Below are 72,089 nucleotides of genomic sequence, written 5' to 3'. Positions count from 1 at the left end.
TATAGTATCCGAGATATGGACTTGACCACCAAAACTTAACCTTGTTCACTGATCCATGAAATGAGGTCGAGGTCAAGTGAAAACTGTCTGACGGACATGAGGACCTTGCAAGGTACGCACATACCAAATATATTCAAGTAGTCACTGAACCATGAAAATGAGGTCAAGGACATTGGACATGTGACTGACGGAAAGTTCGTAACATGAGGCATCTATATACAAAGTATGAAGCATCCAGGTCTTCTACCTTCAAAAATATAAAGCTTTTAAGAAGTTAGTTAATGCCGCCGCCGCCGGATCACTATCCCTATGTCGAACTTTCTGCAACAAAAGTTATACTTTATCTGACTTGTGCTGGAAAATGCAACAAACCTTTAATTGCATACTAGAGCGCACTGGTTCCCGGAGAAGATTGGTAGTACAAAAAATTTTGACCTGAACAGAAGGGTAAATATGTGCCTTCCTATCATAATGTATTTCGACAAGGGTTCTACAGTGATTAAATCTTTGAGCTTTTTTTTGTATTAAAATTACAAAAATGTATTACTTAATATTGACAAACATACAGCTATGCATAGAACTATTTTGTTTAAAATATGTTCTTATGGCCGTTCCAATTTTTTTATTCTACATTGTATACTAGCATATGAAATGTGTACACGGATGTACTCATTATATAAAAAAGAAAGAGAGGAGATGTAATAGGAGAATGAAGGACAGAAAGTCACAGGACAAAAAGTCACGGAAAAAAAGTCACAATTCATTTTTTCTGACTATTTTCTTTGAATAAAAAACACTTATTTCTACAAAAATACTTTTGTATCAAGTTCTCTTGAAATATTGTATAAAATCTAACTTTGTAAACAAAATTTATAAAAAAAATATCAAAGTAAATAAAATAATTGTTAAAAAAAACAAATGTCAAAGTGGCTTAAATGGCTTTATGGTGCCAAGTCAGAAATCTTTCTTTTACATGATTAAAATTAAATAAATCTTCATTTTTCAAGTATAATGACACATTTCCTAAACTTTAATATGAATATATGTATTAAAAAGTGAATAATTCAAGATATCATCTCTTATATATTCAAACAATTGTCAATTTATTACTTGTGACTTTTTGTCCTGTGACTTTTTGTCCTACCAAATTTGTGACTTTATGTCCTGTGACTTTTTGTCCTGTGACTTTCTGTCCGTTTACCTAATAGGAGACGAGACAGCTTTTGAATGAAGTGGGTTTAAGTAATCTAATGTCATCGTACGGCCTTGAACAATGAGCAAAAGTCGGCTATAAAACGTATGATATTTCAAACGAATATTCAAACGGTCTGACAAGAAAAAGGAAAAGAATAATACACAAAACAACAACGGAAGACAACTATGCACTGAGTTGCAGGTTCCTGTTACGTACTTTCGAGGTTTGTAATTTAATCTCGAGGTTTGTTACTTACTTTATTTCGAGGTTTGTTACGTACTTTCGAGGTTTGTTACGTACTTTATTTCGAGGTTTGTTACGTACTTTCGAGGTTTGTTACGTACTTTATTTCGAGGTTTGTTACGTACTTTATTTCGAGGTTTGTTACGTACTTTATTTCGAGGTTTGTTACGTACTTTATTTCGAGGTTTGTTACGTACTTTATTTCGAGGTTTTTTATGTACTTTATTTCGAGGTTTTTTATGTACTTTCTTTCGAGGTTTTTTATGTACTTTATTTCGAGGTTTGTTACGTACTTTATTTCGAGGTTTGTTACGTACTTTATTTCGAGGTTTTTTATGTACTTTATTTCGAGGTTTTTTATGTACTTTATTTCGAGGTTTTTTATGTACTTTATTTCGAGGTTTGTTACGTACTTTCGAGGTTATAGACTGAAATGTGCACAGTACAGTAGTTGTCGTTTGTTTATGTAATATATACATGTTTCTCGTTTTGTTTATATAGATTAGACCGTTGGTTTTCCCGTTTGAATGGTTTTACACTAGTAATTTTGGGGCCCTTTATAGCTTGTTGTTCGGTGTGAGCCAAGGCTCCGTGTTGAAGGCCGTACTTTAACCTATAATGGTTTACTTTTTAAATTGTTATTTGGATGGAGAGTTTTCTCATTGGCACTCACACCACATCTTCCTATATCTATTGACTATTTTTTGTTTTTTTTCTTCTTTTGCTTCAGGAAATCTGTGTGCATTTCTTTATTTTCTTTTATCAATTTTTATGCTAATATTCCTATTTTGTAGAAATCTATGGAACGCCATGACTGCCTTATGGTTAATGATCAGCATTATATGCAGTGCTCACAACATTATATGCAGTGCTCACAACATTATACGCAGTGGTTCAAACATTATATGCAGTGGTCACAACATTATATGAAGTGGTTTAAACATTATATGAAGTGCTCACATCATTATATGAAGTGCTCACAACATTATACGTTTTTTGTTGTATGATGAGATTGATGTATGATGAGATATCATTCGGTAAACTTCGTTTTTTAGCGGAAATTTCCGAATCCATAATTGATAAATAACGGTAATGCCCAGCAAACAAATTTAAAAACTGATTCAAGTCATGTTATCATAAGGCAGTATACAATATTTAAAACTGATTAAAATAAGTAAGGAAAAGATGAAACTAAGAGGTCAACGATTGAAGTAGTTCTGTTCGTCGTAACAAATACGAATGGCAAAATGTAAGTTAAATAATAAAAAATTATTTCATGAATTATCAAAGAAAAAATTGTATGATATATTCTCGAGTTCATTTCCTACTGAAGAACTTTAGCAAGGTGCCACTTTAAAGTCCGTACTCAGTTTTAAAAAGCTTAATAACCTTTTAAATAAAACAGTCAGCTTTCTATAACACATAAGTGCCATATTACGCTAGCTTATATATGTCATGATAGAGTCATTTTTGGCATCCATTTTCAAAATTTGGCATTTTTACATGAATAAGTATCTAACAGATATGAAAAATGCAGATTAAAGCATTTTATTGTAGGTGTTTACCATACCTTAACATCAATTATAATTCCATTTTTCACAAGCTTTTTAGCACGCCAAGTAGATTGTCTTCTAAATATGATCAGCAGTCTTAAATATGTAGAAATATAAACTTTCATAGAAAAAATTACCCTTTCAAGACCCAGTTTAACATTTTCATTTAAAGTTATCATCTCTTATGAAAACTGAGTTTGTGGGTATGAATAAAACGTTTACTACGTTTGTTCGTCAGTTTGCACGGTTAATATATATAAAAAAAAGTGTTATGCTTGCCAATGAAACAACTTTCCACAGGAGACAAAATGACATCACAGAAATTAACAACTAAACGGCCTAAGTACGACCTTCAAGCAAAGCCCATACCGCATAGTCAGCTTTAGAAGGCCCCGAAATGATAAACGTAAAACATTTCCAATTTTATGTACAAACAAACGATCGAAAAACTAACATGTATATAACACATTAACAAACGACAACCACTGAAATAAATGCTCCTCCTGACTTGGGACAGCCACATATATACAGAACGTGGCGGGTTTTAAAATGTTAGCGGGATACCAACCCTCCCTCTAACCTGGGACAGTGTCGTAACAGAACAACATAAGAACGAACTATGAAAATCAGTTGAAACGGCTTAACTCATCTAACAAGAAAATAGAGTGAATGTGGGCGGGTACTTGTATATCCAAACAACAAAAAGACACTTTAAGTACTGATCTGAGAGTACTCGCAGATATACTGACAACTTGTTCAAAGCCACTAACAACTAATAAAAAAAACATGCATCTAAGTTTTGCATTTAGGTAAAGATTGAAACAAACTGTGAGTAAAAAGAATGATTTACTATTATTGGATAGTAACGATTGTCCATGAAAAAAGTCATTTTCAATGCTCTTCAATTTTGTGCTTGTTTGGATTTTCACTGAGCGTCACTGATGAGTCTTATGTAGACGAAACGAGCATCTGGCGTACTAGATTATAATCATGGTACCTTTGATAATTACTTGACCTAAATTAATTCTGGTTAAAGTACATTAAAATACAAAATATTATCAACTAAAAAAAGATTCAAATTTGTGTTTAGGTCCAGATGATGGCAACAACACATAAAAGAGTAATGCTATTTGTTGCTGAGCACTTCTTTGATTTTATTTGAAGTCCACGCAATTTTATTTTTATTTTTTTTGTAACAGAAGATCAAAAAACGATACTCGTTTGTCTATAGTCTGGGGATTTCTGTTTTTTTTGCTACCAATTGTTTTTCCATATCCCATGTTAGGATCAATGTAAAAGGTTGGAAATTTCATATCTGAATATTTTTTACGTTATCTGGAAAGTTACTTTTGATGACGGAAATCTTGATTGTTTTGTGGGGCTTCTTTCTGATGGATATGGATCACACACGGGAAAATAAATGGAAAATTGTCGGAACTAAATTGACCTTTATGTATAGCATAGTCCGAATTATATTTTTAAAAGAATTTAAATTCACAAACTAGTTATTTTGCACCAAACATTGCTGTGGCATTCCTTTTTAAAATATGATTGAAAATCGTAAATGTTTAAGTAAAAGTCTATTTGCAATTGCTGACCAACATTGATAAAAAATAATGCAATGAAAAGTATACTTCTGACAGATGTTTGGTTCTCCTTGAAAAATATTGGGTCATAACATATCTTTATTACAATCCCGAGTAATCTAAATAATTATATTTATTATTCAGAAATGCACAATATATGTGTATAAATCTACATGTTAAAATACGACTGCAAAAAAAAATATGATTTGGTCGGAGGAGTAGGTGGGGATGTGTAATGGCCCAAACCGTTTTGGAATTAGAGGCAAAAAAGAGGGAAAAACAAGGGTTTCTTGGTTAACGGTTAATTAAGACAATTTGAAACCAGTGTAAGGAAGGTAATCCAAATATATTGAGGTAATCCAGACATGTTTGATTACCTCCCTTACACTGTTTTAAATTATCTGTAAAGATTTTTTTTACCATATCAGATTTCAGAAATTAAAAAGAAAAAAAGTGGGGGATACATTTTTCTTTTCTTGAGGTTGGGGTCAGTATGCAACAGCATAGAATATTGCACAAAACAACAAAAAGGAGGGATTCTTTTTTTAATTTTTGGAGGGGTGGGGCAATTCGCAACAGCGTAGTGCAAAAGCAAAAAAATAAGTATAAATTCAAATTATTTAACCAATTTTTAGTTCTTTGACTACAGTTATTCTGTGTCAGAAACTTATTATGTGTCAAATATTTAATTAAATTCCAAATTCAGACCTGAATCAAGCGTGAATAGTGAGTCCATTTTTGTCAGAACGGTTCAGGGCTGGACCTCTGCGGTCGTATCCAACTTCGTTCGGCGAAACAATTTAATAAACACTTTTATAATACTAAAATAACGAGGTCCAATTTGTCAGCCGTCATCACGTAAAACAATGAATCCAAGAATTCAACTTTCGATATATAACTAATATAGTACAATGCTGTTGTCACTGCAGGGCCGTAGCGTAATGGAGGCAAATGAGGCAAATGCCTCACTTTTGAAACGACGACCAAACTTTTAAAGTGTAATTCTTTTTTAATTATATATTTTACATTATCAATATATAATATGCGAGTTTCGCGTTTCAAATTATCTACCAGCACACTACTACATACAATATGTCCAATCTGCAGCAGCGATTGCAGCTTTTACCATAGCGATGACGGTAAAAAAATAAGTGTTCCGAATACAAATCAAAATAGAAAAATTGAAACACATCTTAATTTCGTTATAAAACTGGTAGAAGATGGGTTCTTCAAAGAGAAAAAATATGAAAAAGGTAACTCATGAGTATAAACACCCCCTATAAGTATGCTGGCTTATTACTTTCCTTGGTTTATTTTTAAATCGATAAAGCTATAGTTATTAATCTTTACACAAAATAATTCATTGGCCAAAAACATAATAATTATTCATAATTAATTTAAACAAAATCATGAAGCGCCTTTTCTATGGAAGTCTTTAATGTATAAGGCAATTCTTGATTTTTATTTATCTTTAATAAAAGTATGAAATATATTTTTGGTATTGTTTGAAAATATTTTTTTTTTGGGGTTTCTTTTTCTGTTAATGATCAAGATTCAAGATTCTTTATTTCTTATAAAACTAAGTTTAACTTAATGGTACAAAGAAAGATATTTTTACATATAATAACGTACAGATTTAGCGCGTGACAAGTTTGCACAAAAACGAGCAACAAGAATGAGAGATTGGTGATCAACCTGGAGAACATACTTCTATATTGATAATTCTAATCAATTTACACAAATTTTTCAATACACGAATATTTTTTGAAATAAATAAAGTGCCGAATTTCAAAACATTTACTCGGCTTACATAGTAAGGTTTACGAAAAGCTCTTCTTCTTTCTGTAAGAGCTGTACAGTTTAAAATATAGTGAAATTCATCACCTATCTCATGAGAGTTACAAAGTATACAGTACCTTTCCTGTCTAATAATTCTACGCCATCTACCGGTTTCTATAGGTAACCGATGTTTCCAGTTCTAAACCTACATAACGTTATGTAATTCTCCATTTCTGATTTCCAAGTCTGCTGAAATTGGTCAAAAATTCTTTGCTTAATGCTACACTTTAACCATTTTGGATTAAAACTATAGTTACCCTGATTGAACCAAATATTTGAAAATCCATATTTATTTAAGATATTTTTTATACAAATCAACCATTCGAAAGTAAATTCACCATCTACGTTAAGTTTATATATATATCTATATAGAATATTTGTCATTTTACTATCGGAACTGTTTACAATATTAGACCAAAAAGATACCATACGGTGTTCCATATATACTGACATAGGATAAGCGCCTAGCTCTCCATATACCATAAAGCTTGGGGTTGATTTTTTCAAGTTTAACAAAAGTTTACAAAACTTCAAATGCACTCTTTCTATTTCATCAGTATTACTAAATCCCCAAATTTCACAACCATATAGCAATATAGGCCTTACAATTTTATCAAACAGATCGCACTGACATTTAACTGTCAGTTTATGTAAGCGGCCTTTTTTTTTTTATAGAACTTCATACATAGCTTTGATGGCTTTTCTAATGAGTTGAGTTTTAGCACCTTTAAAACTACCCGTTTTGGAAAAAATAATGCCAAAATATGAAATATACTTGACAATTTCTAAATCATTACCAGCAAGTGTAAAATTTAACTTGTTTGTCAAACTACCATTACCAAAAATAACAATTTTTGTTTTGGTTGGATTAACTTTCAGTTTCCATATATCACAGTATTCATAAAATGTATTTAGCTGCTGTTGAAGATCTTGTGCAGTTTCAGAAAATAAAACAGTATCATCTGCATAAAGTAATACATAAAGTTTCAAGTTAATATTAATTTGTTCTTCTATTTCATTTGTCACTGTGTTTAGACCTTTTACATCATTTCTATGACAAAAATCTTCCAAGTCATTCAGATACAAAGAAAAAAGAAAAGGAGATAAACTTTCTCCTTGTCTGGCACCTATATTATCATATTGGTTTATATCAGGTTAATTAGTGTAAATGTGTATTCATGTGTTGTTTTTGTTTTTTGTTTTTTGTTGTCTAAATGTACTTTAATCATTCTAATCATTTTCTGTGCTTTATTTTGTAATTCATTCATTTGATTGTATAGCTCAAATTTTGGGCACCATGATTGGTTAATAAAAATTATCTTATCTTATCTTATAAGATCAGCATTGTCTGGTTGTATGCAAGCGTGTTCCATTGTTTCTAGTGCGGTAGGTCGTGGGTTCGAACCCCGGTAGGTCAAACCAATGACTTAAAAATTGATAGAATAATGTGTCCAGGTATAGGTCTTCCAACAGAATAATGTGTCCAGGTAGGTCTTCTAGTGGAATGTTTACAGATAACTTGTGATCACTTGTGACATTAGAACGTCAAAAATCCGGTTAAGTAACAATGTTGATCTATTTTTCTCTGTACCTATTCTTATGGTTAATGATTATGTATAATAAATATATTATCGATGCTCGTCTTTTAGAAGCTTCCTGTTGGACATACATATATATATATATATATATATATACAACTCGTCTATATATAGCACTCACACCACATCTTCCTATATCTATATAAGAACGTGTGTTGAAGCTTTTCGATAGTACAGGTCACAGGAGAATCGGAAAGTTTTAGTTGACCAACAGAGATAAAAAAAAAAATAAAAAAAAAGAAGATGTGGTATGATTGCCAATGAGACAACTATCCACAAAAGACCAAATTGACACAAACATTAACAACTATAGGTCACCGTACGGCCTTCAACAATGAGCAAACTTTAATATTGAAACTTGATTTGTTACTTACATGTACTAGGCTAGTTAATAAAAAAAAAACGCATTTCTGTTACATTTTTTTTATTTTTCATTATAGATGGTAATGCTGGAAAAAGCTTCTCCCGTTTCAGGCACCCGAACCACCCTAAAAAAAAGCCCCTTCATGAGTTATTGTCCTTTATAGTAAATTTTACCATTTTTTCTTAAGTTTTTGTAATCTTTTACCAAAATCTCTACTCTGAAACTACTAAGACAAAATGCAAAAAGTTTGGTCAAATTTGTCATATCTGTTTCAGAGAATAAGATAACAAAAACTTACAAAAAAATGTTAAAAATTTACATTAAAGGGCAACAACTCCTTTAAGGGTCAATTGGCAATTTTTTTCATGTTGACTTATTTGTAGATCTTACTTTACTGAACATTATTGCTGTTTACGGTTTATCTCTATCTATAATAATATACAAGATAATAATCAAAAACGGCAACAACAAAAATACCAATTCGGGGGCAGCAACCCAACAATAGGTTGTCTTATTTGTCTGAATTTTAAGGCTTGACCTGATAAACAATTTTTCCCCTTTGTCAGATTTGCTCTAAATGTTTTGGTTTCAGAGATATATGCCAAAATCTACATTTTACCCCTTTTTTCATTTTTAGCCATTGCAGCCATCTTGGTTGGCAGGCCAGGTCATCAGACATATTTTTTTTAAACAAGATGCCCCAACAAGGACCATAGGTTAACTTTTGCTTAGTAATTGTAGAGAACCTGTTAGTTCACAAGGTGAAAATCCGAATGGAAATGTGTCATCATATCCCAGAGTCAATATTTCGACTCCAAGCACCAGTTTTAGCTGTTTTTCTTTCTTATCATGCTTAATGCAGTGTGCTTAGCGTACTAATCAGTATATACAAATTTAAGAGTCTAGTTCCACTTTGCTGTGCTTGAAACACTGACAGGACCACCAAGGCTGTTTTCAAATAGTTTAAAAGAGGCTTGGATATAAAATGATGTATGACAATAATGAGTGTCAAAGGGACCCATTTTGTATTTAGTTTGTAACTGGTAAAATAAAACATATATTTAAATACACACTTGATTTGACTGTTGGAAATTAACCATTAAATGTTAGATACATACACCCTATACACTAATACTGCATTCTAAGACTGATAAAAACCACATGAGAATAAACTACAAACTTGACAGCAAAGATACAGAAGAAACATTATAAGACCAAGAAATTTATAAAAAGACTTGAAAGCAAATTTTCTTAGAATGAAAGAAACATTAATTAAGTGTAAGTGTTTTGATCACTGCAATTATAACTAAGATAATGCTGTTAAAATTGATGAAAAGCTGCAACCCTATCTAGTCACTGAGAAGTGCTACACTGTTTATATATAAGCAGCACATAATCAGTACCAAGAAAGGCTGTTAACCTGTTCATTTTTGACAGCAGTACTTTTAGAAGTTAAAATGTTGACTCCAGATTTTTGAAGAAAATAAGAACTACACAAAAGGAAAAAGAAAACTGCACTTCCATTAGACCAGTACATCAAGCCCTTATAAAGAAATTAACATTCTCTCCCTAACTACTTTACATACAACTCTCAATATTACCCTCATCTACTCATTTTTTTCTTTTTCTCCCTATAGAACATATATCCATACATACCACTCTTATTATTTACCCTCATCCTCCCTCCATTTCTCTCATATCCATACCAACCTTAACCACCTATATTAGCCTACTCTGTGTGTTAAATATCCCCATGAAAGTGTTAGTTAATGAAAAGATTTTAATCATGAAGTACCAGGCATGGAAGAATGAAAAGTTTCAATACCTAAAAGAAGATCTAAACTCTTCATTTTTTTTAATATTGAGCTAATTTGGAGCTGTAGTTTCTATTTCAATATTAAATGGTTATCATTATTTTAAAAATTAAGGTAACAGCCAAAGTTACAATAAGCCAAAATGTGTGATGTAAATTTTGTTTAAAGAAATTATCCTTGGATAACCATTTTGCAGCCAAAATATGTATTTAATAGAAAGGTGTAAAAAATATTTTAGAAAAAATGAAAACAATTATAAAAAAAAAATACAATAGGAAAGTAAAAGTCCAAAAGTAAAAATTGCCAAAAGTTTTTAAAATGCCAAATGGTACAAAAGTACCTGTCTGCTAATGTACTAGCCAGCTGGCCTGAGGGTTATCTGGACTTTAAGGTGCTAGTTCACCAAAACAAATGGCCGCAGGAACCACCAGTCTCTTCCTTTCGGAGTACCAATTTTACAGTCTCTGATTTGACTAAAGCATGACTTATACAGCCAATATGAAAAAAACCACCCAATTAAAATTTAGATAAAAAGTTAAAAACACCCCCAATTAAAATAATGATAAAATTTAAACCTTCCCCAATTAAAATTTGAATAAAAGATAAAAACATTTAATAAAATTTGGATAAAAAGTTAAAATCATCACCAATTAAAATTTGAATAAAAGATAAAATCATCCCCAATTAAAATATGGATAAAAACATAAAAACATCCCCAATTAAAATAGGGATAAAAAGATTAAAACAACCCCAATTAAAATATGGATAAAAGATAAAAACATCTCCAATAAAAAATTGGATAAAAGATAAAAACATTCCCCAATAAAAATTGGATTAAAAGATAAAAACATTCCCAATTAAAATTTGGATAAAAATTAAAAACATCCCCAATTAAAATATGGATAAAAACTTGTACCAGTAAAACGGATACATGGTACACGGTCTGACCAAGTCTCCCTTGATCACGGTCCAACTAAGTGATCGAACTCACTCAGTTCATATCAGTACTAGCAGATGTATGGTACTTAGACCCCGACTCAGTCGCAGTCTGACCAAGTCACCCTTGGTCACAGTCAACTGAGTGATCGAACTCACTCAGTTTATACCATTACTAGCAGATACTTGATATGTATGGTACTTAGACCACGACTCGGTCGCAGCCTGACCAAGTCACCCTTAGTCACAACGGTCCAACTGAGTGATCGATCTCACTCAGTTCATGCATGGTACAAAGAAAAGGTTTAGACCACGACTCGGTCGCAGTCTGACCAAGTCACCCTTGGTCTGACGGTCAGGGTCCAACTGAGTGATCTATCTCCCTCAGTTCATACCAGTACTAGCAGATACTTGATATGTATGGTGGGGACGTTACTATACCTAAATGGGAGGTATAGTATCTGTGAACCCTAAACACAGATGGCGACTTAACTTCCCATACATGTAATCAAGTATCCAATGCTATTACTGACAAGTTTATATGATGTTTATAAAATAACTAATGAAAAACCTACCACAATAATAAGATAAAAACATTGCATCAAAGTTTCCTGTGGCAAGAAGTGAAATATTTCTTTTATACAAGTTCAAATGTACTAAGTAGTCCAGTTATAGTTGGTTTCCTTGCAGGTTTTCAAAATGCTCAAAGAAGAATGTCGACTTTTAGGTAAATACAATGTGACAGTAACTCAACAATAGAGTAAAACCAAAAAAAAAGGCTATGAAAGTGTCAAAGTACAGTCTTTCCCAATAAACGATAATAACTAATGGTATCTTATTATTTTTGCCTTGCAAGTCTTTGCATGAAAAATGTTACATTTATGTCATACTAATGCTAGTCAGATTACCTCCACATAGCTTTGAAATAACAATCAAATGTTGATTATTGTCTTAAAAGACAATGTACCTTCATTTTAAAGTTATATATTGTGCACAAAACAACAGGTCATGATATTCTTGATCCGAGGTTACACAAGGGTCAAATGACAGACAATGTTATTACTATATACTAATAGTACAAATTAGTAGGTACATCTTTCATGCTGTAGGTGTTAAAAAATATAGGTCACTGTAAGCAAGTTGTAAGAGATACATTGTAGCGCCAATATAACAAAACATGATACAATTTCAAATGCAGAAACCATTATGGCCTGATCTATGTAAAAAAACCAAGCAAACAAAAACCACTTCGAAATGATTACCATTGAATTTTAAAAAAGTGAACCTCAAAATCGACAGGAATCACCATACCCCAAAACATAATTCAGCAGATGGAGAGTTGTCTCCTTGGCACTCATACCACATCTTCTCATATCTATGGAATGACTTTACTCTAAAGGGATAAATATAACTTGAAATATTATTACAAGCAAATACCAGCTTTCAGTCTTGTGTGGTCTGACCCTAAGCCAGGGATTTAAACTAAAAAAACTTTCTCTCAAAATAACTGAAACATCTTGTTAAGATTATTTCTAAAAAGAGGAACAAAATATTAATTTAATAATATTTTAAAGAAGCATAAAAAAGTTCAAATAAATTTTATTTCTTAAATTGAGAAGTGATTTATGTAGCGATCACCTTATATAATACTGCTACTTAAGATTTTAAGAATATGGCAATATTGAAAAAAATACATCCTGCTTTAAAAAAAAACTCATACATTGTAGGGAAGAATCATAGCTAGGTGTTTAATTGTTACAGAAATTTCAACTTTACAATCGTTATGAACTAGCAAACAGGGAAATAAGTTCATGTTATTCCACTTGATAATAGTAAATAGTAAAACAAATAATAAATTACATTTTTTGTGACTACTAAACATAAAAGTAAAACAAAATTCTATAAAATATACCATTCCTTCTAATGCATTATGAAATACTATTTGACATTTCTTTTAAACTATTGCAAAATAATTCACTTACTAAATAAAGAGGAGCAATGTTCAATTTCATGGACAGGGTGTTAAATATTATTTTAAAGCTTAGAAGAAAATATACCAATTAAGTAACAGGATTTACCATTAAATTTAAAAACAAGTTAATCTTCTTTTCTACAAAAAACAAGAGTTGTCTCCAGGAGTGAGTGAGTATTTGCATCAAGCCTTATCATGAAATACTGTTACCAAAGTACCTACAAATATGGGAGATAACTCATTAAACTAAAAATGAAGTCATAATTGGGAGGAAGGGGCGTTTAATATCAGATAATATTGAGAATGGAAGCACTTTTATAGATGATGACGACATAAATATAATTTGAAATCCCAATGTCAGACAATCCACTTAATGCATTATCTATAATATATATAGACCTATGTTTACAAGCCCAATTTATTTACAGAGCTCTAAATAATACTGTCTTATAACAATCTTATATAGCATTTCTAACAACAAATATATAACAATCATATATAGCATTTCTAACAACAAATATATAACAATCATATATAAAACTAATACATTCTAATTTATTGCAGGCCTTCCATGCAGTGAACAAAACTAGCTCATATGAAAAGATAAACATTGAGTGTATTACCTCCCCTTAACCCTAAAACTCGGCCTGCTAGTTTCCATTCCTCACAACTTATGCTCAGTTTGTTCAATTCAAAAACAAGTTAAATCTTCTATTTGCATTAGCCTTATCATGAAATATCAAAATATCAAAAGTACCTACAAATATGGGAGATAACTCATTAAACTCTAGGAGTAGTTATCTATACTACTTGTAAATTGGATGAGAGTTGTCTCATTGTCACCAATTTCACATCTTCTAATATCTATATACCTATAAAAGGATGGTAGAGCGTAAGGATAGGAGTAAAACAATATCCTCCTCCCCCCCCCAACTGAAAGGGCATAAAAATAGATTTAAACCAATGACAGCTGATTGTTCTCAAACGTCACATCAAAGTCTTACATTAAACACCTAGTACATGTATTAACTAAGACCATATAGGGGGAGCTGTAGGCCTATGAAATTCGAATGGAATCAACATATCTGGTTTAAAAGAATAAATCTTTACAACTGGCTCTCACCCTCTTTCTATCTCTCTCTTTAAACATAATTGTATTATACTACATATTTTTTTGTCAATAAGTGTTTCCAAGTTCCTCAGATCAACAGAATCCATTCTTCTTCTTTTGCTTCAGTTGATTTCTAAATTAACAAGCACGCTTTGTCTACAAATAGAAAATAACATTTCATTCAAAACATTAACTAAAATTCACAAAATAATATAAAAATGTTGATGTTGAAGATATTTACATTTTATCCATATATGGGGTAACCAGGAGATAGAGGCTAAAGAAATTCTTCATATGAAGCAGTTCAGAATTGTATTAAATCTTATGGCATCTTAAGTATGAAATGCCACCATTGTACTTATATTTTACTTCAGATTTGAAGGCAGAATTGTGACCTATAGCTGTTAATTTATATGTCATTTGGTTTCTTGTGGAGAGTTTTCAAAAATAGCAATTATACCACATCTTCATATTTTTATATCTGTAATAAGGTATTGTATTATTATAGAAGCAATAAACTAGAATGTTCATTATCTTTATTATTACCTTGAAACAAGGATTTAATGTAACCGTCAACATACATACCTTAAGTTGGTATTATTTTACATCCAGGTCCTACTTTCCTTCAATTTTCCTTCAGTAAATCATTTAAGTGTTTTTAAAATATCCAGGATAACTGAAAAAAAATTGAATTCATAAATGTGATAGTTTTAAACACTTATTGAAGGCCGTATGTTGACCAATAGTTGTTAACTTATATATCTTTTAGTCTCTGGTGGAGTCAGTTGTCTCATTGGCAATTATACCAATCTTATTTCGATATCTATATATACATGTATATGGAATTTAGTCAATTAATTAACATCTAATCATAGCAGTTAAATTAGATACAATATTGCTAAAGTGACATATAGGTCCAATGGGCCAGGTGTAAATATCAAATTGCTATGTATATACATGTAATTGTTTAGAGGTATGTTATGATTCACATGTCACTATAATAAATAATAACTTATAACTTACTTATACATAACATTTTATCTAATAAATATACATGCATATTATCATGGCATAATAATACTTCTTAATTTACTAGGCTAATTCTTGTGAATTTTTATAGTTTTTTATTTTTAGTTTATGCATGATTTTTTTTTCCACCTATGAATTCTTATTTGTAATACATATTTTGGTCATAACTGTTAATTGTGACCTGTGGAGCAGGAACTGTGTACCCTTCCTAGCTATTCTTTCAGGAGCACCATTGTGAAAATTCTACATTTTGTTGGTTTGATATTATATATAGGGGTCATCAATAATTGTCAACCATTTTCCAAAGTGTACAAAACAGGGCATACACTTTTTCAGACTCCCTACCCTCCCTTAAAAAGTATATGTCAACCATTTTCAGATTTCAAGACATATATTCAATCATCCTTAAAAAAAATTAAGATCAAGTCTATTATAGTTAAGTTTAATATAGAAACTTGCATTGAAAATAACTGACACATATCAGACTGTTTTATTTGATAAATAAAAAAATGCATACTTTAAAGATGTTGAAACTTTTTTTTAAAAATTTAACTAAAATGCTAGAATTATGAAAATTTCAGTAACTTAGCATGACTTAATGGTGCTAGTACCCGATATATGTGCATTGTATTGTCAAAAATAGCCCATATTTATGTAGCAGAAGAATTCGACTGTCCAATGAATAACTAATAGTTTACATTTTAACGATTTTGTAAAACTGCTATATTTTGGGGCCAAAAAGGGGTCTTACTGGACCTTCTCCTTTATCCCTTTTCTACCCTTAAACAGAATATCAATGAATATTTTTGGTGCTCCATGTTAATTATCTTGTGGAATTATGTAATACTATATCCAAATATGAATTTATACATCAAAATCATAACTACTCAAATGAAATGACTAGACATATACTACATGTACCTTATGCATATTTACATTGTCTTTTGAATATCAAAGCTTCATGCAGACCCAGTTGTGATGTTCCTCATCTGGGAGATTAATCAGTATATAATCATTCTTCCTTTTTACAAGGATAGGTTGTTGACACATTTCTCAATCCCAAACCTGGAGAACCAGAGAATCTTTACTCAAGCTTTGTTTCCTTTAAATCAATTGCAGACCAAGGCTGACGAGTCAAATCTACCAAAAATTTCATATCAAGAGTTTTCTTCTCCTAGACATCCTTTCAAGGCTGATGACCATCATTCAGCCGGCTATTTAACCCATAACTGGGGCAAGGGTGATGAGTGCTAGGGATGTCCGCATGTCGATCAGCCTACACACTTCATCTCTAGGGTCCTTGCTACTCCGAGATCCTCTACAGTCAAGCCTAGGACACTAGATCCTAGTTACCATGTGCTGTCACGGGGAGGCACTGTAGAAGTCTTGTTAGTGTAGAGGCTATGTACTGGAAGGAAAGACTTACGCACTCAGCTTTCTTTTCACCTATGAATATAAGCTATCCAGCGGCAGTGTAAGAGTCTTTGACTCCCAACTGCACTAGACGCATACACAAACCTGTGGTAACACCACCAGCACACAAAAAAGGGGTCATTATACAAATTTAGAAAAAAGAAGGTTATTTATTTAAATTTGGAAAAAGAAATGATTATTTATTCAAATTTTAAAAAAGAAATGGTAATATTTATTCAAATTTAATAAAAAAAAAAAGAAAAAAAAGGTTTATTTAATTTATTTATAATTTTAAAAAAGGAAGGATTATTTATTTTAATTTTGAAATAGGAAGGTTTATTTATTTATAATTTAAAAAGGAAGAATTATTTGAGTTTTAAAAAAGAAAGAATTATTTATTTAAATTGTGAAAAAGGAATGGTTATTTATCTGAAAACTAGAAAAGGAATTATTTATTTAAAATCCAGAAAAGAAAGTGTTATTTATTTAAATTCAGAAAAGGGAAGTGTTCATTATTTTGAAATTTATAATGCATTTCATCCAAAAGTACAGGGTTATTTGTACTTCACAATCTTTAAAGCAACTATACAGTATCAGAACAGTGTGAAATTACAACACCAACACATTACTTACTTCCCCTCTTTACCCAGCAACTTCTTCATCTCTATTACACTAGGCCGTGGGGTATCCCTCACTGACCTCCAAGACCTTAAATACACTGGACTGTCATGGGTTAATCCTCCCTGACCCCAAGCCCTTAAAACAAGTCCCTGGATTCCCATGGGGTAACCCTCCCTGACCCCAAAATACTTAAAAAAAAAGTCCCTGGACTCCCATGGGGTAACCTTACCCGACCCCCAATCCCTTAAAACAAGTACCTGGATTCCCATGGGGTAACCATTCCCGACCCCCGTCCATTAAAAACAATTCCTTGGACTCCCATGGTGGTAACCCTCCCTGACCCCCAATCCCATAAAAACAAGTCCCTTGACTCCCATGGGGTAACCCTCCCCAACCACCATCCCTTAAAAACAAGATCCTGGACTCCCATGCGGTAATCCTCCCCAACCCCCAATCCCATAAAACAAGTCCCTGGACCCCCATGGGATAACCCTTCCGGACCCCCATGCCCTTAAAAATAAGTCCCATGACTTGTTTCGGGTTAGCTATTCCCTTCTCCCTTACTTGCCCTTAAATACAAGTGCCTGGAGTCTTACTCTCCCTTTCATCAGACCCTAGTCTCCTCCAAGACCTCTGAGCTCTTAAATTCCAGTTCCTGGACGTTGCCCCATTCCACCCAACCTGCTCCGAAGCTCAGTCCCAGGTCAACTATACATAGAGCTGTTGCTATGTGGGGCTAGGGGATAATTAAAGAAAGCCAAGAAGAAAACATTAGCAAGCCAGTATAAACTACCTTTTATTCTATACATACAGTGTTAATGGTTGTGGGTGTCATGCTAAGTGAACGTGCTTTGGTATTGTGATTGGGTATTGTGATTGGGTATGGTGATGGGATATAGTGATGGGGTATGGTGATTGGGTATCGTGATGGGATATAGTGATGGGGTATGGTGATGGGGTATGGTGATGGGATATGGTGATGGGATATAGTGATGGGGTATGGTGATTGGGTTCCATGTCTAGTTTATAAGTAATGTTCTACCGACTTGCTATAGTGTTCAATTTTTAAACATTTTTAAAAAAAGTAAGTAACGTATTCATGTTGCAATCATACCCTATAATAATGCAGTATTGTTAAATTCAAGTTGTTGGAAGTCCAAATCTCAATGAAACACTGAAAATTAAAATTTTCATACTTATTTAGTTATTGTGAGCTAAATTATGATATCGAAATTTAGTAAATGGAATGGTTATATATTTATACAAATTTGGAAAAAATGAACAGTTATTTATTTTAATTCAGAAAAAGATAATTACTTAGATAAGTCTTTAATAAAGCATTTTGACTCTTTATGAACAATTACATGGATATATCTTAATGCTTCTTAAATAAATTTTAGTGATAATTTGTTTGAAATTTAATAAAAAAAAATAATTAAAAATTACCAAATTTTGTTTTTATCGTTAAAATTTAATAAATTTTGGTGATTTTGTTTAAAATTTAATAAATTTTGATGTTTTTATTCAAAATATGTAAAAGGAAAGTTCCCGTGAAAATAATGTATCCATTACTTCTATCATGACATAATTATATTCCGCCTTCCCATGAAAATAATGTATCCATTACTTCCATCACGACATAATTCAATTCCGCCTTCCCATGAAAATAATGTATCCATTACTTCATCATGACAAAATTCAATTCCACCTTCCCATGAAAATAATGTCACTTCATCACGATATAATTCAATTCCGCCTTCCCATGAAAATAATGTATCCATTACTTCATCACGACAAAATTCAATTCCGCCTTCCCATGAAAATAATGTATCCATTACTTCATCACGATATATTTCAATTCCGCCATCCCATGAAAATAATGTATCCATTACTTCATCACGATTTCATCAAAATTCCGAAGATCGCGGGTTCTGTGTTTCTCAACCACTATCCAGTCTATCAGAAACATTCTGAAATTAAACTGAAGAAAGGATTAAAATACCTGAAAAAAATATTAATTATTATACATAGATATTACATTGTATTTTTTTTTTTTTTTTTTTTTTTTTTATATTTTTTTTTTTTTTTTTTTTTTATATATAAAAGAAGAATGTTTGTCACCACCAAATTATCAGAGACCATCTTTCCAACACATTACTTCAAATAAAAATTAAATATATTGCAGGTTACTTTTGATATTAATTAACACACTTGAAATAATGAAAACGAATTTTATGTTATTTTTTATCACAAATCTGCAATGTTTTGTGTTTGAATCTGAGCGCCAATAAAATATCTCAATAAAATGTTACTTTGAACTTTCAGGGGAAAAACAACTGACCGAAATATTAAAAAAATATAGTCTTTTGCATAAAATACCAAGTAATGTGAGGAAACCAATCGTATGCAGGAAAATCTCAGTTGTAGTGACATTTATTCTCAGTATTACTAGTGACAGATAAGTACTGAAACTGGTACTTACAAGAGATCTAAACACCTCTACAACTATAACCTTCACTGGACAATTGTAAGTTCTGAAATAAAACAAGTATGGACGTCATGCCGTCAGATAAAGCAGAGGTATCTACTGCGCCAACAGTAGGGAAAAAATATTTTTTACAAGTGTATATGTCATTATGTTTTACTTTACTGTACTGTCTACTCCCAAGATTTTTGTTTGTTGGTGATTGTCATATTTCTTTGCTTCTGTGATTTTTTTGTGTGTGAATTCGTTGTGTGTGAATTTTTAGTGTGTGAATTTTTTGTGTATGAATTTTTTGTGTATGAATTTTTTGTGTATGAATTTTTTAAAAGTGTGAATGTTTAGGTCAGTTGTATTGTATGTTTACTCAATTTTGGCTCCTCCGTCGTAATTATTGCAATGTTCACCAATTATGTCAATAAAAAAAATCAAAGAAAACAAATACCACTGGTTTTCAATTTGTTCAGGTTGTCATAATGGGGTGGACCATTTGACTTAACCAGGTTTTATAGATTCCCCCTTTTTTAATTTACCATGAAGTCTATGTAAATAGATATGGCACTATGGAATGACTTTTAAGGTCATATTCAAAGAGGAGACTCTCAAGGTTGATCAAGGATGTCAAGGTCAGAGTCATGCCCTTCAGAACGATGTTCATAATACAGCATCTATACTAAAATAAAAACCTTTAAATAACTGGTATGAAGAAAAAGTTATGAAAATTAAAAAAATAAAATTATGAAAGCTAAAGACAAAACAAAAATTGAATAAATTCATTAATATTGACTTTGAAATCTACTGGAACAGTTATACATTTAATCTGTCTCTAAATTTGACATTAACCAATTTTTCCTTAAATAGTATTTTTTTCCTAGCTCAGAAATACCAATCTATTCTGAAAATTACTAGAATTATAAAATTCCTAAATAACTTCCCTCCACAGAACAGTACACAATACCCTTAAGATATCTGTCTCTCTGCTCTCTATTATTATCTCGTTCATTCATTCATTCATTCACACATCTTCCAGACAACCTATTTAGGAAGTATCATGTTAGTTATCCCACCCAGGTTAGTTCTTGATACTTAGTGAATAAAATGGTTTAATATTGATGTACTAGAAATGGAGGGTTGATTAAAAAAGAAGTTTCATTTACCAGGTTTCCAGGTGTATGGTGCATTCAGAGCTAATTAAGAAAGGTGTTATTTTATTTTACATTTTCCAAAATAGTTTAGAAAAAATCCAAATTAAAATAAGTCATGTTTATCAAAAAGAAAACGATATTGTAGGATGGCAACGAAAACTGGGAGAACATAAACATCTGACCGTGGGAATTTGAGACTTTTCTGATCTCAATGCATGATTTACTGATTCGTTTCAGTTGTACATTGTCTCTACATATATAGTTTTTTTTTCTCCACAAAACAGATCTTGTCTTGCTGATAATTTTTAATTTTTTTTCACAAATTTTTCTCTCTCTATAATAGTATTTATTCTATCTCTCTATAATAGTTTTTAAATTTTTCTCTCTCTATAATCTATTTTTCTCTATCTATAGACTGTATATGTCCAAAATATGGTAAAAAAAAGGTCATTAAAAGGGTAACAACTCCAAAAAATGTTGACTGACAAGGTTGATGATCGATACCAAACTTCTTCTATGTTTTTTTTTCTAAATCTGATCCATATCAAATTTGAAGGTGTGCGTTACTGATAAAGTCAGGTGTGTTGAGTTCAATGAGGATGTTATGTGATAATTACAAGTTTTACCTCGGCGAAATCCCGAATTCTCACCAAATTCACTAGTGATTGTGAATGTTTTTGCTGTACAAAATTAATACTCTATTTCTATGATTACTGTACATATGAAGGTCTCTGATATCCTAATGATGATAACATGCTATAACAACATTATACATCTACCTTTGGTAACATACAATGTCTGACTTAACTAAAAAATGTATAAAACAATCATGCTTTTATTTACACATATATACATATATTTACAAAGAAAGTAAGGGTAGAGTACTTGGGTAGAGGGGGACTCGGGAGTAAGACTAAGGGCAGGTTTACTTCTATCTATTTATAGTTTTCATTTTTGCCAGAGAATTCCTAAACCTGTTATGACCTATTAAAAGACCAAACCTTCAATGAAGTGTTCAAGATACAATCATCACTAAAACATCAACCAACCGATCAATCAATACCATCAGTCATTCATTACTTGTCAAGTAATCTGGGGGCAACTGGTCATAAGGGACAAAACTAACAAAAATACAAATGTGAACCTACTCTTCTCAACGACACACAATACTAAGCTGAAACATCCGACACCTCAAACTGTACCCTCTAAAGGTCCTCCAAAAACCATTCAGACAATGACTCTTCATGAAATGCCTCCTGAACCAAACTCTCCTCATAGCTGCTCTGCCCTCCTCATCCCAAATCACAACTCTATCCTGCTCATCAGTAAAGACCTCGTCATCCTCTAGAGACAGCTCTTCCACATCACTTACACATTCTTCTAAATCCAAAGGACCACAGCAAGGTAAAACCCTGGAGATTACATACTGCATCTGCAGATTTCGACCCTCACTTTCCAAGTTTGCGCCAAACATCTGCAGAGTCTCATCATCACTCTCCAACCTTTGTTTTACCTCACTATAATCCTCGGATAGGGCCGCGACCTCCTCTGAAACATCAATAACCCTTCTTTCCAGATCCTCCCACCACTCATCAGCCTGCTGCTGCTCCTGATCCCAGGTTGAGAAAAGGTCAGCATCATCTGTGTCGAAAACCAACTCATGTTCCTCTTCCTCCTCAAACACCGCTGTATCGTTTTCAACAGTGTCATCCAAAGTAGAAATGACTTCTACCTCAAATGGCATTGCTGAAAACAATGCAACACGGGGTGCTTCCACCAAACACTGCTCCGGGTCAGCAGCCCTTGGTAGCTCAGGAGACTCTACCACAGGGGAAGGAACATCACAACACAAACCTTGAACCTGGGGTGACCTCTCTGGCTCACTACATGGTCTAACCGAAGGACCAAACGGACACAGACCTACTAAGTCTACAAACTCTCTCACTATACATAGTATACCAATCATTTTCTTGCTTTTCTTGTCGTTTTGTCTGAAAATACAGAAAAGTAAAATGATCTTAGTGATGTTTGTTAATTTTATAGACAACAATAAGTTCGCAGAGCCCAGTCTGATACATCTGCAGTAGTCGAACCCTGAACAGTTTGCAAGTTGGACAAAAAATTTTGAAAAAGGGGTTGTGGTTGTGAGAGAAAGGGGGGAGGGGGGTAAGACTTGTAGTTTCAAAGGACGTTTCATAAAAAAGAAACATATCCCTATAAATACCAATAATGAAGGTAATAATCAAAATGTTCTTTCATTCCCCAAAACTGGGGAAGATCAGTTATTGATTGTGTGTTGAATTCACGTAAGGTCCAGGGACTAATGTTAATGAGTTTAATATACAAAAATAGAATTTTATGGGGGGGGGATGTTTTCTATTCCTCTAAAAAGATATTATTATCCTCGATTTGATGAATTTTTTTTTTATTCTGGTCAAGCAGATGACAATTTAATAATTTAATATTGAAATTGTTCAAATCAATTTTAAAGATTTCATTTCTATTTCTATTGTAGATTCTTAACTATAGTATAGGAATAAAAACTGTTTTGTCCTTGCAAAAAACTTTCCATTTCCAGCATGAAAGTTTTTGTCTCAGTTAAGGGGGCTTGCGGATCTAAATCAACTTTTTTTCTAGGATTTTGCTATTTTTTTCTATGATTTAACTTTATCTTATATACCTAATAGAAATATAAAAGAAGTGAAACTGTGAGCTACCGCTCACTGATGATACCCCCCCCCCCCCCCCCCCCCCCCCCCCCGCTAGTGGATAATATTAATAGTGTAAAAATATGCAAGTGTTCGGTAAACAGGAAGATGTCGAGTGATGATTCTGAAAACGCATCACACAGTATAGCTGACTTATATAAATCCTGAAACCAAATTTCAGAAATCCTTGTATTGTAGTTCCTGAGAAAAATGTGACAAAAATTTTCAACTTGGCTATCATGTGTATATTAAAAATTTGTAAGGATTCCGCGGAACCCAGTGTCTCGCCTATTTTTGCTGTAAATCGCAGGTTCAACAACAATGAGGAAAAAAATCAATAAAAATATTCCTCTTGTTACTATTTTATGATTGTTAGAAAATCTAAGTCCATTTAAAAGTAAATTACAGAAAAAAATGAGTTATTTTTTTACAAACTTTACTTCTGGATACAATCTTATGATCATAAATAAGCTTCTGTCCATGTTTGGTACAAACCCAGGATAGTTTAAGAAAGTTATTAAAATTTTAAAAACTTTAACCACAGAGTGAATGTAATGGTTCCCCGCAGAAAAACTAAGTCCATTTAAAAGTAAAATATGGAAAAAATGGATTTATTTATTTACAAAATTTACTTCTGGATACTATCTTATGATCATAAACAAGCTTCTGTCCAAGTTTGGTACAAACCCAGGATAGTTTAAAGAAAGTTATTAAAATTCTAAAAACTTTAACCACAGAGTGAATGTTTTGTTTCCCCGCAGAAAAAACTAAGTCCATTTATAATAAAATACGGAAAAAACAGAATTTTATTTTTACAAAATTTACTTCTGGATACTATCTTATGATCATAAACAAGCTTCTGTCCAAGTTTGGTACAAACCCAGGATAGTTGGAGAAAGTTATTAAAATTCTAAAAACTTTAACCACAGAGTGAATGTTTTGTTTCCTGGCAGAAAAAACTAAGTCCATTTATAATAAAATACGGAAAAAATGGAATTTTATTTTTACAAAATTTACTTCTGGATACTATCTAATGATCATAAACAAGCTTCTGTCAAAGTTTGGTAGAAATCCAGTATAGTTTAAGAAAGTTATTAAAATTTCAAAACCTTTAACCACAGAGTGAATATTTGTTGACGCCGCCGACGACGCCGACGGAATGTAGGATCGCTTAGTCTCGCTTTTTCGACTAAAGTCGAAGGCTCGACAAAAATCATACAAGTGTTCAGTAAACAGGAAGTTGTCAAGTGATCAATCTGAAAACACATCACACTGGATAGCTGACTGAGATAAACCCTGAAACCAAATTTCAGAAATCCTTCAACGACCTTGTATTGTAGTTCCTGAGAAAAATGCGACGAAAAATATTCATGGGACGGATGGACTGACAGACTGACAGAAGGACAGACAGAGGTAAAACAGTTTACCCCCCCCCCCCCCCTTTTTTAAAGTGGGGGTATAATAAAAATATGGGGTCACCGTTCATATACGCTCACAATCTTCCTCAGAAAGAAGCATACATTTTTTTTACTGCCTTTTTTTTCTGTTGAACTAATAGGAGATACATATTGGTAATATCGAAATAAACAAGTGAAACTATGATACCCCCGCGGCAAGTGGATAATATTAATAGTGTAAAAATATGCAAGTGTTCGGTAAACAGGAAGTTGTCGAGTGATGAATCTGAAAACGCATCACACTGTATAGCTGACTTATATAAATCCTGAAACCAAATTTCAGAAATCCTTGTATTGTAGTTCCTGAGAAAAATGTGACAAAAATTTTCAACTTGGCTATCATGTGTATATTAAAAATTTGTAAGGATTCCGCGGAACCCAGTGTCTCGCCTATTTTTGCTGTAAATCGCAGGTTCAACAACAATGAGGAAAAAAATCAATAAAAATATTCCTCTTGTTACTATTTTATGATTGTTAGAAAATCTAAGTCCATTTAAAAGTAAATTACAGAAAAAAATGAGTTATTTTTTTACAAACTTTACTTCTGGATACAATCTTATGATCATAAATAAGCTTCTGTCCATGTTTGGTACAAACCCAGGATAGTTTAAGAAAGTTATTAAAATTTTAAAAACTTTAACCACAGAGTGAATGTAATGGTTCCCCGCAGAAAAACTAAGTCCATTTAAAAGTAAAATATGGAAAAAATGGATTTATTTATTTACAAAATTTACTTCTGGATACTATCTTATGATCATAAACAAGCTTCTGTCCAAGTTTGGTACAAACCCAGGATAGTTTAAAGAAAGTTATTAAAATTCTAAAAACTTTAACCACAGAGTGAATGTTTTGTTTCCCCGCAGAAAAAACTAAGTCCATTTATAATAAAATACGGAAAAAACAGAATTTTATTTTTACAAAATTTACTTCTGGATACTATCTTATGATCATAAACAAGCTTCTGTCCAAGTTTGGTACAAACCCAGGATAGTTGGAGAAAGTTATTAAAATTCTAAAAACTTTAACCACAGAGTGAATGTTTTGTTTCCTGGCAGAAAAAACTAAGTCCATTTATAATAAAATACGGAAAAAATGGAATTTTATTTTTACAAAATTTACTTCTGGATACTATCTAATGATCATAAACAAGCTTCTGTCAAAGTTTGGTAGAAATCCAGTATAGTTTAAGAAAGTTATTAAAATTTCAAAACCTTTAACCACAGAGTGAATATTTGTTGACGCCGCCGACGACGCCGACGGAATGTAGGATCGCTTAGTCTCGCTTTTTCGACTAAAGTCGAAGGCTCGACAAAAATCATACAAGTGTTCAGTAAACAGGAAGTTGTCAAGTGATCAATCTGAAAACACATCACACTGGATAGCTGACTGAGATAAACCCTGAAACCAAATTTCAGAAATCCTTCAACGACCTTGTATTGTAGTTCCTGAGAAAAATGCGACGAAAAATATTCATGGGACGGATGGACTGACAGACTGACAGAAGGACAGACAGAGGTAAAACAGTTTACCCCCCCCCCTTTTTTAAAGTGGGGGTATAATAAAAATATGGGGTCACCGTTCATATACGCTCACAATCTTCCTCAGAAAGAAGCATACATTTTTTTTACTGCCTTTTTTTTCTGTTGAACTAATAGGAGATACATATTGGTAATATCGAAATAAACAAGTGAAACTATGATACCCCCGCCGCAAGTGGATAATATTAATAGTGTAAAAATATGCAAGTGTTCGGTAAACAGGAAGTTGTCGAGTGATGAATCTGAAAACGCATCACACTGTATAGCTGACTTATATAAATCCTGAAACCAAATTTCAGAAATCCTTGTATTGTAGTTCCTGAGAAAAATGTGACAAAAATTTTCAACTTGGCTATCATGTGTATATTAAAAATTTGTAAGGATTCCGCGGAACCCAGTGTCTCGCCTATTTTTGCTGTAAATCGCAGGTTCAACAACAATGAGGAAAAAAATCAATAAAAATATTCCTCTTGTTACTATTTTATGATTGTTAGAAAATCTAAGTCCATTTAAAAGTAAATTACAGAAAAAAATGAGTTATTTTTTTACAAACTTTACTTCTGGATACAATCTTATGATCATAAATAAGCTTCTGTCCATGTTTGGTACAAACCCAGGATAGTTTAAGAAAGTTATTAAAATTTTAAAAACTTTAACCACAGAGTGAATGTAATGGTTCCCCGCAGAAAAACTAAGTCCATTTAAAAGTAAAATATGGAAAAAATGGATTTATTTATTTACAAAATTTACTTCTGGATACTATCTTATGATCATAAACAAGCTTCTGTCCAAGTTTGGTACAAACCCAGGATAGTTTAAAGAAAGTTATTAAAATTCTAAAAACTTTAACCACAGAGTGAATGTTTTGTTTCCCCGCAGAAAAAACTAAGTCCATTTATAATAAAATACGGAAAAAACAGAATTTTATTTTTACAAAATTTACTTCTGGATACTATCTTATGATCATAAACAAGCTTCTGTCCAAGTTTGGTACAAACCCAGGATAGTTGGAGAAAGTTATTAAAATTCTAAAAACTTTAACCACAGAGTGAATGTTTTGTTTCCTGGCAGAAAAAACTAAGTCCATTTATAATAAAATACGGAAAAAATGGAATTTTATTTTTACAAAATTTACTTCTGGATACTATCTAATGATCATAAACAAGCTTCTGTCAAAGTTTGGTAGAAATCCAGTATAGTTTAAGAAAGTTATTAAAATTTCAAAACCTTTAACCACAGAGTGAATATTTGTTGACGCCGCCGACGACGCCGACGGAATGTAGGATCGCTTAGTCTCGCCTTTTTCGACTAAGGTCGAAGGCTCGACAAAAATCATACAAGTGTTCAGTAAACAGGAAGTTGTCAAGTGATCAATCTGAAAACACATCACACTGGATAGCTGACTGAGATAAACCCTGAAACCAAATTTCAGAAATCCTTCAACGACCTTGTATTGTAGTTCCTGAGAAAAATGCGACGAAAAATATTCATGGGACGGATGGACTGACAGACTGACAGAAGGACAGACAGAGGTAAAACAGTTTACCCCCCCCCCTTTTTTTAAAGTGGGGGTATAATAAAAATATGGGGTCACCGTTCATATACGCTCACAATCTTCCTCAGAAAGAAGCATACATTTTTTTTACTGCCTTTTTTTTCTGTTGAACTAATAGGAGATACATATTGGTAATATCGAAATAAACAAGTGAAACTATGATACCCCCGCCGCAAGTGGATAATATTAATAGTGTAAAAATATGCAAGTGTTCGGTAAACAGGAAGTTGTCGAGTGATGAATCTGAAAACGCATCACACTGTATAGCTGACTTATATAAATCCTGAAACCAAATTTCAGAAATCCTTGTATTGTAGTTCCCGAGAAAAATGTGACGAAAATTTTCAACTTGGCTATCATGTTTAAAATCATACAAGTGTTCGGTAAACAGGAAGTCGATAAATGATGAATCTGAAAAGACATCACACGGTATGGCTGACATATATAAATGTTGATTCCAAATTACAGAAAGGGTGGATGTGTAGTTCCTGAGAAAAATGTGACGAAAGTTTCATGGGACGGACTGACAGACAGAGGTAAAACAGTATACCCCCCCTTTTTTAAAGCGGGGGTATAAAAAGAACTAAATTACAGAAATCGCTTAAATTTTACAACTATTTACTTTATGTACAGCTTGTTTGAAAACAATTATAAAAAATATAGGTCATCTATGAGTTAATAAATATTTCCATTTAAACGTCAAAAAATTACATTTTTGCACCAAAGGGAGATAATTTGGAGCTTTTTCAATGATATAAACATTTTAAAGTCATCTGTGGCCAAACCAAATCAATTTGTATGGGTGATTTTTGTACCATATTATAAAGTAATAACTAAATAGTGTTATAAATAAAATTTGAAACGTAGGTTGATGATAAGAGATGTCTCATATTTTCTCAAAACAAGAATGATTACTAACAAGAGGCTCTCAAGAGCCTGAATCGCTCACCTTAATTTTTTTGGTTAAATCTCTCATCAATGATTATTTTGGTTTTTCAATTTATTTAAATGTTCTTTGAATCCTCCTATTTTCTTCAAAAGCAAAAAAAAAATCATTTTCTCCTATGTTTAATTTAGCCATAGGAGCTATGTTTCTTGACATACAAGGAAATAAAATATAAAATTTATACTAGATACTCTGAAACTCATTTAGCCTAAGTTTGGCTGAAATTGATACAGCAGTTTCAAAGGAGAAGATTTTTTAAAGTAAGTCAACATGATGAACAAATTGTAAAAAAAGTCTTTAAAGGGCAATTACTCCTTAAGTGGTCAATTGACAATTTTGGTCAAATTGACTTATTTGTAGATCTTACTTTGCTTAACATTTTTGCTATTAACAGTTTATCTGTATCTATAATAATATTCAAGATAATAACCAAAAACTGCAAAATTTCTTTAAAATCATCAATTCAGGGGCATTATACCTGAAAAACCAGTTACCAAATTCGGCTGAAAATTTCAAGACAGGTAGACCTTGACCTAATAAATACTTTAACTTCTGTTTTATTTGCTCTAAATGCTGGAGTTTTTGAGATTTAAGCCAAAAACTGCATTTTACCCTGTGTTCTATTTTTAGCCATGACGGCCATGTTTTATGACGAAATAGAAAATAAAACACAAACTTTATTTTATAGACCCTACTGATCATTTAGTTGAAGTTTGGTTGAATTTGGTTGAGTAGTTTTAGAGGAGAAGATTTTTTAAAGTTAGCAAATATGATGAAAAAATTGTGAAAAATGTCATTAAAGGACAATAACCCCTTAAGGTGGTACCTAACACTACAGGGAGATAACCCTGTAAAGTCAGCTAGACGTTTAAATTACGTTGTGTTGTAACGGAAATATTAAGCTTCTCAGTGATCAAAATTGGTGTTTGTCAAACAGCTATATAACCAGTGTAATTTTTCTGATAAAATGGTTGGTTCAAAATTTTAGAAATTTTTATATTTTTGTTAAAGGGTCAAAGTAAATACTTTGTCAAAATTTTATGAAAATTAAACGAGCCAAATTAGTTTTAGTGAATGTGTTAGGTACCACCTTAAGGGGTCAATTGATAATTTTGGTCATATTAACTTATTTGTAGATCTTACAGTAATACTTTGCTGATCATTTTTGCTGTTTACAGTTTATCTTTAAGTACAATAATATTCAAGATATTATGACCAAAAACTGCAAAATTTCCTTAAAATTACCAATTAAGTGGCAGCAACCCAACAATTAGTTGTTTGATTCATCTGAAAATTTAAGGGCTGATAGATTTTTACCTAATGAACATTTTTACCCCTTGTCAGATTTGCTCTAAATGCTTTTGTTTTTGAGATATAAGCCAAAAACTGCATTTGACTCCTATGTTCTATTTTTAGCAATGGCGGCCATGTTTGTTGATAGATCAAAACTTCGGATACAATTTATAAACAAGATACCCTAAGGAACATTCAGTTAAAATTTGGATGTATTTGGCCTAGTAGTTTCAGAGGAGAAGATTCTTGAAAAAGTTTACGACGACAGACGACGGACGCCAAGTAATGGCATAAGCCTCGGGCCAAGTGAGCTAAAAAACTAAATATATAAACCCATTTCATCAAAATCAATCCAGGACACTAATCTTTGAATTGACTCCTTTGAATTAAATTTAAGCAAAAACTCGAAAAAGTTTAGTATCTTTATATTAAACTGAAGCAATTGGTTTTTGATTAAATATTCAAAGCAGTTGATAGTATAATTTGATCTAGACAATATACAGGGGAAATAATTCTAATATCATTTCAATTAGATAGAGTTATCTCCCATTGTATTTCTACATGAACACTGGGTAAGTGGATTTCATGCAGAGCTCCAGTAAAAAAATTAACAATTAAGAGTTTTTACTCATAATTTTTAATGTAATTGAGTGAAATATTTCTTCCTTTTGCATTATCTGTTCAAGTTCACCCCTCTAACATATCCCTGTATGTATTTTATTTTATCGTGGTTTTCAAATTGAGATATATTTACTCTGTTTGGGTAAAGTTGATTCATTGTCATGTGTATGATGGGACAGTATTATAGCTCTGTGAATGTGTTAAAACAATTTAACATCGTTCATGGAAAGTTATTTTAATCACCCAATTTTAGTGACATAAACCAAATTATTGTCCATGTAAACATCATAACAGTCCCTATAAATATATGATCATAATAATGGATGGTTATTTAATGACCAGTGCCATTGCACACCGAGTTATTTCTTTCTCCATGAATGAATCAATAATATGGGTGAAATTTCTATATTCCTCAGAATAAGTAACAGTTTTGAGACAATTTATATAACTATCTCTTTGGCTCCAGAGGTGATTTTCTATTCTGCGTAAATTAAAAGAAAATTTTATGAACTGTTGCAGATTTCTTATCGTTACAAATGATTTAAAGATTTATATTTATTTTCGGACTTGACAGTTCTGCCATTTTTAATTTCTTGACCCATATTGTTTTGGTTACATTTTAACGTTAATGTAAGTGACCAAGAATGTCTAAGTAGTAAATTACTATTGCTTCTTTAACAATCTACGCAAATTTAGGCAGTTTTGAATTTTATTAAAAAAACTTTCAAAAAAAAAAGCCGTCAGCAAATCTTAGTAATCTTCTGGCAATGTCATATCCAGAAATCAACGCTTCTTTGCTCATTTGAATATTATACAAATGAAATCCGATACGGGTCACGGAAATTATATTGAAATTATATTGAAATGATATGGATTTTTTAAAAAATGTCTATTTTAACTTTAATTTAGGTGATAGACAGGTTGCTGGGCAGAAAATAAATATACACAACAATATACACCATTTAAACGAAACATAATGACTGTCATTGCAAAAATCAAGGTTCCTGAGCTATTTTGAAAATTGAAGCGAGAGGCTTTTAACATTGCAGTATAAATACAGGCTAAAATGGCTGAAACTTCAAATTTGCAAACTTCATGTTGAAAATTGGCTAACAAGGTCATTAGAAAAACAAGTTGCTGGGGTGAAACTTGAAACTTGGATGTCCAAAGAATAAGCCAGTCCAAACCTTGTATGTGTAGTCGTTTAACTCTAGGTTCCCACGTAAAGTTAAAATGCCAATATTTTAAGAAGAATAAACTCACGGGAACACGAAAAATTCACTTAATTCGCGTTCATTGTTTTGATTTTGACCGCCTGACAACTTTACGAAAATATGAGAGTGATTATAAACAAGGACTCTGTGACGGGCAACTTATAATATCCGTGTTTTAAAGATTTTAATGATATCAAGCCAGTCTAGTTCAAACTATAATCATGTGGCACGTGGCACAATTCTCATTTACATATTACAAATATTAATGAGCAAAAGCACTACTAATTTCTGGCTATGTATCAGAAAATTCTATCCGAGTTAATATATATACCAAAAATTGACATTAAAAATGTGTTTTTTTCAACAACTTCCACAAAAAGATATACTTAAAGAGCTACTCTAGATATTTTGTTAAAGTCATTGTGTGTAGAATCTCTTTTCTTTAGAAGTGGTATTAAAATCCGGAATGCTATGTAAAAGGTGAATTAAAAAACATAATTTAACTCAACATGATTGTTAAAGTGATGATAAATACATGTAATTTAAAAGAAACAACATTGATACTTGCAAAGCCATAATTTGTACTGATTAAAGAGGGTACTTGAATTCAATTTTTCATTATGTCAGAAATTTCAAATTATTTAAAATGAACATGATGCATGTTGTTTCAAATATTTTTATTCTGTTTACAATTAAAGAACCTATATGTCTGCATTCTCACATACTCAAATTTGATTCTTTCTTTTCATTTTAACTACTTTAAACCCATTTATCATTTTAAGTTTTCAAGGTTAAAACAAGTATGAGCTAGAGTCTGTGCTGGTGTTTCATGAACATACATTTTATATCTTTTTTGTAAAAAGTTTCTGGTAAAAGATCAAGCAATTTTCATATAACAGTCTATTGTTTGCTCTATGGTCGGGTGGTTGTCGCTTTGACATATTCACCATTTCCTTTCTCAATTTTATTACAAGTGTAAAATTTAATCAATTGTTCAATTAAAAAGTTAATATAGTTTATATTTATTAATAAAATATTCAATATGATATGAATTTAAATAAATTTCTAATACCCTTTTTTTAAGTTTGAAATAGTTGTATTAAACTAGAAAGTCTTTTAAAAAAAATATATATATGTCTTTTGTTTAGAAACATTTCCATTCTCAAAATATTTTTTTTCATAAAAATTAATAAAGTAGTTCTGTTTTCTTTATTTCTTTAGAATTCATGATAATTTTAACCCCAAAATCTACTTTATTTCCTTATAAAAAAGTGATAAAATGTTGCAATTTTATCTTGAGTTCTCATTTAAATACCTATTGTTCTTATATAAACATCTATTGAAATATTTTTGTTGGCATTCAAGGAATAGGTAACATATAAAATGTTGGCATTCGAGGAAGACACCATGGCAACCATGTTGGTTAGCAGGCAGGATGTCAAGACACATTTTTACACAATATTCATGAAATTCTGTAGTTCAGATTCCAAAGAGTTACAATGACAAACAGCTGCAGAAGTATTAAGGAAATTTATGCAAAAATTCTTAGTTCCAAGGGACATAACCCCAAGAAAAAAGTTGAATCAAAGTTGCCTGAAATTCTGTTAGTAGTTTTAAAGAAGTTGTGATGACAGGAAGAGGATTGACGAGTCAAAAACATTAAATTCAAAGTAAACTTCTTTTTTTTTTTTTTTGGGGGGGGGGGGGGTTAATTAGATGGAATATAATGGAAATTTAGCTAACATGACATTTACTTAAACCTAGCCATAGGATAAAAGAATCACAATATTCAGTGTCAATATCAAACAATAAAATACATATCAGATTTTACTCAACTTAGCAAGTAGTACCATTGCCCCTTAATTCAATATTAAGTTCTGAATATACACAAAATATTTGCCACTGAGCTTCCAGTGGGTTAGACCTAGCAGTGGCTGATTCATGAATTTTCATAAAAGGGGGGGGGGGGGGGTGTTTCATTTTATATTAAACCAAATTTTATATTTGTCAACAGGTCAAAATAAACATGTTTATCAAAATTTTAAGGAAATTAAATGAGCCAAATCCATTTTAGTCAAGTTGGGTACCCTGCATAAAGAAAAAGACTCAAGCACACCCAAATCATCTTTCATGTCAGTTTATTTTATTTGACTGATCTCCACATACATTGAAATTAGCTGTGAATCAAGGCTTTTTAGTAGTAAAATTTAAATGCCACCTTTGGTAACTTAAGCACGTTTAATTCGTATCAACAATTAAATATAAGATCCTTGTAATAGAGTCGGCCATTTTATATTTTCTGTCATTTGGATGTTTACGTTTATTGGATCATTTATCACTCAATTATGTATTAATGTCTAGGGGTGATTTCTTATAGCATATACAGAGATTGACATCGACAGCAGTATAAAATTCACAGGAAAAGTTGAAATACATAATTATACTCTTTAATCTCAGGCATTGTACTCTAGATTATGATATTTTTACCCACTCATAACTTGTACTAATTTACTAAATTTAAATGATGGATCTTTTTATGAACTGTTTAACTATTTCATTGTCAATTCAATGTTTGTATTTGCCATAAATTCTATCTTTTAAACTTCAAATTTATAAACACGTCTCACTTACTCAGTATTTCTCGAATTAAGGGAAAGAGTTAAATTTGACATGCGTGACAAAATCATTTCATTAACCAATCAAATTGCGGCTCTAAGCAACCTAAATATGCCCCGGGTATATTTCTTTACGGTTGAGTATCCCCGAAACTTAAGGAGTTTTAAAAAACAAAGAACTAATAAGTGATTTTTTCCCCATAAAATTCCAGATTTAAAAATGCACAGTGCAAAATTGTACTATTAATGTGGTGAGGACACCACAGGAAACACGAGAACAAGTCAAAACAAGGAGCTGAAACAAGAATCAATTTATAAACACGAAACAAAAATAGCGAAAACACCAAATACATGTACATTTGTTGTGAAATTGCCTGCACCCGCGATTTTGCTGCTACGTATATATATTCTTTCATCTGCATTGATTTCAGTAAACGTACTTTCGAATTCTGAAAAAAATATTTAATTATATAACGAAACCGTAACTGTTAGCGATGGCTTGGACGTAACATGACGTTATTTAAAATTACGTATTATCGAAATCTGCCATATAGATTTGGAGAAACTGACAAAAACAAAGCTGCCATAGATTTATGATTTGTTTGACGACATCTCAGTAGCATGGGTTCGAATCCCGGCGAGGGAAGAACCAAAATTTTCTTTTTACAGATCCAACATTGTTGGGTTGATGTTTAGACGAGTTGTATATTACATATCCCGAGCCACCTGTACTGGCTTTCCATAGGCCAAAAAGCCTTAAAGACTTGCTTGTGAGATCTGATTTATCCTCTCAAGTAGGCTCTTGCAAGGGTTGCGGAAAAAGACGATGTGTGAATTGCAAACAAAAACTGTATACCCAGACTTATAACAGTCACTCAACTGGTCAGAATACACCATATTTTGCAATATTAATTGCAAGACTTCAAATGTTGTGTATCTCTTACAGCGTAAATGTGGTAAACAGTATGTTGGCGAGTCAGAAAAGCCGTTTCACAAACGAATGAACGGTCATCTTATCGACTACCTGGCTGCAAGCCAGACCTCCCTCTCAGTCGACATTTGAGATCTCCTGGCCACACTTAGGCAGATTGCTATGGACTGAACAGTACAATCATTGACCACAACAGTGCTTGGTATAGGGAGGAAAGACTCACTCGGGAAAGATTTTGAATAAGAACATTAAATATTTTGGCACCGAATGGGATAAATGAAAGTAGTTCGAATTCGTGCAGTGATTTACAATTGTGGTATATTTTTTAAAGCGTTGGATACATTGTAAAAACCGCAATTTTTATACGTGTGCATATAAAACAAATTTCGTTGTAGAAGGGTCTAAATACAACACATACAACAAATTTACAAATGACCAAAACAGTAAAAAAAGTATATTTTAACAAAACTAAGGGGACGACCATTTGATATTCTGGGGGGGTGGGGGTGGGGGTGGGGAGGAGGATTTTGAAAAATAACCCAGCCTTGATAATTACAAAAATAAATGGTTTGTTCTGTGCCAGTTGAAAATAAATTACCTGACTTGCAATGTATTGAAAATAAATAACTCAGCAGGTCTAATCGAAGTATGAGATGGCACCAGATTCTTCATAAATTAATCTTTTTTCCCCAAAAAAATCGGGAAACACTTCCCAAATATTCTAATAATAAAAGTAAAAATATAATTTAAATATACTTGAAATGTCTGAAAATTGGTTTCATTTAACTTGAGGAATATTGTCTCAGGAACACTTACCTCACTTATATTTCAATTGAACTTGATACCAAAGAATACAAAACTGGCTCTTTTTTTGTAAATAAAACTAGATAGCTGACATGGTTTGAATTAACGCAAGACCACCAATTTCCCGGTATCAAATCATTTGAAAAAAACACCAATGTATCGCCCGATATGACCTTTTACATTGAAGGGTTAAACTTGCATTAAGTCGTGTTCAGACACTTTTTAAAAACAGAAAATAAAGGAATATGGGGTAAACATGCACAGAACCTAATCACACACAAAGTCAATGCATAGAAATATACAAATGAGCAATGGTCAAAGTTTTTATTCCTGTTCATCATCTTGATAGTTGCTGGAGGGTCTTCAACAATAAAAGAATCATTAATACCGTAAAACAAGGTCAACTGTATAGTGTCGACTTAAGCAATACTAGTACTTTTAAAAAGTATAATACTGCACTGTCGCTATTTTTAAATCTAGTCATAAATAAAATCACCAAAGTCTAAGCACAATACAAGACAAGAACAGACAGACAGATCCGGTCTTAATGATTATGAGAACTATGATTTTGCTTTATCCTACATATCGGTCTATTAATGTTGTCCCTAATATCTAAAAGTCTTAAATTACAACGAATCTATGTTTTTGCTTTGAGACCAGAATATTGTAAAAAAAAAATGGCTAAATGAATTGCGTTTCAACATAAGGAAGAGTCCGGAAAACGCTCAGAATGCACGATTTTGCGTTATTTTTCTTAGAGCTTCTGGGGGCATTGAGCGGCCCCAGAACACTCGCCAGAAATATTTCGCCTCACTATTAAAAGAGGCTAGTTGCGGCCCTGGTTGATTAAAAATTACACCACTCCAGCCCCCTTTTGTTTTCCACAGATTAATTAATATTGCCAATAATTAGGAATTCGAATTCGAAGTTCCGATACCGATACCAATAGTTTAACTATTACATTAGCTGTACGTTCCGCATCTGACAGGCGTATCACCACCAAACGCTGTATTTATATAGGATTTTGCTATATACATAGGTCGTAATCACAGGGTTGACACTACTAAATTCAACCATTGTCACATTGTTCCCGATTGTAGTATTTTAATCAGTATGACTTTCTAAGATGACAATACGAATGATAAAAATCTGGACTTAGAATAAGGCGTATAGGTACAGCATGTACAATTTTCAATGTGTTAGCCGGAATGACGTAAAACAGCGAATCAAAGAATTCAACTTTATTTATAACTCATAAAGGACAATGCTGTTGATTAAAAAATACACCTTTCCAGGGCCTTTCGATTGATAAGTTCCAGGTCGACGGGTTCAAACAGAAAGATGTTGAAAGCAGAGAAAACTGTGCATCTTATGATCGGCAAGCATGACTATATCAGATGACAACTTTTTGAATACCAATACTAAAATAAGGCTTACGCATAGTTATATTCTATAATTCAGTCACAGACTCGCGATTTCACGGGTGTGTTCTAGTAAACATATATAATACATATTAAGTTGTGAATATGATGACACTGATCCTCAAAATAAGTTTAAAATGCCCTGGTGTGAAATAAATTTGTGTTAAATTGATCATACTTCTTAATTTACTTATTTCAATCAGTTTTAAATATTGTATACTGCCTTAATGATAACAAATCACAATAACTGTTTAAATTTGTTTGCTGGGCATTAATTTACCGTAATTTACCAATTATGGATTCGGTAGTTTCCGCTAAATCAAAGTGCTGGATAGCACCTCTGGAAAGTTTGCAACTGTAGTTGTGTATTATTCCAAAAAGGTTATAGACGTGTATTATTTCAAATATGTATTTCATCACAGCTTTAATGTTTTAAACGAAACCATTGTCTCGCCAGTAATTATAAAAAATCACTTTTTTATGTTTATCATAAAAAGTTTTGATATTTTCTATTGCAATCTTAAACTGTAGATCAAAAATAATGAAATATATACATGCAGAAAGCTTTGTTAATTTCTTTAAGTACCCATGCTATGTCAACTTCAAAACTACCAAACTTTTTACTTGATCTGAATTATGAGGTATTAAGCATTGTGCATTCATTCTAATTACACAGTATTGCGCAATAGATTTGTAAGATCTTGACATTTGTTTTGTGTCAGAAACCTATATGTTATGTAAAAAATAATTGATCGCAATCCAAATTCAGAGCTGTCTCAAGCTTGAATGTTGTGCACAGGCACTTGTCTCAAAAAAAAAAATTATTCCTATATACCTTAATATAACCAGAGACATATATACACATGTGTATATATGTCTCTGGTGTTATATTAAGGTATATAGGAAATTTTTTTTTGAGACAAGTGCCTGTGATGTTGTGTCATTACTTGTCCCAACTGTTCAGGGTTTGACCTCTGCGGTCGTATAAAGCTGTGCCCTGCGGACCATCTGGTTCCATTTGTAACAAGGCACAACCCTAGAGCAGTAAAAATTACTTCACCATAATTCAAACTTGATCTTGGTTTTATGGTTAAAAGTATTGTGTATAAGTTTCATAACAATTGGTTGAGAGAACTGAATTTAGATAACTGAAACGAAAATATTCACTAATTTTTACATACAATGTATGTATAGGGGCATAACTCTTAAACGGTATAACTATCGCCACAAAAATTCAAACTTGATCAGTGTTTGTGGTAATGAGAATTGTGTATAAGTTTCATAACATTTTGTTATTACAAAGACAAACTAAAGTTAGAGAACAGAAACTAAAATTTCCAGCAACTTTTATATTAATTTTGTTAAGTAGAATAAAACATCAGAATGGTAAAAGTGACTTAATTCAAACTTGACTTGTGAATTGTGGTTAGGCAGCAACCATTTGATTTTTTTTTTTGGGGGGGGCTATGGTTTATTTTTCTGTGCAAACTTTTTTGTTCGCCTTTAGCGAAGAACAATCTATTTTTTTCGCGACAAACCGAAAACATTTTTTTTCTTTCAATTTTAGCATTACATATAGTGGCAGCTGAGGGTGAAACAAACAATGTTTTTTCTCAGGGTCCAAAACAAATTATTTTTTTCACAAAAACCTGGAAACAAACCATACCCCCCCTCCCGAAAATCAAATGGTTGCTGCCTTATAAGCAGTGCGTATAAGTTTCATACAATTTGGTTATGGCAAACTAAAGTAAGAGAACAGGATAAAACTCAATACAATGGGAGCATAACAACAGCAGTATGACCACATGATTAAACAGTTTATATACACTAGATTCATAGAATTTTTATTGTAAGCCATTAATTTGATATATTACAGTAATCATTGCCTCTTTGTTTGGATGATAAAGAAATTGAGATCCATTTTTATATGGCGTGCCATGCTATGCCTTTAAACTTTTTGCACATGTTTGTCTGTAATCTATCTAAATTTTGAGGTGAAAATGCAGCCATTTTAGCCAAAGGGTACACATCGTGGGTACGCACTGAAACCCGGACCGGACCGGACTCCGGACCCGGACTTGGGTATGAAACCCGGACCCGGACTGAACGCCGGACCCGGACTGAATGCCGGACCCGGACTGGGTAAAAATTATGAATTTTCTTATAAATACCTTTTCTTTTTTTATTAAGTGGAAGGAAGATAATTTTTGGAGAACTGTAACACATTATATTAATTATGAGATCATCAAATTTTGCTCTTACTCTTGTATAGTCTAGCATGCAAGTTAGACTTGCAATGATTCTGATTCTTCAATTTACAGTTTTGTGCAACTACTTTAAAAATATATATATATATGTATCAATGTTTACAAATGACTTTAAAAAAATATATATATATATATGTATAAATGTTTATAAATGACTTTAAAAAAAAATATATATATGTATCAATGTTTACAAATGACTTTAAAAAAAAAGCCATAGAAATATTTTTTTTGTATAAATTATAGGGAGAAAGTGGATTTTTCGCTGCTTAAATGTCGTTTATTGATTTTTCCGATGACTATCGAATAATTTAAGAAATAGAAAAAGGAATAAAGGAAAAGCCAAAAGCAAAACGGGAAAAAAAAAATCTTTCATTTTAACAAATAATTTGGTATATTTATATACAATCCGTATACTCCCAGTCCGGGGTTATTTAAGGTCAGGGTCCGGACTCGCCTAGTATTATTTTGTTGATTCTCGGGTAAACGTCTTTTATTAATGTTTCAGACGATAATCCAGTAAGCAAAACAATGAATGAATAAAAATGATAAAGTTCGTTTCATCAAATAATTTGTGAAGTTTTATATCTCTATCGATGTCTATAGTTTGCGAATACACCTAGTCCGGGGTTACTTCAGGTCACCATCCGGACTCGGCTAGTACATGTAATTGTTTCGTTAAATGTCGGATAAATATCTTATAATTGTTTTCTGTATTACATGCTTGATCAAAGGTCCCGTCAATATACTTTACGACAATAAACAGTGTACATACAGCTAGTCGTCGTAATGCAATACACGTAGGTATAGTAAACTTCAAACTAGTCCGGGGTTATGTCAGGTCACAGTCCGGACTCACCTGTTCAACATTGTGTATTACATGGATGATCGATCGTTGCTTAAATTTTATTGGAGCAATTTCAACTTTGTATCATCCAATCAGGAGCTGCATAATATTTTTATTCAGAGTACCATCTTGGGGTAAAAAATATCCCGGTTAATGGATACGGCCTTTGTAATATGCCACTCATTGTATATAACACAAGATTATTTCTGTATTTCTTACCAAAGGAATACTACTGATACGGAGATTACGAGTGAATAATTCTTAAGCGAGGTATCTTAGTTCATTTTGACAATGGATGCTTAAATAAAATTATTTCACTATATTTAACATTATTTATTATTTCATTATATCTCGTAGCTAATGCCCCTTTAAATCTAACTTCTATTCATGCTTGATTATGATTGATAGTGTAGTCTTTGACACCTTTTCACATCTGATTGTTTAATTATTTTTATAGACATTGTGATGACAATCCAAAATAAGCAAGTATATCTTTTTTTTTTATTTTACTGTAGAAAAAAAAATGGAGTAATTAAAATACTATGTTAATGTTGTATTGATAAAGTTGGTATTTGGTCATACCGGAAACCGGAAATATAGATCAGCTGACCGCGGGAACTTGACGATTCGAATCAGTTACTTGCAAACAACCTCTGTGTCTAGACGTATAACTTAGAACTAGAGACTTGATTGATAACCTAGTTGGTTGGATACTCCCGACTAAAAGGTAACTCATATATTCACACATTCACACATATTCGTACATTCACCATTCGCCCATTTACAACATTGGTAGTGCAGGTGTGTGCGTGTATCCATACGTACATACATACTCGTTGATGTTGTGATCAAACATTGTAATTTTTCACTATTTTTAGTAAATAAAAATTATCATTCTAGTGAAAAGTATTTGGAATTGTGTTGATCGCGTTGCGTTCATTTGTATATGTGCCGTTGTACACATATTTTGACCGCATATGAAACACTTGTTGACGGATGCTCTGACAACAAGATACGTGTAGTTTGACGTATTTATTTTGATCATATAGAAAATATATTGTTGACGGATGCTCTGACATCAATATTTTTCTATCCAAATATTATTTTTTCGTGATTTTTGTTTGTTTTACGTGATTTTCGGTTTTCTTTGGTTACCATGGCTATGAATATCAACACCGCAACATATGATGATTTATTGTTGCTCGAGAACATTGGAAAGTCAAGGGCAAATGTCATTTTGCAGGAAAGAAGTAAAAAGAAAATATTGTCAATACAAGATTTAAAATTGATACCTGATATACCTGAAAATGTATGGGACAACCTTATTGATACAGGGAAAATTAATTTTGAACCAGAAGAAGGTTCGCTCAAATTTAATCAGGAAATGCAAGAATATGTCAGAAGTTTACAAGAAAATCTGCGAGATAAAGACAAACAATTACAAAGTTTTAATGCTGCAATTGAAGAACAAGGGCAAGAATTTAAGACGCAAATAACAGATATAGAGGCACAGCATCAGAAGAACATAGCAGAAATACATACGCAATTTGAAGAAAAGCTGGTGTATATGCAGAATCAATTCAAAGACAACATGGACAAAGAAAAGCTATTTAGAGAAGAAAGGGAGCACCACTGGAATAAAAGAGAAAAGGAACTGGTTCAAAAGCATGAATTAGAATTAAAAATTAATCAGATGGCACCTTCAGGGATATATGGCAAAGACTCAACATTATCTGAAATTTCAGTACCTAGTAAGACAGTATTGCTTAAGCATCAGACAATTCCTATAAAAGAAGAGGTTAAAGAGAATAAAATACCAACAAGCACTAAGAACCAGGCAACTGAAGATAGATATGTTAAAAGTTCGATAGAAGGACCGTTAACACCAAAAATGTCCACTTTTGATGGCAAAGCAGATTGGCGCCCATATTTCGCACAGTTTTGTCATATTGCCAAACGCTGTAAATGGTCAGAACAACAGAAGTTAGATAATCTAATTGTCTGCCTTCGCGATAAAGCACTTAAATTCTACAGTTCAAGATCAGTAGAGATAAAGGATAACTTTCAAGTACTATGTAAGAAGATGAATGACAGATTTGGAAGGAAGGACTTACCGCACATATTGAGGCGTCAATTGCAAGAAGCTAAACAGGGATCAGACGAGTCACTGGAAGAGTTTGCAGATAAAGTTCAGGAATTAGCCACAGATGGATACCCTGAATCTCCAGATTATTTCATTCAGATTGTAGCTGTAGATGCTTTTCTTAAAGGATGCGCTGAAAAACAAGCAGCATTAGTAGCTATGGATAAAAATCCAAGTTCTTTAGATGAAGCCACACAGTATATGAAAAGTGCAATTACTAATCAGAGGTTAATAATGGGAAGCAGAAAAACAACTGATATCAAGAGAGTAACATTTGAGGACCCTGCAGAAATAAAAGAGTCAGAGGCTGTTATTAGGGCTATATATAGGGAGAAGCCACAGTCAGAGTCATCCAAAATGGACATCAGAGTTAAGAAAAATGAAGACGACATACAAGAAATGAAGAAGTCATTGTCACAGATACTAAACATCTTGAAAGGAAAAGAGGAAAGGTCTAGATCTCCAATAGCTTTCAGAAAAAGCTCACCTGCACCTAGTCCAGATAGGAAAAGAATAGAGAATAGTACCTGTTTTGCATGTGGGAATCTTGGACATTTTGCCGCATCTTGTCCTAACAGAAATTTTGACAGAAGTAGGTCACCATCACCCAGAGTAAGAAGCACAGATGGTCATTTAAACTACAGCGGGTTGAAAATATAGGCCAATTTTCAACCTATTACAATTTAGAGAAAAGGCCGCCTGAACATGATGTTAAGAAAAAAGATGAGGATACACACAAGATTTATGAAGTCACTTTATATGAGAAAAATAGCTCTAGTATTCGTCAGAAAAAATCTTTAATTTTACCAATTAAGATAGGTAGTATGACAGTTAATGCAGTTATTGACACAGCAGCTCAAGTCTCAGTTTTGAATAGGACAGTTTATGAAAAAATGAATCCTAAACCAAGATTAACAGATTATGTTAATTTGAAAGGAATAACAAAAAACAGTCACATGCTGGCTAGGGTAGCAAATGGTATTCCTATAAAGATTGGAAAGACATTATCTAATTGGAACATGGTTATTGCTGATATTCCAGATACAGTACTTCTTGGAATAGACTTCCTTGAACATAACAAAGTAATAATTGACTTGCAGAAAAATTCAATACAGCTTAACAATGAATTTTTACCACTGACATTTATTAAAGATGAAGAAAACACAGAAGTCAAGATATACAGAATAAAGCTGACTGAGAAGGCCATTGTTCCTCCTTTTTCAATGAGATATGTACATATTGGAAGTGATTCTGAACCTGAATCAGATTTAGTAATTCATCCTCAGAAAGATTTAAAAGGATTACTAGCACCACATATTATATGTAATAAAACTTCTCCTATAGCGTTACTGAGGAATCCTACAGAACGTCCAATTATGCTTCGAAAATATCACACTTTTGGCACAGGAGTAGAAGTAGAAGAGATCCTTGACGCAGCACTTGAAGTTGAAAGTATCAAAGTTAACAGACTAAAAACAGAAGAAAGACAAAGTGTCCAGGAGGAAACAATTGAAGACTTAAATTTAAAACTTCCGGAACATCTTAGACAACTGTTTAAGAACTCATCAAATAACTTAACATGTAAGCAAGCTATGAAATTTTTTGAACTTTTAATTGAATTTCAAGAAATATTTGCAAAAAACGATTTTGACCTGGGACTCTTCAATGGGGCAATAAAACATGAGATACAGACAGAAGGCCCTAAACCAGCAAAACAGAAGTTGAGAAGAACACCATTGAAATTTGAGAAAGAGGAACATGAACATATACAACAAATGTTGAAGAAGGGTATCATACAACCTTCAATATCTGATCACGCAGCTAGTCCAGTATTGGTTCGCAAGAAAGATGGTGGACTTCGCTACTGCATTGATTACCGTCCATTAAACCAGATCACAATTAAAGACGCATTTCCGATAGCAAATATATCAGATTGCTTAGATACATTGAGAGGGAGTACTTTAATGAGTTCTCTGGACATGGCGGCAGGATATTGGCAGCTGGAGATAGCAGAGAAAGACAGATACAAGACTGCATTCATCACCAAATATGGTTTATTTGAACATGTAAGACTGAGTTTTGGTCTATGTAACAGTCCAGCCACTTTCAGTCGAGTTATACAACTTGTCCTACAAGGTCTCACATGGATTGAGTGTCTCGCTTACTTAGACGACGTCATCATCTTAGGAAATGGTTTTGAGAAGCATCTAGAAAATATCAAGAAAGTACTGAGAAGATTCCAGCAATATAACTTGAAGCTTAAACCACAGAAATGCCATTTTTTTCAAACAGAATTAAAATTCCTTGGAAAGTTGGTCAGTGCAGATGGTGTCTCTGTGAATCCAGAGAATATTCAAGCTGTTTCAAGTTGGCCTATCCCAAAGAACAAAAAAGAGGTTGAATCATTTATTGGATTTGCAAATTACCATAGAGACCACATAAAACAATTTGCAGAGATGGCAGTTCCTTTACACACGCTTACTGGATCGAAGGCAGAATTTCATTGGAATTCAGAACAACAGACAGCATTTGAAGACCTTAAGCTAGCATTAATTCAAGCAGCTACATTGAGTTATCCAAATCCAGATGATTTATTTATGTTAGATACAGACGCATCTAATGTTTGTATTGGCGCAGAATTAACACAGATACAAGATGGACAGGAAAAGATAATTAGTTACGCTAGCAAAGTTTTGACTCCTGCTCAGAGAAAATACTGTACCACAAGAAAGGAACTGTTAGCAATAGTGACATTTACAAGACAATTTAGGCATTATCTTCTTGGTCGATCATTTATACTAAGAACAGATCACAGTAGTCTCACTTGGTTGCTAAATTTCAAAAATATTGAGGGACAGTTGGCTCGATGGATTGAAGAGTTATCTCAATATAACATCATTTTACAACATAGACCAGGGAAAAAACATATAAACGCAGACGCCCTATCAAGAATACCTGATGAAACAGAGAACTGCTTTAACTACAAGGCTGGTATAGATATTGATTCCTTACCTTGCGGTGGTTGCAAATTTTGTCGTCGTGCTCAAGAACAATGGAAAACTTTTGAGGAGGATATAGATTATGTGACACCATTGGCTGTACGTAGAGTAAATGCAGTACCAGACTTACCTGTATGGATTGGACAAATACCTAGAGAAGAAATAAAACAATGCCAGTTACAGGATCCAGACACGTCATTACTGCTGACATGGTTACAAGAAAATTACTCGCCTTCAAGAAATGAATTACAATTGTGTAGTCCGGCTGTTAAACATTTTTGGCAATGTCAGTCCCAACTAAGAATACAAGATGGTATTTTATATTACTGGTGGGAAGATCCAATATTACCAAAATTGTTGTTAGTGGCTCCAAAAGCACTACATAAAGAATTTTTGGAGAATTGTCATAGTCGTAAATTTTCAGGACATCTTGGACAGGATAAGACTCTGGCAAGACTTAAAAAACAAGTAGTTTGGCATCATATGAGGGAGGATTGTTTGTTGTTCATCAAGACTTGCAAGATTTGCAGTATGAATAAAAAACCAAATATCAGACCAAAAGCTGAACTTGGACAGTATTTATCAGGAGTACCTATGGGTAGAGTTCACATGGATTTACTTGGACCACTTCCAGTAACCAAACAGAAAAACAAATATGTACTCATGATTGTTGATCAATTCACAAAGTGGTTAGAATGTTTTCCAATTCCTGGTCAAACTGCAGAAATAGTTGCCAAAGCAGCAGTTGATGGTTTTATCTCCAGATTTGGGTGTCCGTTGGAAGTCCATACCGACCAAGGCAAGAATGTGGATGGTAATTTAATGTGGAACCTTTGTGAGCTGTTAGAAATTTCTAAGACAAGAACCACCGCCTATCACCCAGCTTCTAATGGACAAGTAGAAAGGTATAATCGTACAGTTCTCCAAATAATTAGATGTTTTTTAAATAAGAAACAATGTGAATGGGATGTGCACCTGCAACAATTAGTAGGAGCCATCCGTGCTACAGAGAATAGACAAACAGGATTTACACCAAACGTTATGATGCTGGGACGTGAAGTTTTCCATCCGATAGATTTAATGTTAGGAACATCAAGAGATACTGCTAAAGACCCACCAGAGTATATTAAACAGTTAAAGGAGACATTATATGAAGTTCATGAGCTGGCAAGAGTTAATTTACAAAGAGCCCAGAAAAGACAGAAGAAGGACTATGATTTAAAAACCAACCAACAACAGTATGATATTGGTGATATAGTACTTAAGATAAACTCTGCTACCAAAGTGGGTCAGACCCCAAAGTTTAAACAACCCTGGAAAGGACCTTATATCGTCACAAAAGTAAAATCCCCAGTACTATATAAGATACAAGACAAGAAAACAGAGTCTGTGGTTCACCATGACCGACTTAAGATGTGTTACTTCACAGAACTTCCCATTTGGTTAAAAAGATTGAGAAACAATATTTTACATGACACGGACAGCAACGTACCAATAGAGAATGAAGATTCAGAAGATTTGGATGATATTTATGATATTTCTGGACTATTTACTAACCCAGATCCGGTGTCGGATTCTCTGACATCGGAACCTGATACTAATTTTACACATGATTTACAGGATATCACTCTGGAGTCGGATACTCTGACCCCAGAACAGGGACATAGACCCGTTATCCAGAATATAGACGAATTGTTAGACCACGCTACTGACCTGGATCATACATTTATATATGAGGTCGAAGAAAATAACGCAGACACATCCACTGCTAGTAAGGGGAGACGGAGACGTCAGGTACCAGCTTATCTTGCAGATTACGTGCAAGACTGGGAGTTAGAATAGATTATTCGTTGAAGTAGATTGGTAATGTATATATGTATAATCATTGGTTCATGGATTTTAATATTATTTGTATTCACTGAATGTTGGATTCATTGAATTTTTGCAGTATGGATGAAGACACAGACTTGGATTATGAAGATTATATCTCAGACAAAGATGAAACAGAACCACAAAAGACTGAAGCAAAACATATTAATGGGGCAACTTTAGTAAAGAAACGCGGCCGTAGCTGTCCTCTGTGTAAAGGCAAGTTCACACACCCTAGAAGGCACACTCTTCGTTCACATTTGCCATGGTATTTATCTCCAAGTACGGCATGCTGGAGTTGCAAACTTCAATTTGGACAAGCAAGGTTCGTACAAATACACATGATCGAAGTTCACTCCTCGGATGATGTTGGCTGTAATTACACAGAAGAACAGTATGAACAGAAGTGGGTTGAATTGGTTAATGGATACTTAAAGCAAATATCAAATGCATTTGGATTCAAAGAAGTTACACAAGCCTGTGATTATGTAAACCAAAACAAAAAATATAGAGATTTATGTCATCAATCCACCTTCCTTGATGAAGACGTATCTCCCATTCTTTCATTCAACCGTATAAACCATTTAGAACCGGATACAGCCTATATGAAACCATACCCAGCCGTCTCTCTATCTTCTCTTCTCCATTGGAAAGTACTTTCATTACTTACTTTGGACTCGGGTTACCTTGATATATCTACAGAACAACGTCTCCAACTATACATACCTCCAGTGAAAATCAACTATGTGGATTCACATTTTCATTTGGAAAAATTAAGAAGGAGAGTCGGATCTTCTGACTTTCCGCAATTCAACACTGATAAAGACCGGATAAAAAACTGTCTTCAATTTGGAATTTCAAATTACTGTTTCCCTAAGAAATGGCCAAGCAGTTCTGAACGCGAAAAAATTAGAGAAGATAAAAGGGTAAGATTGACTTTCGGCTTACACCCTAGAACAGTTAACCAGGAAAGCCCAAGAACTCTACAGATATGGCTAGAGGACTTAGAGGGATTGTTGGACTCCAAGAAAGTAGTTGCGGTAGGAGAATGTGGGTTAGATATAACTGACAGACCATCGTCAAAAGATTTTGAAAAACAAAAAGATATCCTGAGAAAGCAGGCAAGAATTGCAAAACAGAAAAGATTACCTGTGGTCATACATTGTCGGGGAAACTATGACACATCCAACGAATGCCTTAGATGTCTCACAGACAACTTACCTGCAGACCATCATATCCACAGACACTGCTTTAATGGATCGTATGCGGAATATATCAAATGGAAAATTGCATTTCCAGAGGTAAAATTTGGAATATCTCCTTTCCTACTCAATGAGATAAAATACCCCCAATTTAGGGAATTAGTATGCAAGATGGAACTAAGGGACCTGCTATTGGAAACAGACGCACCATACCTACCAGGAGCAGATGGAAGTACTGGTTCTCCATTGTTGGTGAAAGATTTGGCTGAAAAGATAGCCAACCTCCACAACGTCTCCACAGAAGAGGTGGCTAGGATAACAACAGATAATGCCAAGAAGTTATACAAAATAAAAGAACTATAGATAACATATATGACTTTATGTATAGGATAGGTTTTAGTGTACAGAAGGACAGATTTTACCATTGATTGTTGGACAATTTTGTGTTGCGATATTTTTAATCTGTGGACATATTGTATATAGTCTTATGGTGGAATTATATGGAGATGATCACTCTTGCTGAAAACGGGGAGGAATGTTGTATTGATAAAGTTGGTATTTGGTCATACCGGAAACCGGAAATATAGATCAGCTGACCGCGGGAACTTGACGATTCGAATCAGTTACTTGCAAACAACCTCTGTGTCTAGACGTATAACTTAGAACTAGAGACTTGATTGATAACCTAGTTGGTTGGATACTCCCGACTAAAAGGTAACTCATATATTCACACATTCACACATATTCGTACATTCACCATTCGCCCATTTACAACATTATTGACCAGTGAAGCGTTATTTGATATGTTGATATAAGAATAAGAATGCTGTGATGATGTGATGTGATTGCAAATGAGAGCTGACAAAGAAGACCAAATGACACAGACATATACAACTATAGGTCACAGTACGACCTTCAAAACTGAGCAAATTACATACCGGAAAGTCAGTTATAGAAGGCCCTAATAATGACAAAAGGAAAAGAAATCGCTATAATGAAAGATATACAAATGTATTACAAATCAACAAACGACAACCTCTAAATTGCAGGCTCCTGACTTGGGACAGGCACATACTTAATGTTGCCAGATTTAAGTCGTTTGAAGGCGACCCCCCCCCCCCCCCCCCTTAACTTGGGGCAGTGCTGTAAAATAAGAACAAACTATTAAAATCAGTTGAAAAAAAATATTAACTCAACAGATGGATACAAATAGATTTACAAAAAAACAGAGTATACTTGGGTTGGTACTAATACTTGGATGGGTACTTATACAACTTATACAGCCACACAACATAACGACACCAACTACAAATATGAGAATGCTCGCAGTTACTGATCACAGCTAGTACATGGCCAACACCTAAAGGTAAAAAGCAATCCATCATGGTTTATATTTTGGTTATTTAAACACTGAATTACCAACAGCCTTAACGTATCTTGTAAGTAATTCCTGGTTGTGTCTTCTTTTTTCGTTTTCTTTCAATTAACCCAATATCCTAAAGCGAGTCTGTGTAAAACTTTGTCAATAATACAATATGAGGAACAGTAAAAGATCATTAGAATTAAGAGGAACAATTAAAAGACATACAAATTCGTAGGAACGATAAGTCTTAGAGATTATAATAACTCGGATGAACAATAAAAAGTCACACGGCTTCTGATGAACAGCAAGAGGTCATAAGAATTCGGAGGAAAAATCAAGTCATAAGAATTCGGAGGAACAATAAAAAGTCATAAGAATTATGAGGAACAATAAGATATTATCAGAATTTGGAAGAACAATAAGATATCATAAACATTCGGAGGAACAATAAGAGATCATAGGAATTCTTATGATACTAGTTGACAATTATGATATGTACAACTCGCTAACAAAAGAGGTTTATATTGATGAATAGAAAGTGATATTCACCTGCAATTTACCTGTGCACAATCGGCGCAAATGAAAGATCGAAACTTTTAAAAATCGGCGTAAATGTCAAACACCCAATAAAACACGAGACTTTCATTACACAGTGACATAATAACTCAAAATTTATTTATACAGTTTCTTAGAGAAATATAAACACACGCCTGACGGGCGCATTAATTAGAAAAGCAGGAATTCTATTTTTCCTTTTATGATCCTTTATGTCTAGAAGAAGAAAACAAACAAGGCGCAATTACTACATAAGTAAGCCGCCTTCCAAAACCAATAACAACAACAACAACAACAAACAAAGAAATATAATCCTCGAATGTTTCAAACTGTTGCGCTTCACTCTTCCTTTTAATCAAAATTTAATTTGCTTTCATTGATAATAAAAAGATTTTATTAATTTCCATAAAACAATAACGACAAGGGAATTATTTTATCTCTTCCTTACTTTACTTTAATCTTTTTGGTCAATTTTGCGCTCGGAATGTGGATTTTTTAAAACTATACTATAACTTATTATATGACAGTATAAATCTTAAAAAAAATATTTCTGAAAGTGGTAAAAAACCCACAGTCCGGGTCCGGCATTCAGTCCGGGTCCGGCGTTCAGTCCGGGTCCGGGTCCGGGTTTCATACCCAAGTCCGGGTCCGGAGTCCGGTCCGGTCCGGGTTTCAGTGCGTACCATAATTTTCACATTTCCTGACCAGTGTGAGAAAAGTATTTCTATCTCTACTGAAAAATTTGTTCTCAGCAAATGATTGGTCAAAATTTTATTGTGACGCTAAATTTTCTTCGTTTCTTCTGAATTTTTCTAGTGTGACGTCATGAAGGGGACCATGTCTAATGACGTCACATAAAAAGTACACAACTTTCTTCAAATCTTTGAAAAAGAAGGATAAAAATCATTAGAGAAACAGATTCCACCAATATAACTCGTGTATTATGATATTTCTCAACTCTTGACAGTTAAATTTTAACTATTTAAAAAGTTCTGCAAAGCTTCAGGCTTTAAATATTAAAATTTAACGGTCCCGCGTGGAGCAATATCGTAACATACTTGTTGCAGTTGAGGAATCTATATTTATTCATTTCAATTTTTATGGCTTTCATGGATACAGAGGAACAACAAATTTAAATATTGAACTTTACCAAAACCACAAAATTAAATATCCATTAATATGCAAGTTTTCTTCAAACCACAAAAATTGGCACAAACAAAACTCAATACAATTTGTGACTGTTACATTGTTTGACTAAAAAGTGTCTATGGTAAACAAAATTTATTTTAAATCTAAATTCAACTATATATGTAACATATAATTAAGTTTCTACAATTTGAAGTTTGACCATACTTGTGATAATGGTAGCAACACAAAATTAATACTTAAAGAAATTAAATAAAAGTTAGTTATATTCACTTCCATAAATTTGTACAAAATGTTTAAATTACATGTATATTCAATAAGTATGAGGATTTGAAACTTAAAACTCAGCAATTATTCAATTATTTTTTTCATTCATTTAACCTTCTGTTTTAAATATATATTCAACAGCGTTTTTTTTTTTTTGTTATTTTAATTTCTGCTGAAGTAATCAAGTCTGAACTAGATCAATGACATTAAAAAAGTAACAAAAAAAAAAATAAACAGGCAAACAAACAATAAATAACTCAATCTTACATATTGCACATTAATGAAAATATTGATCATAGCTTGTCAATAACTAAAATTACCATCAACAAAAAACTCTGTTAAAAAAGACAACAAGGATAACATAAATGTCCATGTTTCTTTTGATGCAAAGCACTATAACAATACATTTAGCAAAATAAAAACTTGTATCTTATTAATGTTTGATGGAAATAATTAAATGCAGCTATTCCTGAATACACAATAATTAACCTATCATTCATGCCCAATTGGTTAAAAAATTATGATAATACTTTAATTTCAGAAATTATTGCATGTATTTATTATTGCGATTTTGTTATTTTATACTATTTTTTAAAAATGTGGTTTCAATTTTTGGGATATTGATAAAATTCATATAAATTCATATAAAAAATTTCAAAATGCAAGTTCAATTTCTTGCAATTACCATAATTACAACACTGTCATATTTTTTTTGCAATAATAAAAACATTGCAATAATTTCTAGTATGGAATGCACAAAACATTTCTGAATTTACCCTTTATATCGATACCTGAAAAATAGTATACCTATAAACTTGTCAATTATCATTATTGGTTACTGTATAAAAATCCTTCTCTTTGTAAATATTTGTTATAAAAAATGTTTCAAGGTAATAAATTACTTTTTTAATGCATTACCCTGGTGGTGCAGCTGTTGAAATTCCAAAACAATTTCCATTTCTTAAGGTTTTAATTTCATGAGATCATGTGGAAAATGAGACGCAACCCAGTTTATAATTATGTTTAAAAATATTAACTCAGTTATTTAGAATCCCCTAAGTCCATTTAATCATTAATAAAAGCTTAAAACAAATGCTGACATGCATGATCAAATAACAATTTAGAATAAAAATAAACTGTTAACACAGAGATATGTCTTGCCTTATTGTAATTTTGATAAAACAAATGTTGAAATTGAGAATGCTATACACCTTAACATGTAAGTAATGCAAATATTCAAAGTCAATCAACCGTGACTGAACGTACAGTGCTTAACAATCTCCATGGAAATGAGATGTGCCAATGTTAATACATTTTCTGCATACCAAATATCATTGAACTACACTCATGTGCCAATGTTAATACAACTGCATACCAAATATAATTGAACTACCGCAAGTGGTTCACCATAAACTAAACCTAATCACAAACTGAAACAATTGTTGAGGCTGCTACCAAAAACACCAGAAACAGCATACATATGTCACACTTTTTAACTCTGTCAAGGCAAGACAATATAACATTTCCATTTATTATTCAGATTTTGTTTTCCTGTCTTTCAGTTTTTTCACTATCATCCCTGGTACTAACGCCACAACCGCTATAGCACCTAATTTTATTAACGTCCCTGAGGTAAAAATATCATCTGTAGATTTGATTTCTGACAACATCCCTCCAGTCTGTACACATATAAAGTTAAATGGCATCAACCCTACAAAGAAAAGTAAAAGATTAGATCTCTGACAACATCCCTCCAGTCTGTACACATATAAAGTTAAATGGCATCAACCCTACAAAGAAAAGTAAAAGATTTGATATCTGACAACATCCCTCCAGTCTGTACACATATAAAGTTAAATGGCATCAACCCTACAAAGAAAAGTAAAAGATTTGATCTCTGATAACATCCCTCCAGTCTGTACACATATAAAGTTAAATGGCATCAACCCTACAAAGAAAAGTAAAAGATTAGATCTCTGACAACATCCCTCCAGTCTGTACACATATAAAGTTAAATGGCATCAACCCTACAAAGAAAAGTAAAGATTTGATCTCTGACAACATCCCACCAGTCTGTACACATATAAAGTTAAATGGCATCAACCCTACAAAGAAAAGTAAAACATTTGATCTCTGACAACATCCCACCAGTCTGTACACATATAAAGTTAAATGGCATCAACTCTACAAAGAAAAGTAAAACATTTGATCTCTGACAACATCCCACCAGTCTGTACACATATAAAGTTAAATGGCATCAACCCTACAAAGAAAGTAAAACATTTGATCTCTGATAACATCCCACCAGTCTGTACACATATAAAGTTAAATGGCATCAACCCTACAAAGAAAAGTAAAAGATTAGATCTCTGACAACATCCCTCCAGTCTGTACACATATAAAGTTAAATGGCATCAACCCTACAAAGAAAAGTAAAAGATTTGATCTCTGATAACATCCCTCCAGTCTGTACACATATAAAGTTAAATGGCATCAACCCTACAAAGAAAAGTAAAAGATTTGATCTCTGACAACATCCCACCAGTCTGTACACATATAAAGTTAAATGGCATCAACCCTACAAAGAAAAGTAAAAGATTTGATCTCTGATAACATCCCTCCAGTCTGTACACATATAAAGTTAAATGGCATCAACCCTACAAAGAAAAGTAAAAGATTAGATCTCTGACAACATCCCTCCAGTCTGTACACATATAAAGTTAAATGGCATCAACCCTACAAAGAAAAGTAAAAGATTTGATCTCTGACAACATCCCTCCTGTCTGTACACATATAAAGTTAAATGGCATCAACCCTACAAAGAAAAGTAAAAGATTAGATCTCTGACAACATCCCTCCTGTCTGTACACATATAAAGTTAAATGGCATCAACCCTACAAAGAAAAGTAAAAGATTTGATCTCTGACAACATCCCACCAGTCTGTACACATATAAAGTTAAATGGCATCAACCCTACAAAGAAAAGTAAAAGATTTGATCTCTGACAACATCCCTCCTGTCTGTACACATATAAAGTTAAATGGCATCAACCCTACAAAGAAAAGTAAAAGATTTGATCTCTGACAACATCCCTCCTGTCTGTACACATATAAAGTTAAATGGCATCAACCCTACAAAGAAAAGTAAAAGATTAGATCTCTGATAACATCCCTCCAGTTTGTACACATATAAAGTTAAATGGCATCAACCCTACAAAGAAAAGTAAAAGATTAGATCTCTGACAACATCCCACCAGTCTGTACACATATAAAGTTAAATGGCATCAACCCTACAAAGAAAAGTAAAAGATTTGATCTCTGACAACATCCCTCCAGTCTGTACACATATAAAGTTAAATGGCATCAACCCTACAAAGAAAAGTAAAACATTAGATCTCTGACAACATCCCACCAGTCTGTACACATATAAAGTTAAATGGCATCAACCCTACAAAGAAAAGTAAAAGATTAGATCTCTGATAACATCCCACCAGTCTGTACACATATAAAGTTAAATGGCATCAACCCTACAAAGAAAAGTAAAAGATTTGATCTCTGATAACATCCCACCAGTCTGTACACATATAAAGTTAAATGGCATCAACCCTACAAAGAAAAGTAAAAGATTAGATCTCTGACAACATCCCTCCAGTCTGTACACATATAAAGTTAAATGGCATCAACCCTACAAAGAAAAGTAAAAGATTAGATCTCTGACAACATCCCTCCAGTCTGTACACATATAAAGTTAAATGGCATCAACCCTACAAAGAAAAGTAAAGATTAGATCTCTGACAACATCCCACCAGTCTGTACACATATAAAGTTAAATGGCATCAATCCTACAAAGAAAAGTAAAAGATTTGATCTCTGACAACATCCCTCCAGTCTGTACACATATAAAGTTAAATGGCATCAACCCTACAAAGAAAAGTAAAGATTAGATCTCTGACAACATCCCACCAGTCTGTACACATATAAAGTTAAATGGCATCAATCCTACAAAGAAAAGTAAAAGATTTGATCTCTGACAACATCCCTCCAGTCTGTACACATATAAAGTTAAATGGCATCAACCCTACAAAGAAAAGTAAAGATTTGATCTCTGACAACATCCCACCAGTCTGTACACATATAAAGTTAAATGGCATCAACCCTACAAAGAAAAGTAAAAGATTAGATCTCTGACAACATCCCACCAGTCTGTACACATATAAAGTTAAATGGCATCAACCCTACAAAGAAAAGTAAAACATTTGATCTCTGACAACATCCCTCCAGTCTGTACACATATAAAGTTAAATGGCATCAACCCTACAAAGAAAAGTAAAAGATTAGATCTCTGATAACATCCCTCCAGTCTGTACACATATAAAGTTAAATGGCATCAACCCTACAAAGAAAAGTAAAAGATTAGATCTCTGATAACATCCCGCCAGTCTGTACACATATAAAGTTAAATGGCATCAACCCTACAAAGAAAAGTAAAAGATTTGATCTCTGACAACATCCCACCAGTCTGTACACATATAAAGTTAAATGGCATCAACCCTACAAATAAAAGTAAAAGATTAGATCTCTGACAACATCCCTCCAGTCTGTACACATATAAAGTTAAATGGCATCAACCCTACAAAGAAAAGTAAAACATTTGATCTCTGACAACATCCCACCAGTCTGTACACATATAAAGTTAAATGGCATCAACCCTACAAAGAAAAGTAAAAGATTAGATCTCTGACAACATCCCTCCAGTTTGTACACATATCAAGTTAAATGGCATCAACCCTACAAAGAAAAGTAAAAGATTTGATCTCTGACAACATCCCACCAGTCTGTACACATATAAAGTTAAATGGCATCAACCCTACAAAGAAAAGTAAACAGATTAGATCTCTGACAACATCCCTCCAGTCTGTACACATATAAAGTTAAATGGCATCAACCCTACAAAGAAAAGTAAAAGATTTGATCTCTGACAACATCCCACCAGTCTGTACACATATAAAGTTAAATGGCATCAACCCTACAAAGAAAAGTAAGATTAGATCTCTGACAACATCCCTCCAGTCTGTACACATATAAAGTTAAATGGCATCAACCCTACAAAGAAAAGTAAAAGATTAGATCTCTGACAACATCCCTCCAGTCTGTACACATATAAAGTTAAATGGCATCAACCCTACAAAGAAAAGTAAAAGATTAGATCTCTGATAACATCCCACCAGTCTGTACACATATAAAGTTAAATGGCATCAACCCTACAAAGAAAAGTAAAAGATTTGATCTATGACAACATCCCTCCAGTCTGTACACATATAAAGTTAAATGGCATCAACCCTACAAAGAAAAGTAAGATTAGATCTCTGACAACATCCCTCCAGTCTGTACACATATAAAGTTAAATGGCATCAACCCTACAAAGAAAAGTAAAAGATTAGATCTCTGACAACATCCCTCCAGTCTGTACACATATAAAGTTAAATGGCATCAACCCTACAAAGAAAAGTAAGATTAGATCTCTGACAACATCCCTCCAGTCTGTACACATATAAAGTTAAATGGCATCAACCCTACAAAGAAAAGTAAAAGATTTGATCTATGACAACATCCCTCCAGTCTGTACACATATAAAGTTAAATGGCATCAACCCTACAAAGAAAAGTAAAAGATTAGATCTCTGACAACATCCCTCCAGTCTGTACACATATCAAGTTAAATGGCATCAACCCTACAAAGAAAAGTAAAAGATTAGATCTCTGACAACATCCCTCCAGTCTGTACACATATAAAGTTAAATGGCATCAACCCTACAAAGAAAAGTAAAAGATTAGATCTCTGATAACATCCCTCCAGTTTGTACACATATAAAGTTAAATGGCATCAACCCTACAAAGAAAAGTAAAAGATTAGATCTCTGACAACATCCCACCAGTCTGTACACATATAAAGTTAAATGGCATCAACCCTACAAAGAAAAGTAAAAGATTAGATCTCTGACAACATCCCACCAGTCTGTACACATATAAAGTTAAATGGCATCAACCCTACAAAGAAAAGTAAAAGATTTGAAATATGGAAAACATCCAACCAGTAAACATATAAGAGTAGGCATATAAAGTTAAATGGCATCAATCCTACAAATAAAAGAAAAATATCAATCAGAGTTTCTTCCAGTATTTAGATAAAAGAAGATGTCCCTGCTTGTAAATATGCAAGTGTAAATGTACTACTGATTTTGCATTTCTTCATATATAAAGGGACATAACTCAAGCTTGGTGAAAGTGAAGCCATCACAATTCAAACTTGCTCTTTGTTAGGTGGTTTTAACCATTAAGTTTAAGTTTCATAATATTTGGTTGAAGCAAACTAATATTTTGGGACTAAATTGAATTGGAGGAATTGTGTATGAATGTATTTTCTAGCTAACACAGGTACCCCTTAATGTCCCCTTCCAATATGTTAACAGATCAAGCATAAAAAGTGGTTTAAGATATATATATACCGTATATACATGTATATAAACGCCTAAAAAAGTGTACACAACAACTCCAAATACAAAAAAAGGTAACTATAAATGTAATTATTTATAAATATTTGGGATAACAGATATCCTTCGTTAGTCAGATTCTGATGTGAAATGAATCATCTTTAAGTCTCGTTAGATTAAACTTTTACTAAATCTTGAAATTTATACAATAAAAAAGTCAAACCGAACATATTATTTGTTGTTATTATTTTTTTGGCTCTGTTCCTGCTGTTTTTGGATTTTCTCTTAAATTGTTTTACTTTTGTCATTTTGGGGTCTTTTACATGTTTTATAGCTTGTTGAATTTTGCTACTTGTAGTTGCTGCCATATCATTTTGTGTTGTTTCATTGGCAATCATACAAGTCTGATGCATTAACATTAATCTCAATTGTTAGAAAAATAACATAGTTCTGTAAAATACCAAATGACTTCAGAGGTTGATTCCACTGCAGCGCCCCCTACTCTTAACTTAATAAACAGAAATATATTTTATCTTTTAACACACTTACCTATTAATACTGACAAGAAGAACAAATGAATCGGTACATTCACTATAGGTGATGCCATATTTAGAAACCAATTCGGTGTCATTGGAAAAAATCGTAAAAATAACAAGAAAAACAATAAACTGTCTTTGTTTTCTTCTACCTGGAATAAAAATTTATAACAAAATAAATTGACATAAAAATGGAGAAAAAATAAGTTCATACATGTCATAGACTGTTAATTTTACAACCTAAATATCCCTTCACCAATAAAAATGTTTTTTTGTGGACATTTATTTTAGCACCATTTTATAAGCTACTCTTTGTAATTCACTATACATATATTTCAGTTTGCATTTTATTTATAAAATCACAGACAAATAAATTTACTACTTAAAAACAACATTGCTGTGCTCGTATATTTCATCAACCCAAATCAAATCAAAAGTTTCATTTAAAGTTGGCATGTCACAAAACAATAACATAATCTCTTTAAGGATGTACTTAGGTGATCTAAAGTAAAATTTAATAAATTAGGAAATCAAAATTGACTCTTTAAGCTGGAAGAGTAGTAGTTAAGGATAACAATAAACTAAAAATAATAATAGGTCATGGAGCTCCTTTTCAAGATATTTGAGTTATAAAATATGGCGGGAAAAGGCTGACACAGTCTTTTACCTTAAGCTTGTATTTGCATTGGTATTATTATTTGGGTCTCAATTCGAAAGAAAGAAAACTTAAAATCTGCTTAAATTTTGTCAATTGACCTTTAACAATGTTTTATGAGCTATTTAGTCTTAAGTTAAAACATAAATAGGTGTTATGGGGCAAAATATTTTACCTTGCATGGTATGGAAAAACACCAAGGATTCCAAACATTTGACACTTATTCTAAAACCTCACCTACTTACATCCTTAAGCTTATATATAAACCAACAAAATGCGAACAGTAAAACTATATAATAATATCAATTTTATCAATCATTAATTATTGAGTAAATATGGATAAAAAAAATAAAAAATATATAAATAGACTTGGGGAGGCAATTCAGTGATTGTAATTGTTTAGTCTCGGTCATATTTTTCTTTTTTTTAATTTGTTTTTTGACATAGTTTAGATCACCCCTAGTTTTTGGTGGGGTTCGTGTTGTTTATTCTTTAGTTTTCTATGTTGTGTCATGTGTACTATTGTTTTTCTGTTTGTCTTTTTCATTTTTAGCCATGGCGTTGTCAGTTTGTTTTAGATTTACGAGTTTGACTGTCCCTTTGGTATCTTTCGTCCCTCTTTTAGGTCGTTAGTTTTTTTGTTTAAATTGTTTCACATTTTTCATGCCAGGGCTTTTAAAGCAGATTATATGGGATGAGTTTTTCCCATTGTTGAAGGCCATATATTTGCCAATAATTAAATATTGCTTACACCAACTTTATTTAACTCTGCTGGATAGTTGTCTCATTTGCAATCATACCACACAGTTGCAATGATATATTGTGATATATTATCATTTTACTTTTTTTCAATGATTTACTGCAATGATAGTTGACAATAAACAAATATCATGTATACAAACCTTTCCTTGTAGAAAGTGAACTTTATCTGGAAAGAATCTTTCAATGTGCTGCTTGCCAAAATATTTTGACAAAAGAAAGCAACATGAGGCCCCAGTGGCTGATAGAACACACACCAGAGGAAAGGATGTCCATACTCCAAATAATGCTCCCCCTAATAAATTCTGTAATATAATGAAAGCAACATGAGGCCCCAGTGGCTGATAGAACACACACCAGAGGAAAGGATGTCCATACTCCAAATAATGCTCCCCCTAATAAATTCTGTAATATAATGAAAGCAACATGAGGCCCCAGTGGCTGATAGAACACACACTAGAGGAAAGGATGTCCATACTCCAAATAATGCTCCACCTAATAAATTCTGTAATATAATGAAAGCAACCTGAGGCCCCAGTGGCTGATAGAACACACACCAGAGGAAAGGATGTCCATACTCCAAATAATGCTCCCCCTAATAAATTCTGTAACAAAGGGAAAAATTTCAGATTGAATATTTCAGGCAACAGTGTTAATACACAAAAAAAATATTCTAGGGGAAATTCTGCAATTAATAAATTGAGAGATCGTTGTGGTGTGGTTTTTTTTAAGATGTGTCTTTTTTTAATGTAGTTTATTGAATTGCTCTGCCTGTCCTTCATAGCATGCATGCATAGTTTGTTTGGCAAACTCTGATTTCAGTTTTGTAGGAAATTAGGCTCACTCGTCATAAGGTTTTCAAACTAGAACATCTGATTATGAAGAATATCAGTAGATTAAACATATAAACGAGTAGATTAAACATATATATACTTATTGTGAGGATAAGGTAGCACCAACATAAACCAACATGATGAAAGATTTAAGTTAAACAGCCACACATGGTGTATAAATATATGGATAGTCAACCTTCCCATGGATTGAAACAAGTGCATGTGTAAACATTGTAAACAATGTTTAAATTTTACATTTTAAACAAATATTGAATAGATTTAATTGTCAACTAAAATTTAAACATTGCATAGGATAAAGTTCTACTACAGCATTTAGTGTGGTACAACATTTCTATACTCAAGACAATTTAAGTTTGCAGTTTTCATTTCCAATGTATATACATCATGTACATGTTTAACCTCACCACAATTCTGTGCCTCTGTTCCAAGTCAGGAGCCTCTGGCATTTGTTAGTCTTTTATATATTTTTAAATTTTAGTTTCTTGTTTGTAATTTGGAGTTTAGTATATCGTCCATTATTACTGAACTAGTATATACATATTTGTTGAGGGGCCAGCTGAAGAACGCCTCTGGGTACGGGAGTTTCTTGCTACATTGAAAACCTATTGGTGGCCTTTGGCTGTTGTCTTCTCTATGGTCAGGTTGTTGTCACTTAGACACATTACCCATTTCCATTCTCAATTTTATATATATACTTACCAGGAACACAGATCCAGGGATAGCAAATGTTTGTTTATATATGTAGGCACTACAGAACAATAGCAGAACGTACAGTAAATGTTCTGTTTTATACAGCTGAAGTGTGGATGCTAATGATGTCAACTCTTCTAAATTGGACGGAAAATTTAATCTGGAAAAAATCAATTTTATATGCATTGCAATTTAGTTTAGTTACTATTAAGGTGTTATTCATGTGTTTTCCATTAGTCCTTGTACAGATCCCTGGTTAGTTGCATTGCCCTTGCCACATGCCCCACAAAGCCTTGATCGACGAAAATGGAAAATGGTGGAATCATTATACAGTGAAACCTGACTAAACCCAATCCTGCATAAACCAAATACCTGTATAAACCAAACATGTTCATTTCAAATTGTACATGTATGCGTTGTGAACCTAATAAAACTGATTATCTGTGGAAACCGAACAAAATCTTAAGTCCTGAAGAGATTCGGTTTAAACAGGTTTCACAGTAAACATACATTTTTCATGTCTTTTATAAGATTTATACTTTATCAAATGTACATACATCATTGTACATGTATGCATGATATGGTTAAAGTTTTGCTCATTGTTTAATACGATATATACTGTTCAATTACCTTTTGTTGCTAAAATATACATCATTTAGACTCTGTTGGCATCTTACCCATCTGGAGCACCTGAGATCACCCCTAGTTTTTGGTGGGGTTCGTGTTGCTTTTTCTTTAGTTTTATATGTTGCGCGATATTGTGTCATGTGTACTATTGTTTGTCTTTTTCATTTTTAGCCACATGTGGCGTTGCCAGTTTATTCTTCGATTTATGAGTTTGACTGTATCTTTCGTCCTTCTTTTATGTTCTTTTAGTTGGTCAAGCATACCGAACTAGACCATTTGTTATGCTCTCCTTTCAGTTCAGAACAAACATATCTTTCATTTTTTACATAATTTTGGCCCTTTGATTAAGAACTTATATAAACTAACCTGGCATTTTCATCTTTTACCCCCTTTAGTTCAGGAACATTTGTTGACAGAATGTATAAATAAGCTGTAAATAGTCCCAGGACAGTTGGTATCCATAACACTGACCCCATACTGCATACTACAATATAAATAAAGGATATATGAAAAAACAGAAACCATCTAACATGTTTAAATTTGGACTGTTACTGTAAACAAAATGTTGTTGTTTTGGGTAAGGGCAGATATTTTAACTTGCAACAGGTCAACATTAGACAAAGAGCAATAGACCCCAATAAGAAGTCAACCATTTTGTCCACTGAGGATTTCAGCCATGTTGATTTATTTGTAATTCTTTTTTATTATTCAATAACAATTTTACAAGTATTGTCAACTTCTTTTTCTTCTTCTTCCTCATATTTCCTTCCAATTACGAACACCAAGTAGAAACAATGCTGTTTTCACTTGTGTTATTTAAGCTTATTTTTATAGAACTATATACATCGGATAGTTTTAAAATGTAAAAAAATGTTGAACAACTTGATGCAGTTTTTCCATTTCCACTTGATCTACGGTACACAGAGATGTTTCAGTGTTGATTTATTGGCTGACTGGTCTATAATATAGGTTTTTGACCAATAGTTAAAATCGCTATCTTATATTGATGTTTCCATTGTAATTTGTTCATTTGATTATTCAGTAAGAATTCTAGATTCCAACGTTTTGGATACTATGTTATAAAAACTTCCTGGGTTGTTGATGTTGATAGAGATCTGTCTTTGATTAAGTTGTTGTATCATTTTCGTTGTTTAAAAGGCTATATAAAAAGCTCAGTTGACGTTTGTAGAGCTCTGCTTCTATGGGTAGTGCACCAATAACATGAATAAGTAGATAGACGGCACAGACCGTGACAGACGGCTGTTCTTTGAGACAGTGATTGGAATTTTGTTACGACAGTTTATGTGGAACTTTCTAAGGCGGTCAATTTTTGTTTTAGTGGTAGTATTTCAAGTCCAAAAAGAAGTTTAGGTATAACATAGCTCCAATATATTTGGTAAGAGGTGATTGGAATTTAGCCATTTGATCCATGAAGTCCGCTATTAATTAAGGAGTAGAGTGTTCAGCGAGCTAGGGACAGTCAGTCCACTACACTTATGTTATTTTCTTTAATTATAGCTCTTATTATAGTTCAGTGATATTGGCTTTTTTCAAAACTACCTCTACCCTTTTTTATTGGGAAAATATGCGTCATTTTCATCAAATTTGGAAATTTAGAATAAACCATGAATTTGACTGAAACTTCAATTTCCAGACCCCCTTTCAAGAGTCAAACCTTGCTTTGAAATAAGACCCCTTTTTGTCAGTGATGATACATAAATAGACCCTCAATCATCTGCACATATAGTCTTTATAGGCATGACCAATGTATAAATGAGTGTTTTTCAGTTTGTATTCATGCACAATTACTACTGACTAGAGAGTCTGCACTATTTGGGAAAAAAGGTTGTCTTTATAGCATGTTTAGGGGAATAATTTTAAGCCATTTTTTTCAAATTGGGATTCTTCTCCAGGGGAAAAAGCCTTAATTCTCCACTAATTCAAGGCAAACAATATCTGATTATACCTACATGTAGATGTTTAGTTTGGTTGGTTGGTGTTATACTAGTCCAAATGTCCCAGAAAAAAATAAAATAGCCTTGCCAGACGTCATAATTATTTGGACTAGTGTTATACAAGTGGTGCCGAGACTCCATTGTTGGTTTTTCTGACAGTTTTGCCTTTATTGATGATAACCGCATTTGTTTTTGTTTGATGAATTGTAACACTGTCCTGTTTGGCATTTGGTATAACAGTGTTTAGAATAATTTGTAAAATTTTCTTCAATATCATCAGACAGACTAGTCAGGCAGGTAGGTTAAACTTACATACATGAAGAGATAAATGAAAAATGAAAGTCAAAGCAGCGCATCTATTTTGGGTGGGCAAATATCCACTTTTTGATATAGGACATGCTCTGAAGTCCCACGGCCAGCTTGTCTGGCAAAACATCCGTCGGACGGGTTCAACATTGATAGTAAAAAAAAAATATCCGATATAAAACGTTGAATGTAAATGATATGAACCTCCAGAGTCTTATAATATAGGACTACAGACAGACGTGCTATATCATCTGCACATGTTGGTCTGTCAACAGAAATTAAGAAAATCTGTTGGTTAATTATCTAATATGGGGACGGAGTCCCCAATTACGGTAGAAAAATAAAAAAATCGGGAAAATTTCCCGAATTTTTCCTTGTACTAATGAACTCAAAATCGTTAACTTTTTTTTATGTCATGTTTTGAAATCCCGGACCGGCGCAGAAATCTACAATATACTTCCTTATAAAATATATATTTATCAGTCTAGTATAAAAAGGAGGGAACGCAATACCAATTTTCATTTTTTTAAATAATTCTTTGATATGAAAAAACGTTACCTGACAAGGCCGTAACTAGGCATCTTATTTTAGTGAGGCAAGATAATTGAGCCGAGCGAAGCGAGGCGAAAAATTTTTTTGGAGGGTATGAAATGAATGGTGCAAAATCCTGCATTCTAGGCATTTTAGAGAGTTTGATAATGTTTTGAATTTGGACACTTTTTATATAAATTTTCATTTTCTAAGACTTACTAACACCAAATTTTTAACAAATTTATTTAAATTTATATGTAAGATAATCATCCAAATATCTCTGATTTTAGTATTTAATTTTAATTTAATTTAATTTAATTTTAATTTAAACATATTTATTTATAGTGGATTGGGAAACAAGCTTTGCAACTTATATAAATCCCTTTCCACTTTGCGGGTGCGAGTGCTGCCTGATTTTAGTTTGATGACAGAACATAGAACAAACATCGATTCAGTACAGTTTGCCAAATTTTTCTATTGCTGGTTCAGTCAAATCTTTTAAGAATCATTATGTGGTCTGCTGATATCCTTATCGCGAGAGATGAACATGGAGCATGGTAAGACCGCACAATCTCTGGCCACTCATGCATGCTCTTTTCCAAGATGTCAGTCGTTTCAGGGCAGTCTGAGTTTTTAAAGGTAGCACATTATCATCAACACAATGATCAATGTCTTCTTCAAATTCCTTCTCCATCAGCAATTCGGTAGCAGCATCGGTAGTAACAGTTTTGTTTGCAAAAGGGAATTAAGCTTTCCCGTAAGCACCATCATACAGTCGCAGTTACAAAATATTAAACTCGTTTTATGCTGACGAAGAGTAGACAAACTAGGGATAGAATGAGATAAGATACAGGTATATGATTCTATCTATAGAGTAAGTATATCTGATATGGATACAGGGGAAATTGGAATGAAGTTTTTGACGTTTACCCGTAATTTCCAATTATTTCTGGAAATAGTTGGTGATATTTTAGTTCCAGAATCTATAAATTTAGGGGTTAGGGGTTGGGCTGTCCGATTCCGAAACCCCGAATATAAAGAAACGAAATTCCGAAGTCCCGAATAAGTAAAGACAAAATCTTGTGTTAATAGTTTTACCATTCCTCAACAATATCAAATTGGAATATGGGATATTCTTTCAATTTTTAATGTTAAAGAAACATGGATAAAAACTAGTCCATGCATGTTTCATATTATTTATATTTCATTTATCTGTAAAGAGAAAGATTAAAGTTCGTAAAATGAATACGCAGACAGGACTGCCCCCTTGCGATGCCCAGTACTTGATTTGTCAGTCTACTTGTCGTTTTTGGATTATACTAATGAATTTATATGCAATGCTCAGACTATGTTCACCAAAGAAACTAGTTTACTAGAATTATTCCTTCTTTACCTTCAGTGTCGCTTTTCCTTTTTCTGCACGAGCCTATTTTTAACTAGAGATCCATAATGATTGTCGTTACTAGGTTGATGTAATCGAGAAACATCACACGTTTTTTTAAAAATTATGAGCTATATCCAGGAAGAATAGTTTAAAAGGAATGATGACAAGATATAGAAATTAAATTTGAGATAGAACAACAAATGACCATTATATTTATATATATATATGCATAAAAAAATAATCAGTGTGGAAATTTTAGTGAGGCAATTGCCTCACTTGCCTCAAGGGTAGTTACGGCCTTGCCTGATGAAAGCGTTTCTTTGTTTACATTGCATATGACGTTATAATTTAAATAACGTCACAACTAAAATCCCTAACAACAGAACCAAAATTGGAAATGTTACGGTATTTCCGTTTTATTTTTTTAACAAATATTAAAGTTACAAAAAATAATGCATACAGACTTCGTCCCCATTTACAGGTTATGCCTGCCTCATATTATATATAAAAAAGAAGATGTGGTTTGATTGCCAATGAGACAACTATCCACAAAAGACCAAAATGACACAAACATTAACAACTATAGATCAACGTACCGGCGTACGGCCTTCAACAATGTCAATGAGCAAAGCCCATACCGCATAGTCAGCTATAAAAGCCATTTTGTTTTGTGCTTGCTTTTATCTATATGAACTTCGCTTTGTTATGATTAAACCTGTTAAATACCTAATATTTCGTTAGACAAAATGCAGATGACAAAGGTTGACAAAGTTCATTTAGAATTTGTTATTGTCTGAATCAATTGTTAACCTAAAATTGTTAATAGTTGGCCGAATACTTAAAACGCATATTGGACTCTGACCAATATGACAATATTGAACTGATCTCAACTCGGCCCATGTATTCTCGGCCTATTTTGATAAAAATAAAAAAGAAGAACATTAATACTGAAATCCTAAATTAGATGGTAATATCATAAATTGTGAATCAAAAGTGAAATTGACTCTTAGCTTAAGTTTGATGCCCATATTTTCAACATTTCTAAAAAAAAAAGCAGCAGCAAGACAGATAAGGCAGCAACCATTTGATTTTCTGGGGGGGCTATGGTTTTTTTTGGAAAAAAAGGTTGTTTCCAGGATTTGGTGAAAAAAAAATTTTTTTTTGGACCCTGAAAAAAATAGATTGTTCTTCGCCGAAGGTGAAAAAATATTTTGTACAGAAAAAAAAACCATAGCCCCCCCCCAGAAAATCAAATGGTTGCTGCCTAATGTAAGGGTACCCAAATTGCACCGAGTACCCATATTGCATCTATTTAGAAAAAATAGCAACAAAAACCTTACAAGAGTTCCTAGAGACTAAACAATTTGTATTTTCATGATTTGATACTATGCACGTCTTTCAACATAGGTAAACATATTTAGATATACACAAAACGTTCATAGTTTTTATCAACAGATGGACTGTTTACTGAAAACGCAAAATGTACGAAAACGTCACCATGCGACGTCATCAAAACGTCATCTTTTTAAAATTAGCAAATACAATATATTATAAGTATCCATTTCGTAAAACATGAAAAGTAAGCATGGAAAAATACCAATTGTTCAAAATATTTGAAGAAATTAAACAAAAGCCCGGTTATTAGACTTTTGACGATGTGAATCTAAGCATGGATGCAATTTGGGTACTCCTCATTACAGAATCATGGATAGTTTGGAGGTTGATTCAAACCCATTTTTCAATGACTCAATATGGATTAAAATGTAAATTGGTGTACCTATACAATCAAGAAGGATAGGGCTACAAAATAAACACAGTATTGACATTTTTTTCTTGATCATAAAAAAACGTAGGTGAAAAAACAGTCAAAATAGGTGCAATTTGGGTACCGTCACGTTACATGTACTTACCTACTTACACGTATTGGAAAACATTTAACAATGCTAGGTAGACATATAATACTTCCATGGGTAGACTTACTTTATATTATAATTATTAATTGATCGTTTTTGATATGATGTTGTCGTTGTGATTGTTCTATTTTAAGTTATACTGTAGGGTTACGCCGATATATTTTGCAGATGACATGTTACTGGTTCTTAAATATGGTTATGTAGGATGTAATGATCGTGTTTGATGGTTTATTTTTTTTGGGGTTACAATTGTGCATTTTCCAGAATGAAAGGCCATGAGACAATCAGCCTCCTATTTAGCTGCTACAATAAGATCTGTTTGTAGTTTTGTGCTGGCATGTAATTTCTCGGTAGGCCTATATAATGCATCATCAGCAAAGTGTCGTAAATTAATTAAAGGTTGCTGTGTTCGAGATATTCTGGAAAATCATTAATGTAAATTAAAAGAGTATAGGCCCAAGGACGGTTCCCAGGGGGACATCTGATGTTAGTTACTGGCGCTGTATTTGATGTTATTCCATCTATAACCACTCACGGTTGGCGTACGGTCCAATAAGAAAGCCTGAATCCATGTTAGAGTGTTATATCTTGAATGCCATAGTATTTTAGTTTGTAGAGTAAACGTTTGTGGGGTGCTTTATCGAAGGCTTTGGCAAAATCCACAAATAAATAAATAAATAAATAAATAATCTTTATTTCAAGAGGATGATCCCATTAGTTAAAACTAATCTTCCTGAGAGTCCTCAAAATAATAATAACATAGTTATAAGTACAAACAGTATAATAAAGTTATATTATACACAATATACAATTGTATTGAAATAATAATGAAAATGCATATTAATTTGCACAATTGATGAAAAATTTGTAACATTTTGTTTTAAAAGATACAAGTGTATCACTCATTTTGATTTCATTTGGTAAACTGTTCCATATTTGAGAACCTGAATATGTAAATGTTTTCTTTAAAAAATTTGTTTTTGGTTTTGGAAGATTTAATAGTTTTTCATCAGCTGAACGTAAGTTATAGTTTTGATTATTAGTAAAATGAAAATTTTCTTCTAAATAGTTAGGAACCATGCCATTAACTGATTTAAATACAAGTATTGCCTTTTGGTATTGAATTCGTTTTTCCACATTTAACCAGTGTAAACTTTTAAACAATAAACTGGATGATGTCATTATGTCAGCTTCTACTATAACCCTAGCAGATTTCTTTAATAATTTATTAAGTTTATTTATTCCACTTTCACAACAACTTCCCCATATATTGCAACAATAATCAAATAATGGCAGAATATAAGCATTAAAATAGATAATACGTATATGCATAGGTAAATATTTTCTTATCTTTTGTAATAAGTTGATTCTATTTGATATAGTAATTGACATTTTATCTATTTGCTGATTCCAATTTAAGTTTTTGTCAATATATAAACCAAGTAGTTTTTCACAATCTACATTTTCTATTTGTTCATTTGAAATATTTATATCTAAACTGTTTCCAGTTAAACAAAGCCTTTGTTTTGAACCAATAATCATTGATTTACACTTTTTGGCATTTAATTTCATACAATTTTGCAAACACCAGTTTTCAATAACATGAATATCATTTTGAAGGTTAGAAGCTATCTGAATTACATCATTACCTCTACAATGTAATGTAGAATCATCTGCATATAAATCTATTAATGAATGTTCTATATTAAGTGGTAAATCATTGATATATAAAATAAATAACAGAGGGCCCAGGATAGAACCTTGTGGTACACCAGTTTTTATGCATTTAGTATTAGACATGACGTTATTGACCTTAACTTGTTGACTTCGTTCAAACAAGTATGACTTAAACCAGTCTAGTGTACTATTTGAAACATTATAATATTCAAGTTTTTTCAATAAAATTATATGATTAACCAGATCAAAAGCTTTCTTTAAATCTAAAAATATAACTCCGTTTATCTCTCCATTATCTATATTTGCTAACCATTCATCTACTAATTTAGTAAGTGCAGTAGTACACGAATGCTTAGGTCTGAAACCTGACTGTGTAGTATTAAGAAGGTCATTGCTATTTAAAAATATATACAAACTATTAGCTATATGTCGTTCTATGATTTTAGAGAGACAAGGCAAAACTGCTATTGGTCTATAATTATCAGGATTACAGGCATCGCCACTTTTAAAAATTGGGCATACTCTTGCAGTTTTAAAAATACTTGGAAATTTACCACATTTGATACTTAGATTAAATATATATGTCAAAGCTGGTGCTATGACATCGCTGCACATACTCAAAATATTTGGTCCGACATCATCTAAACCAGTTGCTTTCGACTTGTCAAGTTTTTTTAAATACATATTTACATCTAAAATACTCATTTCTGGTATAATGAATTTTTCACTACCCCTTTGTAACTTTGATTTTACAAATTTATTGAGTGCATCAAAATTGGCACCATCATCACTATTACATAATTTGTTATCAACTAAACCTTCAGCAATATTTGTGAAATGCAAATTAAATGTATTTGCTATATCAACATCATTTTGAATTACATTATTTTTATATTCTAAATGCGTGATATTATTATGTAACGATGAGGTCTGTTAGTATATTTTTACTGTTGTTGTTTAATATAAAGTTCTTGTATAAATTGAATTAGTTGTGATTCAACTGATCTCGATTTTCGGAAACCATGTTGGAGGTTGTAGAGTATGATTGTTATTT

At 32.7% G+C, this 72,089-nt stretch overlaps 3 protein-coding genes and 1 long non-coding RNA gene across 4 annotated transcripts; 1 reads left to right on the top strand and 3 right to left on the bottom strand.

Annotated features, from left to right (window-relative positions):
• Nucleotides 1-14,034: 14,034 nt before the first annotated feature.
• Nucleotides 14,035-16,768, bottom strand: LOC134700105 (uncharacterized). Its single transcript, XR_010103775.1, has 3 exons — nucleotides 16,162-16,768; nucleotides 14,797-14,887; nucleotides 14,035-14,367 (listed from the first exon to the last, which is right to left on the bottom strand). It is a non-coding gene; the product is annotated as an uncharacterized LOC134700105 (long non-coding RNA).
• Nucleotides 16,769-21,810: 5,042 nt separating this feature from the next.
• Nucleotides 21,811-34,878, bottom strand: LOC134700136 (uncharacterized). The gene is made up of 2 exons (XM_063561503.1): nucleotides 34,865-34,878; nucleotides 21,811-22,892 (listed from the first exon to the last, which is right to left on the bottom strand). The coding sequence occupies exon 2, from the start codon at nucleotides 22,865-22,867 to the stop codon at nucleotides 22,055-22,057; it is 813 nt and encodes a 270-aa protein (XP_063417573.1). The 5' UTR covers nucleotides 22,868-22,892; nucleotides 34,865-34,878; the 3' UTR covers nucleotides 21,811-22,054.
• A 6,786-nt stretch (nucleotides 34,879-41,664) lies between these two features.
• On the top strand, nucleotides 41,665-50,087 carry LOC134700120 (uncharacterized metal-dependent hydrolase YcfH-like). The gene is made up of 2 exons (XM_063561491.1): nucleotides 41,665-41,842; nucleotides 48,206-50,087. The coding sequence occupies exon 2, from the start codon at nucleotides 48,207-48,209 to the stop codon at nucleotides 49,689-49,691; it is 1,485 nt and encodes a 494-aa protein (XP_063417561.1). The 5' UTR covers nucleotides 41,665-41,842; nucleotide 48,206; the 3' UTR covers nucleotides 49,692-50,087.
• A 1,849-nt stretch (nucleotides 50,088-51,936) lies between these two features.
• On the bottom strand, nucleotides 51,937-68,275 carry LOC134700114 (transmembrane protein 41A-A-like). Its single transcript, XM_063561487.1, has 6 exons — nucleotides 68,172-68,275; nucleotides 63,636-63,753; nucleotides 62,652-62,802; nucleotides 61,242-61,403; nucleotides 59,698-59,836; nucleotides 51,937-54,370 (listed from the first exon to the last, which is right to left on the bottom strand). Exons 2-6 carry the CDS (start codon nucleotides 63,743-63,745, stop codon nucleotides 54,192-54,194), a joined length of 741 nt encoding a protein of 246 aa, XP_063417557.1. The 5' UTR covers nucleotides 63,746-63,753; nucleotides 68,172-68,275; the 3' UTR covers nucleotides 51,937-54,191.
• Nucleotides 68,276-72,089: the final 3,814 nt, after the last annotated feature.

The sequence above is a fragment of the Mytilus trossulus genome, unplaced genomic scaffold (assembly GCF_036588685.1).
Source record: "Mytilus trossulus isolate FHL-02 unplaced genomic scaffold, PNRI_Mtr1.1.1.hap1 h1tg000122l__unscaffolded, whole genome shotgun sequence".
Classification (NCBI taxonomy): Eukaryota; Metazoa; Mollusca; class Bivalvia; order Mytilida; family Mytilidae; genus Mytilus; species Mytilus trossulus.
This window is presented reverse-complemented; position numbering and strand designations above follow the sequence as displayed.

Coding starts and splice junctions, on each gene's coding strand:
- LOC134700120 (XM_063561491.1), top strand. CDS start 48,207: ATGGATGAAGACACAGACTTGGATTATGAAGATTATATCTCAGACAAA.
- LOC134700114 (XM_063561487.1), bottom strand. CDS start 63,745: ATGGGGTCAGTGTTATGGATACCAACTGTCCTGGGACTATTTACAGCT. Junction 62,803..63,635: donor GTAAAAGATGAAAATGCCAG/GTTAGTTTATAT, acceptor GATTTTTTCCAG/ATTAAATTTTCCGTCCAATT. Junction 59,837..61,241: donor TTCACTTTCTACAAGGAAAG/GTTTGTATACAT, acceptor TTTTTATTCCAG/GTAGAAGAAAACAAAGACAG.
- LOC134700136 (XM_063561503.1), bottom strand. CDS start 22,867: ATGATTGGTATACTATGTATAGTGAGAGAGTTTGTAGACTTAGTAGGT.